The sequence below is a fragment of the Jaculus jaculus genome, chromosome 2, assembly GCF_020740685.1.
Source record: "Jaculus jaculus isolate mJacJac1 chromosome 2, mJacJac1.mat.Y.cur, whole genome shotgun sequence".
Taxonomy (NCBI): Eukaryota; Metazoa; Chordata; class Mammalia; order Rodentia; family Dipodidae; genus Jaculus; species Jaculus jaculus.
Genome location: NC_059103.1, coordinates 189,263,838 through 189,335,926, shown reverse-complemented (window position 1 = coordinate 189,335,926; position 72,089 = coordinate 189,263,838). Strand labels below are relative to the sequence as shown.

Below are 72,089 nucleotides of genomic sequence, written 5' to 3'. Positions count from 1 at the left end.
AGCGCTTGCCTGTGAAGCCTAAGGATCCCGGTTCGAGGCTCGGTTCCCCAGGTCCCACTTTAGCCAGATGCACGAGGGGTTGCACGCATCTGGAGTTCATTTGCAGAGGCTGGAAGCTCTGGCGTGCCCATTCTCTCTCTCTCCCTCTATCTGTCTCTCTCTGTGTCTGTCGCTCTCAAATAAATAAATAAATAAAATTAAAAAAAAATAGGTTTCCATATGATTTATTTATATCCTCTTAGATTTTGATTAGCCTTCCCTCCACCTTCCTCAAACTCACCAAGTATCTTAGGTTGACCTTGAACTCTTGATTCTCTTTCTTCCACCTCCTTCCTGGGGATGATGGGTATGCACCATCATACCAAGTTTTTGATATTATATTGTTTATTTATTTAATTGAGAGAGATATACATAAATAGGCAGGGAGAGAGAGAATGGGCGCATCAGGGCCTCCAGCCACTGCAAATGAACTACAGATGCATGTGCCCCATTGTGCATCTGGCTTATGTGGGTCCTTTGGCTTTGCAAGCAAATGCCAACTGCTAAGCCATCTCTCCAGCTCATGCCCAGTTTTTTTATTAATATTTTTTGTTTATCATTTTGATGTATTTATTTATTTGGGAGCAACAGACAGAGAAAGAAAGAGGCAGATAGAGAGTGAGAGAGAGAGAATGGGTGTGCCAGGGCCTCCAGCCACTGCAAACGGACTCCAGATTGTGTGCCCCCTTGTGCATCTGGCTAACATGGGTCCTGGGGAGTGGAGCCTTGAACCCGGGTCCTTAGGCTTCACAGGCAAGTTCTTCACTGCTAAGCCATCTCTCCAGCCCAATGCCGTGCCGTTTTTTTAAATGCATCGATCCTACTCACTAAACGCCTCATGTCTTTATATCGTCATTCCATTTTTACGCCTTCTCACCACTACATTTCTGAAACTGTTCTAAAAGCAAGTAACAGGACAGAGCAAGCTCTGAGGAAGAGATCACATAGTAGGCAAAGGGTGCATACAGACCTGTGGTATCCGTAGGTTCCACACTGACAAGACACGGGATGAATACATTCAGGCACTTAGGGGCACAAGTCCCAATTTACTTGACTGCCAGGGTTGTGGGATACCTTGTGCTTTACTAATCCATTTTGTACTATTAAGTAAGCAGAAACTATAGTATGGATATTCTTTAAATTTATAAAATTCTCCCTGTACAATGGTCTTGACAGCTATGTCAACCCAACACATGACACCCTCATTCTATAGTAATTTAGTAATAATTTTATGGAAGATAGAAGCCGATGTTTATGGGGAGTTGATAACTTGCCAGGCATCGTTTTAAGTGTCTCCTGTGTATTCTCTCATAATTGTAAGGAGTGGATACTAATATTAGCTTCTGCATTTTCTGATGGAGTAACACATAGTTAATGAGCAAACAAGCAAGGATACAGAGATCGGCCGGCTGGCCTCAGAGTCTGAGCTCCTGAGCACCCTGTTCTATTATTCTCAGTCTACACAGTCCTCATATGGTTTCATTTTAATTTCTGCTACTGTGCTAGGTCTCCATCTTTCCATCCTATGCTATCCAAGCCTTATCTTGTATTGGTTTCTCTCTCTCTCTCTCTCTCTCTCTCTCTCACACACACACACACACATAGGGAAAAAAAAAAAAACAAAAAAACAGATCACAAAAATCCCCTCTTCCACACCTCCCACTGGGTTTGCTGTTAAAACTTCTGCTTTTGTCTTCCTTTCATCTCCCCTGCAACCAACAACCAGTAAAGGAGGGGCAGCACTTCCTTCAAACATCAACTGTGGTAAGTACCAGGCTGTTTGGAACCCAAGTAGCTCTTGAATCAGGCACTGTTTGCCGCTTTCCCTAACAAATATCTCTTTGAGATTAAAGAGTGACTCAATCACACATCCCACACCTGCCAAACGTAATCAGCCACACGAAGATGTGAGCTGCCAGTGAGTACACAATTTCAAAGGGTGAGCCCAGTCACAAACTTGGTTAGTGTAATGATGCACCAGCAAGGAGAAAATAACTCTCATTTATATAACCCTGGAAATTCAGAAGAGCCTGTCCAAGAACCCTGGAAAGATAAATATTGAAATATGGCAAATGATGATAAACAATATCATTAACCAAATTGTAAACACTTCTTTAAAACTGAGCAGCAAAAAGTCTCCTCCTATTCCAAATCAGCTTCCCTACTGTGAACCTTCTTAAACTGAGTTGGAAGGCTATGTGAGTCAACACACAATTTTCTGGCCAGAAGACTCCTGGTTTTCTAGGCTTTATCGCCATAAGAAAACAATTCTTTCTCTTTTTTTGCCACACATTGACTGGAGTTGAAACAAATAAATCATCCTTCTTAGACCCAGCCTTTGGTTCTGTTGTTCAAAATGTTCCCAAGGGCCCTGGCTTAGAAGTTCAAGTGTGCTTTTGTCTTCCCTGAAACTCCTCCCAGCAGCAGAAGAAATGTGTCTTTTGAAAGATGAGACTAAAGCATTCAAAATGTCCTTCCTACCAGAAACCAAGAGGTGACCTTGACTGTCCTCAGGTTCCACTGCTCTCATATTCCCAAGTCTCAACCAGAGCCATGTGGCGCCTACAGTAATATGAGCCATCAAAGTCCAGTGCATTTGCCCAAGAAGGAACTGTAGTGACAGAAGTCAGGCTGATTTTTATTTAGACATTGTTTTGAGTCCTTCAGAGCCAAACCCCATCTTTCTTCCCTTCCCTGACTCTAGCCTGGGCAATGCCCTGCCCACAAATCTCTTCCCACTCATTAGTCACCCTGGATTCTTCCTTTCTTTCTATGTACTCCAAGTGAGGTGGAAATCACAATTAAGTCTTGGCCTCCCACATGCTGGGATTATACATATTCACTATGCCCAGTTAGATCATTATGTCTGTAATGCATTTTAAAATTCTTTATTACAAGCATTTGTAGACACCACTCAGGTTGAACTACTCTCTACAAGGGTGACTCATCTGTGATGTCCACTTCTCAGGAGAGAAACTAGTGTCTCCTTAGAAGGTCTACATGCCAGTGACTTGGTCCTGTTAACATTAGAAGTTGTGCTGCTTAGCATAATGTCTGAAAGTGAGCTCTCATTGGTGAAATGATGGGTATGAGGTGGGTTAAAGCATGTGTTCTCAATCAGGGGAGGCACTGCTAGTGACACAAGTTGATTCGTACTGGTTAAAGAGTGTTTCAGTAAAAAAAAAAAAAAAAGTTTGAGAAGCTGCACTAACAAAATATTGACAATTTGTGACCCTCCAAGCCTGGAAACATCTTCTTCTTCAGTATTTATCTCATCAAATTCAGTTAAAAATTTCTCCTGTGTGGGCAATAACAACAAAACTTGTGGGGAAATGCTGGCTTATGCACTTTCACATCCTCCTTGGCCTTAACTGAACACAGAATGTGGCCCTCTCCCCTTTCACTTAGAATCGGAGCCCTAGTTTGCTTCTTGAACTCTCCTATCTTCTAGCTTGGATCCTAGAAACGTTGGTTTGCCTGTTGGAGGCACCTTGGCTTCACTCTACCTCAAGATCTGTGACATTTGACTCAGCTTCCTGTCTTATGCAAATTGCGCTCAAAACCCCACGGCTGATGAAACCTTGGACTTCATGAAAGTATTAGCTAACACTGGGTGGCTATCTGGGGACTTCCTGCTAATAACTAAGTGTTCAAATGGCAGGCAGTGCTCTCAGAAGAGAAGTCAACCTTTACTTCTTTCTAATTCCTGGGTGTCCTGAAAGTATCCCAGACACTTCATAGTTCTGCATAACAATATGACCTCCTTAACTTTACTAAAGGCAGTAAGCTCATAAAGAGAATAGACTGAGATTAGAATAAGCACAAATCTAGCTGTTCACCTTCTGCAAGTGTGTTATATTCTCTGAACTCCAGTCCTATTTTTGGTGAAAAGAAAATAACAATAATTTCCATGTCAGGAGCTAATTACATGTGAATAGTAGTACAGAACTTCACGAATTTTAACCATTCAAAATGTTACTGGGGAGAGGGGAACAATAGATACCAAGTGACTATAAAATATGCAAATATTTATCAAATTTAAAATGCTAATATCTTCACTTATTTCTTTGTGTATCTGCCTAATAGTGTTTTGTTTGCTTTTAGTGCTAGGGCCATGCATGTGCTGGGACAAGACTCTACCATGCTCTATTTTCAGTACTTTTTGATATTTTTTAAATTAACACAAAATTATAAGCATTTAACCGACACCATATAATATTTTAATATATGTTAGCATTGTGTACTCTTCAAACCAGTATAGACCTGCCTCTCTCCTCAGTCATCACTTCTTTGTAATAAAGACATTTGGAGTCCTCCCTTGCAGCTTCCTGAAGTATAGTGTACAATATTAACTTATTTTACCATTGATTTTATATCCTTTGACCCAATTTTGAGTGATAATTAAAATTATGGCCAAGAAAAGTGACCTTTATTGGCTGTTACAGGAATCTTCACAGTGCTTTTGGACATATCTCCTCCTCTAATGCACTATTTGATTCAGCTAGAATCCTTGTAAAGCATAAATGGCTTTTTTAAGCAACTAGAGATCCAGTTTTTGAATGTGCCAGAGCACATCTGTGTGTGGGTGATGTGCACATCTGTGCACACACACACGATAGGCCAGAGAGCAACAGGACGTGTCATCTTTGACTATGTGTTCAGCACTGCTTTCTTGAGACAGAATCTCCCATTGGTCAGGAGTTCACCCATTAAGCTAGACTGGCTGGCTGGTTGGCCAGTGAGCTCCAGGTATTTTCTTGTGCCCACCTCCCCAGTACAGGAATTACAGGTATAAACCACCATACCTGGCATTTATGTGAGTACTGGGAACCAAACTGATGCCTTCATGTTTGTAAAGCAAGCACTTTATTGACTGAGCTATCTCCCCAACCCCTAGATAACATAACTCCAAATTATAAATTAATAACTATAAATTCAGTTTCTGGGCACACTGCGTGACACAGAGTGAGTCAATAAAGACATTTGGTTATCAATGCAGAGCTGAAACTCACACTTTCATGCCTCAGGACTTAGTGGTCTAATGAAGATGGTTCTTATAAATCACCCAGCAGTCACGTTTCCACCACCAGAAATGATCCTGGGGTAAGCGCGTCCTATCACTTCAGTCACATTGAAGATGCATCAGTGGTTTCCTACCTGGAGCCTGACATGAAAATCCTTCTGTTGACTCTGTAAACCCTGAGCGGACAGACCATGACCCGCTTTCTCATCACATATAGTTTTTAAGTCTCCTTGGGCCCACTGACTGTTGTCATCTGGGTCATTTCACCTTGCTCCTCTCTGTCTGTCTCTCTCTGACTGATGAAAATCTGCTTCTTTAGAAGGTTCTTTGCGAAGACTCTCTTATATAGTAACCCTGCATAGCCGCTCACCATTGCATTAGTTCGTATGTGGGATTTTGCCCCACCCAAATTGTCCTGCCTCCACCTGACGAGTTTATTTCTAGGTTTACTTGGCTTTGGCTTTGAACATCAGAAAGCTGGGAAAACATTGAGTATTTGTTGCAGTCAGGTTTGCATTGCTGGTAGAAATCACCCAACCAAGAGCAGCTTGTGGGAAAAAAGAGGTTTACTGTGGCTTACAGGCTCAACAGAGAAGCTCCATGGTGGCAGGGGAAATGATGACATGAGCAGAGGGTGGACATCACCCCCTGACCCACATAAGGTAGGCAACATGAACAGGAGAGTGTGCCAAACACTGACATGGGGAAACTGGCTATAACACCCATAAGCCCACCCCCAATGATACACTGCCTCCAGGAGGCATTAGTTCGCAAATCTCCATCAGCTGGGAACCTAGCATTCAGAACATCTAAGTTTATGGGGGACACCTGAATCAAACCACCACATTTCACCCCTGGCCCCATATACTGATATCCATACATGATGAAAGATACAATGTATTCAGTCCAACTTTAAAAGTCCCCATAGCTTTTATCAATCCCAATGATGTTCAAACATCCCCATAGTCCAAGATATTTTAACTGAGCCATAATACCAAAACATCCACGAAAACCCAATAATGGCACAGAATAAACATTCACACTGGAAAAGATGGTTGTGGTGGTTTGATTCAGGTGTCCCCCATAAACCTAGGTGTTGTGAATGCTAGCTCCCCAGCTGATGGATATTTGGGAATTAATGCCTCCTGGAGGGAGTGTATTGTTGGGGGCGGGCTTATGGGCTTTATAGCCAGTTTCCCCATGCCAGTGTTTGGCACACCCTCCTGTTGCTGTGGTGCACCTTCTGTTGGCCACGGGGTGATGTCCACCCTCTGTTCATGCCATCGTTTTCCCCTGCCATCATGGAGCTTCCCCTCGAGCCTGTAAGCCAAAATAAATCTCTTTTTCCCAGAAGCTGCTCTTGGTTGGGTGATTTCTACCAGCAATGCAAACTGGACTGCAACAATGGTATTGGGCATAGCATATAAATATTCAACTAATACAAGATTTAAAACAACCAGGACAAACATCAAGCTCTGTAGCTTCAAGTCCAAAAACTCTAGTCAGTGAAAAATCTCCAAGCCCGATAATTCTAACCAGCAACTAGTCTCTGGCATTCCAATTCCACCCCTCCAGCTAGGATACTCAGAGTCCTGGAAAACTTTATCTGGGGCTGGAAAGCTCTCCTCAGTAGCCATCTCGTGGTCCCAGCACCTCTACTGGGTATTGCAAGCTATAGTTCATTCTCATAGTCCCATCAGTTCTACATGCAGGCATCCAGCAAACCTGCTTCACACTGCCCATAGCCATTTCCAAAACACAAGACTGTGTTGCAGATTCAATGACCCTCTCTTTCCTGCATTTCTTATACTCCACAATACCAGGTAGAGTGCCAATTTTTTAATCCAGGGAGGAATAGAGCAGACTTTGAAGAACAGGACACTCCTTGAGCACTTAGGCCCCTTCCAAAGAGTCTACATTCTTCCTGTTGCCCCAGTGCAGGTCAGCTGGCCCAATCTCCAAGGTTGTAATTTCTAAGTTTCAGCTGAATGGGCAACAGTTCATCCAAAGATTTTTCTTTCTGTGCCATATCCCTCTGCTCACACCAGTTCATTTCTATGCAAAGCAACCCTGCTCAACTTCTCAGGACACGGGCATAATAGCAAGCTTTTCACACAAACTGTCCCTAGCCCAGTCCAAGCAAAGCTCTTTCTCACCCTCATAAGCCAAACCTCACAGTCCATAGTTCCTCCTGCATTCAGGTCTTTTAACTCTGACCAGAATAGTCCATTAAGCTGTACTTACAGCACTGCAAGGCATCTCTTAGGCCAAGATTTCAAATCTTCCACATTCCTCTTGAAAATCAGCTCCAAAGGGCCAAAGCCACACAGCCAGGTGTCTAGGAGTAATCCCACTCATTGGTTCCACTTCACTGTTGCAATCAGGTTCACACTGCTGGCAGAAATCACTCAATTAAGAGATCTTGTGGAAAAACAGTTTATTTTGGCTCACAGGCTCGAGGGGAAGCTCCATGATGGCAGGGGAAAATAACGACATGAGCAGAGGGTGGACATCACCCCCTGGCCAACATAAAGTGGACCACAGCAATAGGAGAGTGTGCCAAACACTATCAAGGGGACACTGCCTACAATAACTATAAGCCCACCCCCAACAACACACTCCCTCCAGGAGGCGTTAGTTCCCAAATCTCCATCAGTAGGGAATCTAGCGCTCAGCCAACACCTACGTTTATGGGGGACACCTGAATCAAACCACCATAGAATTGTACACAATATGTGGCACATAGTAAATATTTTCCGAATAAGTGATTCTTCAGAGGTGATTTTTTGGCAGGGAGACTGAAATAAACTTTTATTTCCTGTTTTGTTAATGTTGGTACTCACTGAATATTAAATAACTTTACTCTCCTCCTCTATTACTTACGCTTTTCATTACTGTGACAAAATTCCCATCCAAAGTGATTTCAGGAAGGAAGACTTTATTTTGCCTCATATTTGAGGGTTCAGTTCACTGGAGTAGGAAAGGCATGGCAGCAGGCGCATTAAGCAGCTGGTCGCATTTCTTAGTGAGGAAGGAGGTGTGTGTGGGGGGTGGGAGGGGGGAATGCCGGTGTTCAATTTGCTTTCTCCTTTTTATTCAGTTGGGACCCTGGCTCTTGGGAAGGTGCCATCCATATTCAAGGTGAGTCACCCCTTTCTGAAAGCACCCTCTTAGACACATTCAAAGGTATATTTTCAATCTTTTCTAGGCAAACCCTTGTTTCACGAAACAAATTCTTTCAGGCTGATTTGTCTGAAAACTATCTCACTCCAACCTCTGATTTCAAAGATTGATTTTATTTCACTAATTAGCCATTAAAAGACTCGTTCTAAGATACCTCATTCACCATGTCTTCATTAGCTAGGAGTATGTAAATTCCATGGGGGTTGGGAGATGAAAAGAATTTTTAAATTAATGTGAAAGATGACCAGAACCCACTAAGAAATTTTTGTGAAGGAACTCTGAACAAGCAGGCTTCTTCAAGATGCTATTGACATAAACATTTGTTTGTTCATATGAGTATTTATTTGGAATGCACATTACCGTTTAATTAAAAAACGAATTCTTAGGACTGTGCAGCCACTAGATGGATATCTGAGTTTCAAGAAAGTCCCACTGAATGACTTTAGTGATGGACAGGAAAGACTAAAAGTTTTGTCAGCAAGTTACTGTCTATTTTGCTGATTGAAACAACAGACCCTCTGCTATGAAGGGCCAAACAAACATTTTGGTATTGATTCTGATCATAGATCTCCAGAAACATTGTGAAGTTGGCCACTACTGTAGTTGAAAAGAGCCTATCTATGAGCGTAACTATGTTCCTGAGAGTTCATCAGGGTAAGTTTTGGAAAACTGGGAAAAGCCACCATGCTCATACCACACTGGTCACGACTGCATGGTATATCCTCCCAACATTCAAATGTTGAAACATTAATTCCAAGTGGAAAGTACGAGGCTGTGAGGCCTTTGGGAGATGATTAGGCCTTGAGGATGGAGTCCACATGAGTAGGATGAGAGAGGTTATGAAGAGACTCAAAGAACTATCTCACGAGTGCTCTCCTGTCATGTGAGGACATATGGACAGGTCAGCAGTCTGCAACCCAGAATAGGACTCTCACCACACTCGCACGACTGGCACCTTTTCTTGGACTTCCAGCATCCAGAACAATGAGAAATAAATGTCTACTCTTTATGAACCACTCCGTCTGCAGTGCATTGTTACAGTAGCCACATCAAAGGCATACTTCAATACTTTAAAACCCCCCGTGGTGCTCTGTAGGGTTCTCTGGAAAAAAAAGACTAGAATCATTTACACTTTGTAGTCTGAGTCACTCGCTCCCCTCACCTTCCATTCCTTTCAGTGCCTTGTTCCCCAAGCACCAGCCACACCTGTCCTCCAGCTCCTTTAGTTCCCAGCAGGCTTCCTCTTCCTTGGAGGCAGGCTGACCTGCACTCCCCGCCCAAAGGCTCTCCCTCTCCCAGACCATCACTCTCTTCTCTGCACTAGTTAGCACACTCATTTTTCAGAGCTTAAGATTAAAGTCAGGGGCTCCTCTTGCATTTTTTTTTCTCCATGTAACACACAGCCCAGATTCCTTATTTCTGGGATTGTTGGATAGAGTCCAATTTTGGAGGAAAGAATTATTTCAATGCTCAGTGTCACAGTCATTGAGTCCACTACCATTCAACCGAAACTAGTAGCTATTGATCTGCAGCCCAACAATTTTAAGCAGATCTTAGAGCAACTGCCGGCAAACTCCATGAGAAAGATTTTCAATTGAACGTGTCCTTATAGTTGCTTTTAAAAAGTTTGTATCCAATTCCTAACATAGTCTACAGTAGCTTTAAGGTCATAAAATGAAGTTGAAATATTAATACAGTTAAAATTGTTTTGTTAATGAATACATGGGCAAGTATGAATAATGATGGATCAATAACCTATCTAAATTATATTTTTTCCTTCCCCTTGTGCCTGCTATGAAATCAGCATAATAAAGGTTCATCTTGGTGACTGTGAAATAACAAAGAACATGTTCTTATCTTCAACTGAGTAAATCAATGGAGGAAGAAGCTGGCTTCCGTGCATGGATTCAAGGAGAGAGAAAGTACCAAACAACCAGGAAACACAAAAAGCAGCCAGTACAAACCATCAGAACTCAAAATGTATTGAAAATACCTAGTAGAGCTGGACTAGAGATCTGACCCCCAACCCGCAAATGCCTTAGGACTGGACCCAGTGTCATGTCCCCTCTAGTGGGAATCTGTCTATTAGAGGCTCAAGTAGGGATCGAAAATTACTGAAGGGCTGGAGAGATGGCTCAGAGTTAAAGCACCTGCCCACAAAGTCTAATGATCTGGGTTCTACTCCCCGCCCCACCCTAAAGCCAGATACACAAGGTGGAGTTTGCAGCAGATATGGGCCCTGGTTCTCTCTCTCTCTCTCTCCTTCCCTCTCTCTGTCCCTCAATCTCTCTTTTTCTCAGCTTGCAAATAAATAAATAAGTAAACATATTTTAAGATTAGTGTATGGGGCTAAACATTGAAACTACCACATTTACCTAACCTCAAAATGAGTATTTCTGATTTTTCAGGCGAAGAGACTTAAGTACTAGATGTTTTTGACACTTAATCAGTCACCTCAGAGTCCTTGTAACCTCTCAGCATGCCTTGTCTTCCAAATCACCTAAATCAATTGCACTCAGGGTTACAGCTCTTCCCATTATGATGATGTTTATAACTGACCTTCTGAATCAGGTACTGAGCTGCTGTATGAAAGAAATGAAGTGTTTCCCCAGTGGGAACCCCCAGTGCTCAGGTACCATTTTTTTAAACATTAGGAGTGGCAGATATAGGAGATGGAGGGATGATCGGTGGGGTTGGGACTAATCAGAAATACAGGCAGTGGAAATATTTTAATGGAGCTTAGGGAAGAGGAGGTGTATCTGATAGAAAGCTAGCATCATGCAGACTTGGCGACCAGAAACAAAGGTTAAAGTTACAAGACTGTTTGCTTATTGTCATCAATGGCCTCTCTGCCTGTGAGGACCTCTCTGTCTGTGGAAGATGAATGTAGTCTGCCAGGTTACTGTTCGAACATCTCCCATTGGGATCAGTACAGATCCACAGGTCCATTCCAATTAAATCTTGAGATGAACTCTAGCTTCTACGATCAGACCCAGCTACGTGCAGTGGCAGATCACTTGGGAACACCCCAGGGGTTGTCCAGATTGGTCAAGGAACATAACAAATGAAATGACCAATAACTCATGGTCTCTGTCAGATTCCTGGCAGCACGTGATTAATGAATGGCCTACAGTCAAAGTCTGGGATACATAGTCAATACGCAGTCTATTTTGTGATTCGAGATAAATGATGCCCTGGTCTGTGTTAAGTGATAAATGGTACTCAAATTAGCGTCAAGATTTCAGCTAATTACCTCACTTCTCCAAGCCTTAACATTCTCTTGTTCATTGAATAGTCACAGGAGTCAGAGGCTGAGTGGAAATCTTCAGGGAATGCCATGGAAAAATACAAGGTTCCTGCTCCCGGGAGCCCAGATTCACCTTATGCTCATATAAGTATCCCAAGGACCTCAAATAACAATAATTAATAATAGAGCTTAATACACACTATGTGCAAAATACTCTTTTCATTTATCATTTTCTCCTCAAACCCCATTAACAATTCTGTGACGCAGATGTGATCATTCCTCTTCACACAGATAAGGAGCTGGGAAAAGATTCGGCGTTATCTGAGGTTACAGAACTAGGGTGAAGTGCAGCTAGGATTTAAATCTAACAGCCTGAATATAAAAATCTGAGTCTGCAAATCTGCTAGATTCTAGGGCCCAGAACAGTCTTAATAGGAGTTTAAGCCTGTTAGAGAAACCTAAACAGGAATTGTGGCACAAGCCTGTAATCCTAGTACCCTGGGGGTAAAGGCAGGATTGTAAATTCTAGGACAGTCTGGGATACATAACAAGACACCACTTTAAAAAAAAAAAAAAAAAAACCTAGAAAATATTTCCCAGAAGCACTAATTTGATTTGCATACATTATTTTACTTATTGCTTACAACTCAGTGGTTATGCTCAAGTATGTAGTTGTTTTAAAAACGTTTCTTCGTGCTTCCTCCCTGGAAAATGTAAGTTTTTATTTTTACATTATGATGGTTGAAAACTGAGGTCTAGAGAGACAAGAATCTTCCCAGGGATGACACTTTCAGAATTTGATGAAATTTCTCTAAGGTTGACCTCCCATATGTTTCCATCATGTTGTTTTGAGGAAAAAAATGCCTTCATATCATATCTGACGTAAATATTCCAGTGGCATACACAAAACCTTTTCCATTTTTATAGGACTTCACACCTAGTATTTGGATTTGAATCTCATGGTAAGTCTAAGCTAGTATCCCATGTTGTTGATGTCAAAACTGAAGCTCAAGACTCATGTGACTTTGTTATCACTACTTCGCTTAAACACTAAAGATTAGCATGATGGCATGTTCCTGCCCTGGAGTCACAAAACTGACCATGGTTCCATCTCGAAAGAGTACAAATTGTTTTGTTTTTCTTCATTTGCTTTTTTTTTTTTTTGTAAGAATTCTATTTGGTTTATACATCTACTTCTAACTCTTGGTAGGCCGATGCCCATTAAAGGGGTAAATGCCCTATTTCTCTGCCCCCCCATCCATCCTCTGTCTTATTGTCTCCCCCCACCCCCCTTCTCTACCTCTATGAGACGGCCTTAAAACTCACTCTGTAAACCAGGCAGTTGTCCTATCTGAGCCTGTTCAGTGCTGGCATTAACGGAATGAACCACTGTGCTTGAACCTGACTTCAAGAAAGATGTTCTTATTCCTGTTGAGCAGAATTTGCCCCTCTCAGCAGATACACCGCGGAGCTCATGAGAAAAGGCAGTTCTGTGTTGCTTTTTCAGCCCTGTGTACCCCGAGTTTGTGCGACTGCCTGAAACTGATTCAGGAGTTGCGCTGGGGGACCTCCGAGCAAGAAGGGCTCAGTTTGGAAAAGTCTTTGGGCCAGGCGGAGCACCTAGGTTGTCAACAGCAGGGGGCAGTGCAGAAGCAACTTGAACCTTGAAGGCTAGGATGCTAAGGTCCTAACAACTCTTGGAGGAGGAGGATGTTGAAGTGGCTTAGAGAACATCAGCATCTGTTCTGGCTGGCTCCAGACAACAGAAGAAGTGGATGGGAAAACGCGCTGTTTTCAGAGGCAAACATGAGTTAGGAAACTTCCTTCCTCCACGGGAGGGATCCTTTGTCACCTAGAACATTAATTAATGGCTGCAAACTTTCTCAACAGCCCAGGGGACAATGCCCTGCCTACAGGTGAGAGCTGGTCATCCGGAGTTTTCCCAAGCACCCAGAGAAGGGGGTCAGACAACAGGGCCAAGCGGAAACTCACCGCTGCCCCCCCCCTCCCAGAAAGGAGACAGTGTCTGTGGGCATCCCAGCTGCGTCCGGATCTGGGCACAGCTGGAGGCTCCGGGTGGAGGAGCCACAGCTCGGCTGCTGCCCAGCGTGTGTGCCCGGCCCTCCTGGCCGCCAGGAGGGCCGGCCGCTGGCGGGAAGAGGCCGGGAAACCTGGGAGCCAGCCGCACAGACAGCAGCGGCTTTGTTCCGTAGTGGGTCCCCCCCTTCACCCCTCCCAAACCCGCAGAGGTCAGACATCCCTCCCCGGGCCCCGCGCCCGCCCCCACCCCCTTCCCCGGCTCTCTGGGGCATCCTTCCCCGGGCCGGCTCTGAAAGCGTTAACCCTGGATCTTTCCGCACCTCCCACCCACCGCTCGCGCCCAAGGTTCCTAAAAAGGAAAGGTGCAAAACTTGGTCCAGGATAAGACACGATCAAAAAGCCAGGCCATACTTCCTGTTGCCGAGACCTTATATAACACGTCATGACCGCCCCGGCTGCAGAGACGCACCTAGCGCTGGCCCGGCCGCCGCCTCCGCCGCCCGCCCGCCGCCCCAGGTTTCCCCGAGGACCGCGATGAGCTGGTGGCTGTGCTGCGCGCTCGTGGTAAGTCCCGGGGCGCCCGGCCCGTGCCCCAGGCCGCCTGGCGTCCCTCCCCGCGGGCTGCTGGGGGCCACACTCACCCGCCTCTCTCAGGTTGAGGTTGGAACCCCGTACTTACCTGGACAGAGCCTTCAGCCCTCCCTGCAAGTTTCTGCTTAGTTTAAGGGGAACGTGGGGAGCGAGAGAGATGTAGACCTTCACTTGCTCGTTAATTTGTGCGAATGATCTTACTTACCCATCTTACATTCTTCATCTCAGATTGCGTAGGTCCTTAGGGAGTTCAGTACATCCTGGCTCGTTTGGACTTTTCTCATCATCATCATCATCATTATTGTTAGAAATGAAGTGGTCCGTTAGTGTATGTTAGAAGGGGAGGCCAGACTTTCCAAAACTCCTCTACAGAACACAATTTGGATGCATCATTAAGCCCATTTACACGTGCCATGGCAACTTTGAATCACTGGTCCCAGAGGGGGACTGTATATACACATACATATACAAATATACATATACATATATATATATATGTATGTATGTATATCTACATAATGTGTGTATCTGTCTGTCAGTTATGTATGCGATTTAATATTTTAGTGAAGTTTTGTTATTAAAATAGATTATCCCAATACTCAACTTCAGTATAATGTAGAAAATATTCCTGGACTAACGTTACTTGTGTTCAATAATATATTTAAGTAACTTAATGATATTCAGCACTAAATAGGCCAAAACCAGTTTTGAAATGGTCATTTGGTAACAGAAGGAGTCTTGGTAACAGTGTAGCTTCTTTCTCGTTTTTTAAGACATAAAGTTTAGGCTTTTGGCTGATCATTAGGATTGACATATAACTTTTTCTGTGATCAACTTCTTTCCTTTATGTTAGTAGAATATTGAGTACATGAAGTTACAAATCAGTTACTCATGCAAGGTCAGGGAAAACCTGTATTGAAGCCACATGTGTGTCTGAAGTGTGCTGGAGTCAATGTTTGCCTTTCAACCTCCGCCTCACACAGTGTGAGCGGGAAGCTAAGTCCCCCTCCACCCCTTACTTCCTGGTAAATGAAAAGCCACCCAGGCATAGTGGGACATCAGTCACAAGTATGCATGCTAATTACATAGACATATATGCATGTACATTGTATATAGTGAATATGTAGCCACTCATATGGATGCAGTGAAGAACTTGCTTTTTTAACAAGTACACCTTTATAAAAGAAAAAAAGAAAGAAAAACCACAACACATACAGAATTGTACCAAATGTAAGTGAATAAGTTTCTCAAATTCAGCATTTGTGAGCTGGTACAAGGATGAAGAAATACATCACCAGCACCTCAAAACTTTTTTTGTATCTCTTCCTGGGACCTTCTTTAGCTTCTGAGGTTTACTTTCTAGGTGATTGGAAATGGACACTTTGTATCACTACATAAAGAGACTGAATGCCCCTTGGCCCACAGTGAGGTGCATCTCTAGACTGAGAAGCACCGTAGACATTTGGTCTTACCTATCAGACATGCCACTACAGTAAGGACAAAGTGAAAAGCAGAGTGGACACCATTCCTGTCCTTATCAACCTCATCGCCTAAAGGAGAATATAAGTATTTGACAAGTACTGCATACGTAATTATTGTTACCAAAAAAAGGAAGTCCTGTGTGACTTGGGATTTTTCAATGGCTCAGCCTTCCAGAAGTTTGTAGAGGAAGTTGCAGCACAGTGGTTATCAGCAAGACTGAGCTCAAACACCAGCACACCACTTACCAGAATGACAGTGGCCACACTACTTCCCTCTGGAGCTCTAGGTTTCTGTAAACTGGCTACCGTGGTATGCATACATAGGGAAGGCACGTTAAGTCCATGTTCCATGCTAGCATTAGCTTCTAATCTACAGATTACACATAAAGAGCAATCGAGAGCCAATTATATAGAAGACATACTGACGGTACTCAGAAGAGAGAAATATGACTACCTACTCTTGCCTTATGGAGGGATAGGATGCTTCATTGCCGGAGGCACATGATATCCTGAGCACCCGCAACACTCCCCCAAAATGGGAAAGCAAAAACTGTGATGGAATAGAATTCTAGATTCTTTTGTGAGAGCTCAGGATTTGCTAGTAGACAGGCAGTGGAAGTGGGAAAGGGTCATCTTTAGGACGGAAGTCTTGCTTATAAGCTTCCCTGGAATGCTCACTAGTACACTCATGCAGAGTGCTGTTCTTCAGTGGGACCATAATCACACCCAGCCATTTCCTTCTTGACTGACTTGTATCCATTGTGCTGAGAACATCAACAGGGTGCCCTATACCTTGGCTTTAACTGGTGGCTGAAATTTACAATCACCTACCATGATCCAGTGCCAGAGCCCGGGCCACCATTCGCTGCCCACCTTCTCAAAGCCAAGCTCTGAGTTAATGCTATGATGCTAAGAAATGGAGCAGAAGAGGAGAGAACTAGACCCGATCTGTCTGTCTTCCTTTAGCATAATACTCTTTGGGGCTACTAACATTTCATTTTTGTTTATTTTGGTTTCCTTCCCCTTCTCCCAGTGGTTAAGTTTGTGGGTTTGCCTAGACTTTTCTTTCTTTCTTCCTTCCTTCCTTCCTTCCTTCCTTCCTTCCTTCCTCCTTCCTTCCTTCCTTTCTTTCTTTCTTTCTTTCTTTCTTTCTTTCTTTCCTTTGAGAATGTGCTGAAGGTTTTTAGAAACATCTAACATAGACACAACCTCAGGGCAGCTCTGACTCCTGTCCATAGCAACTTTCCTGTCCTCTGTCACCTAGCAACCTTCAACATAGTCCCTAATTCAATCTGGGTTTTTAATTTTACTTCGTAGACTAAAACCACAGTTGTCAAATACCACTAGTGGAGGAAGAAAACATTCTGGTCCAAAATGATTCAGTAAATTCTAGAAACAGTGCTATGGCAATGCTTACCGAAGAGGCACCGAACACACAGTCCGGTATTCTTGGTTTCCTGCCACTGACTTGCCTTCTGAGACTGGCTCTCTGCATCCTCTGGCCTGTATGCTCCCTTTGCATAAACACTTTCTGTGAAAAAACGTTACTTTCCTTAGCATGTCTTTAACCAATGACATTTCCTTTACCCTGACATTTTACTGAGAGAAAGAAGGAGAGAAGGTGAGTGAAAGAGATGTTAATAAAAAAGAGTCACATTATAAAATATTATATTTGCATTTCACAATATTTTAGCTTTGCCTGCTCCTTATGTTGCTCCAATGGATCAAGCATGTCAACATTATCAGTATATTTGTAAGTCTTACTTGTAGAGCAGTAGTTTGCAATTACATCAGCCTTGTTCAATGTATGTCTGTAATAAAACCTCTGTGACAACTTTTATAATAAATTCTCTGTACCCTTCTTGTATCCTGATATGAAATTCAGAGTACATATATTTTGCCTACACATAGAATTTTTATAAAATCAATATCCAGACATAACTATACTATAAAGGAGTCATAAAAAGGAAAGCAATTTATAATAAAATAAGCTTCACGAGAAGACATAAAGAAGTCATGATATGCTGGCATTTTTATGTGGAATTACCAGCAGATGCATAGCTGGGAATGAAGACGAGGCATGCGTGTCACAGCGGTGACACAGGAGCCTGCCTGGGCTCGGCTTTGGGGCTACGATTTTTAGGGAACATGAGCAAATCTCTGTAGAGTTGGGAGTAAAACAAAGTTCCATCTTCTATGCAATTTTATGTCGATAAATTTCTACAAAATTATGTATGGATAACAAATCTGCAAAACAACACTCCATGTATAAATAAAATGGAGTTGTGATCTAGGGTTAAATAATAATATATAGATTTTTCTTTTAGTTTATTTATACCAGTTTTCAACAGGACATGTGAATGTTTGTGCAGCAGGGAATTGTTCTTGTTGTTCAGGTATCTTCTCCAATTGCCCTCCACTTTATTATTATTATGATTTTGAGATCAGGTCCTGGAATGAACTCAGAGCTCACACTCAGCTTGACTAGCTAACCACTGAGCCATAGGTATCTATCTCTGTCTCACCACCACTAGGAATACAACCGGCCACGTGCCACTGCTGATGGCATTTTGCCTGGGTGGTAGGAATCCAAACTCTGGCCCTCATGCTTGCATGGCAAGCAATTTACTTACTCATTCATCTCCCCAGTCCCATCAAATATTGAGAGTTGAGAAATTTTAGTATTAGGAAAAACCTGGAGATTAAGAAAACATTCAAGTCATTGCCTGAGAGAATCACAGAGAAAGAAGATTTCACATGACATGAGAAGAAAGTGTAAAGCTGTCCCCAGAGCACATGTCTTATAGTGACAGTCTGAGAAAATAAATGTAAATAAAAGAGTGGCATCCATGTTTAGAAAAGAAAACAAAAATCTAAGTAAAATTTAGCTACCCACAATAGCAGGAACTAGTAAATCGGAAATCCTAGCAACATCTGTAAACTATCTATGCAAGAAGAAAGAGTGAGGTATGGCCAACTTGAAATAGGACAGTGTTTTTTATGTGACATGTAATTAGTTTTTGGAGCTCACTACCACAGAATATTTTGGAGGAACTTGCATTGAAAGTCTATAAAAAGAATTCTTTTGGACAGTTGTAAGGGATAAGAATAGTGCTACAATGCATTAGGTAAGAAGTTGTGTGGTACCTTCTCTCTCACACACACTCACTTGTCCTCTCCAGATTAAGGTTCCAGTTTTCTACAGATGGAGTAGATTGGTTTTTCCTAGTTACAAGGTGGCACAATTTCCCAGGAATTTAGGTAGATATTTTTTCACTCCATTTCCTACAAGTATCTGAACCAGCCAGACAATAAACAGATAGAGAAAGCAAGAGGAAATGAAGGTAATTTCTAAGCTAATTGACGCATCCATCTGCTCACATAATCACTTCTGGTTGCAGATGTATTGGAATACTTAAGAACTACGGTCAGCAGATTTCAAGCATACAACACAGCATTATTAACTTCAGTCAACATGCAGTATAGTAGATCTCTAGAATGTACTCATCGAAGCTGAAACTTTGTGCTTGTGGACTACTAGATCCCTCTGCCCTGCCTTTGGGAATCACTATTCTGCTCACTCAAAATGAAACATCATCTTTAAAAAGAAGAATAGCCCTAAGGTTTTCATTTCAATTCATTCTGTACCTTGACAACATTTTTTGTAAAAGCCTCCTAAGTAATCAACTATAAAATAGAAAAATGGGTGACAAGAGGGATTTAGATTTAAGGCAAGATAGCAATTTAACCTTTATTATTGCCTTTGGTAAATTCAATTTTCTTCTGAAGTCTTTGATCCTAAAACCTTAATTCCTTCTCCATGTGTTTTACTTCAATAGCTATTTCTTTCTAAGTTGGTTCATGCTCTTTTTCTTCCTCCAGTTCTGGCATTTGTCCTGTCATTATTGCTGTTGCCAGTGTGTGTCTTTGAGCTTGTCCTTGTTCATTGCTCGGCATTGTTTCTGTCTTGATCCTGTCCCTCTTCTGTGATTTGTCTTGATGTTGGTCTTATGTTCTCTTGTTTAACTACAAAAATATTTTATTACTTTCTTGTCCAAAAATCATGTACCTTATCCTTAGGAAGTATAGATAATAAGTCTCTATTCTTTATGTAAGATTGCTTTCCACCATCATCACTTTGTACCAACACCACCAGCAACAAAGGTATAATTTAGGAATTCAACTGTAGAGCACTGTGGCAAAAAATGCAGGCAGGGGTCTCATCTCTTATTTAGGCCCTCATCTTTGAAGTTCAATCAGTGCCCTCACTTCTTTAGATCTTATCTCATGCCTATTCCAAGTGGAAGAATTGGGCCAGATTGTATATGGAAGATGATGTGTAATTTAATATTTTTTATCTGAATTGAAAAAGATTTATTATATAATGTTTACTATTCAAGACATGTAAAAATAACATGGAGTTATTGATCTATATACTACTACAAGAATATTTACAATAACCCCTTTTATTTCAGTAGTCAAAAGTTTCTTTTGCCCCTTTAGTTCATGTCCAAGAAATTCTGTTGACATCAAGAAGCCGTATGAGGAAGCTGCTTTTGATATATTACCTAATTTTAGATAGTATAACATATGAGGATCACAAATTTATCTTCTTAAGCAAAAATATATTTCCTCATTTTGAAACAAGCCCTTTTTGTCATCAGCAGTTATGCATAGAAGTTGGTAATATAGGTATTTTTTTCATATTGTATTTAGTTAAAAGCCAAGTTCAAGTCATTCCCCCAGGACTTACTGAAGAGGTGTAATTATGGTCACTAGAAATCTCTTTGAGTCAATGAACAGAATTTTCTTTGAATTTGTATTCACAAAGAAGTACTTGACAACTGCACACTGCTCTTTGGAATAAATGTCAAACCTTCAGGCCTAATAGGCATGGTAATGGGGAGCTCAGCAAGACCATTAAAATCTCCACATGAATAATATACTAGCTGACAGACAGAAGACCTTTACTCCCACACTCTTGTCTCTTTATGTCCACTAAAAAGGAAGACATAAAAAAATCACCTGGTTGGCCTAGAGAGTGCTTAGTGGCTAAGGTACTTGCCTTCAAAGCCAAAGGACCTGGGTTCAATTCCTAAGTATTCATGTAAGCTAGATGCACAGGTGGCTTATGTATCTGGAGTTCATTTGCCGTGGATAGAGGCCCTGACATACCCACCCCCCCCCATCTGCCATTTTCTCTCTCAAATAAATAAATAAAAGATTAAAAAATAACCTATGACTTTAAAAATCAACTAGTTCATGCCTATATAACTGGTATTTACTGGGAATGGTGTAGTCAGTAGTGTTATCTGACAACTCATCATAGTTCTCCCTTCCAGAAATGAGGCAGTTTCCTCCTAGAAAGGATGTACTAAGGGAAGATATGAACACTTGTGGCCATTGACTTATGAGTTAAAATTACATATCACTTTTGAATAGTAGATCATCTTATTATCAATATTGTCTCCAACTTTCTTTGCTTGTTTGATTTTTCTCTTTCCTCCTTCCATTCATACCAGCAATTTCCCAGACATTAGTTCTTCTGTCATCCTAGGTCTTGGATAGGAGTCTTGGCCAGGAGCCAGCTACTGTCTAACTAGGGATAGTCGCTGTTGAAGTTACTTTTGAATTGCTAGGACAAAACACCTGGCCAAAAGCAGATGACAGGAGGAAAGGGTTTATTTTAGCTTATAGTTTCAAGGGGACATGTCATAATGGCAGGGCGGAGGCTGGGCACCCCACCTTTCCACGGCATCTTCCAGAAAGCAGCAAGAGAGTGAGCTGAGCTGCTACTGGCAAGAGGAAGTGGCTTATAGACATCCTTAAATCCATCCATAGCTACATCTCCTCCAACGAGGTTCCACTTTCCAAATGGCCACCAGTTGGGGAACAAGTATTCAAAACACATGACACTATGTGGGGATCTCATTCAAATCAGTACAGCAGCCACCATAGCACAGCCAAAACTAAATCTTTGTTGTTGTCTTGAAGCTGCTGAGATTTTAAAGTTCTTTATTTGAACAGCATCAAACCAACTGATTCAGTATCAAAACCTCAATTACATCTGATCATTGAGAGGTGGCAATGAAAAAAAAAAAAATAATACATTTAAAATTGGTGGCAACTGCAAAGAACATTTAAAATTGGTTCCCTGAGAAACAAATAACACAGAACCATCTACAGAAATCTATGTGTCAATTACTGTATTATAGGTCAAGAGAGTTTATTCATTAGGGTGGATACTTACATAGAAAGATGGATGATATATAAGTAAACAGATGATATTAAATCACAAATAAACTAGCTCTAGTTTGAGATTACCAGCTCAATCATTCCATATCAAAGCCATTGCTATAAGGTTTCGTAAGTAGTGTCCTGGCATGGTGGTGAACGCCTTTAATCTCAGTACTTGGGAAGCAGTGGTAGGAAAATTATCGTGAGTTCAAGGCCACCCTGAGTCTACATAGTGAATTCCAGGTCAGCCTGTGCTAGAGTGAGACCATACCTCGAAAAACAAAACCAAACAAAGAAAAGATTCATAAATAGAAATGTCATCTTTCTTCTATAGAAAGCTCAGAATTTTGGCAACATCCATTTTAGAAAGTCATAGAAGGGCTGTGAAATATTATGATTACCAGACACTACCAGTACACCAAATTAAACCCATGATTATGTGAGAATCACAAAAACAAAAAGTCTGCATCATTTCTTTCATCACTTCCAACTGACATTGCCTTTGTAAAGGTCAGTCATTAGTCTAAAGTTTGACCAATTTCACCCAAGCCAGAAGGCAGAAACCATAAAAGATAATGACAATCTTTTTTTTAGAGTAGGCATCATATCTAGATGCCACACACAATATTAAACTTAATTTTCACACAAAATATCACATAATACAGAGATTCACAGACAACGAGGTGGAAATCCAGAGAAGTTAAGTAGTTTTCCCTAAGGTTACCCAGATAAGGCTTATTCCTGCTGTACTGTCGATCATACTAGTAATCCAGTAACTGAGTCTGTAAACAACTACTTCTAAATCAGATGCAACCACTGTGGGAATCGTCAACCCAGAGTGCCCTGCTGGGGTTAAGAATGGTCCAGGCTGGGGTTCATGAGGGACAAACTCTTGAACAAAGAGATTCCAATATATTCTTTTCATTTTTTTAAACCCCTTTCATTTCATGGACTCCACTTTTTTTTGAGTGCTCTTTCATCTGTAATTAAATGCCCTGGTACTTTTAATGGATGTGTCTGAGCCCAGATTTCCTAGGTAAGACCATATGAAGTAAGATCTTAAGGCTTAGCACCTCATTAAATAGTAAAAGCATGGAAAAGCAAAGAGGAAGTGTGAGTCAATTCCAGGGGCCACATTACTGAGAACCTACTGGTTGTCCAATCCCAAGACTATCTACAGAAACTACGTGTTCATTACTGCAGTGTAGGTCAGGAGAGTTTATTCATCAGGGTGGATGAATACGTGGAAAGATGGGTGATACATAAATAGGTAAACAGATGATATTAAATTTTAGTATTCAAGTTCATTATTTTCATGTCTGCCACTTTCATAAAACTGTAAATCTCACGATTCAGAAGGCTGTAAGGAGAAGAGTCAGTTGCAAATGCTCTTGGTCCAGGCAGGCTTCGATTTGAACCCTAGCTTAAATGTGTGCTAATTTTATAGCCTTTGACTAGTCACTCAATTCTCCAAGAGTCTATCTCTTCATTCATCAAGTGAGGATAATCATATTTCCAAGGAGTACTTGGAGGGGATGGATGGTACAAGCATGTGAGTGGGCTTAATCCACAGCCTATTGTATAATCATATTATACCATAATATGATGTTGTTATCCACCTTGTCCTCAAGTCTTTCTCAGATGAGACATGCACATCATAGGTGCATGGGAAATTCCCACATGTTTAACACAGATGTTATTTGACTCCACTTGTCCTTCTGGTTTCCATCCCACGTCCTTACTATTATGGGTTTCCTTGTCCAACTTCCTCTCAAAGCTGCCCTTCACCATATGTAGATTAGACCCAGTAGCTGGAGAGCCTTGAAATTGTGATTCTGCTGCATGCTTGACAAGGGAGGCTGAGTGGAGATCATTATAACACAAATGTACAACCAGCACCATTGTGACAATGTTGTCAAAATGGACCCTCTATCTCAAACACAGCAATTAACAGAAACCTGAGAGAAGAAAGATTAGGATTGAGGAGTCCAAATGTATGAGATTGTTATTTTTATATCTTCCTTACATGCTAACCTGCCTTGCAGATTCTTCTTCTTCTTTTTTTTTTTTTAAATGAAAGTTGGTCTCTTATTTTGGTTTCTTTCCTTTTTCCTACACTAATCAGAGAATCATTAATAAATGGTAAAGCTTCTTCATGGAAAAGTCATCATAAGCAAATCTAATCTATGTTCCTTACTGACCAAACACAAGTTTCTGCTATTGAATGTTAAAAACTTTAGACAATTTAAGGAAACTTTGGGGTGAACAAAAATTACAGTAAAAGTTAAATTTTACTTGGAGGGTATTTCAGACCCAAGGGAAGTAAACTAGTGTAGAATTTGGCCTAGTGATTCATCTAATAAATCATAATTGTGTTTCTTCTCCCCCATTTGCCTAGGAAAACTTTTGGCAGTAAATCATGGATGTAGAGATGAGCAGATTTAATTTATTTGCTCTTACTCCCGTACCTAGAGACATAACTCCCAGCCAAATAACTGACTATTGTGGAAATTACTAAACACGTTAGACTCTCAAGAGGGGAACTGGCAAGAGTAGATAAACCTCACATATGAGCTGCCTTTGTTCACACTCGCCTTTCAAATGGAAGATAAGTACAAATGGAGAAGTAGGTACAAAACTCCTTGAAAATAAAATAGACTTTAAAAAGTATCTTCCTTTTGGCAAATTTCATCATCCATCCTTATCATTTTACAGATGAAGTCAATACAGACTGGGTGTTTCACCTTACAAATGTACTCTTAATGTCTTTGTTATTAATGTATTCTACATATTCCTAATGTTATGGATTTCACATAGTAGGCATTCAGCATATATTGGAATGAATAAAATATATAGATATATTAAACAGTTGCTAGCATTGGGACAAAGATTTCCCTATCAAAACCTTCAAGCCTTGGTCAGACCTTTGAATCTGTTTGTTTGTTTGTTTGTTTGGTTGGTTTTTTGAGGTAGGATCTCATTCTAGCCCAGGCTGACCTGGAATTCACTATGTATTGTCAGGGTGGCCTCTAGCTCATGGTGATCCTCCTACCTCTGCCTCTCAAGTGCTGGGATTAAAAGCAGGTGCCACCATGCCCTGCTGCCCTTTAAACTTTTGACCAGAACCAAGAACAGCATACCAAGCAGGAAGATACTGAAATCAATTTTTATTCACAAGTCAGAAGGACTTTTTTTTGTAGGCCACTAAAACACTAGAACAGGAGGGAAACCCAACTTAAGACATATGTTAAATGCCTAACTTCCTACTGACAGAGAAGCTCAAGATGTCTTTAGAAATGGATCTAATTCAAAAGTCTTTCATTTGCTGCTTCCTGCATAATTAGCATACATAACATCCTACCTTTGTTTGAATCTTTCTTCCTTATCAAGTCTATTTTCAAAATATTTAAAGCATATACTATAAGTAATCTTTAGGAAACTCATTGTGGGATGTATCCTGGGTGTTTCCTTGCATGCCTAAGATGAACTGAAAAATGCAATGGTTTACAGACTGACCAGATGGTTAACTAACTTTAGTCCTCAAATAGTTCTCTGTGGTAACGATCATGACGAGGGATTACAAAAGGAACTCCCAAACCCATCGGCTATTTCAGGCTCTGCGTGGGATCCTTTTAATGAATCTTCCAAAAACGGAAACCCACTAGGTCATTCATGGTTCTGCATACCAGAGAGCAAGCCTTAGTACCATAGGATTGGATGCATTGCGTAATGCATAAATCAGCTTTGCTGGGGGAAGTGTGATCTGCATTTGTCCTTTAGGAAGATGCAAATACCAACAGAGTGCTCTAGACAAGTCATTTGAGAGGGGATGGAAAGCATGGCTGAACTGTCAAGTGGGACTTGTAGGCAAGTGCCTGCACCCTGGAGCCATCTCTCCAGCTCCAAGTGGGGACTTGTAAAAGAGGTCTTCTTGACCAGGGGCTGCCCAAATAAAGCAGCAGAGCAACGAGTAAGAAGGGGGTGAAACTAAGACAAATTGTCATTCAAGAATAGTGCAACAGTAGAGTGAGAGGTGTTGCTATGGAACAACTAAGCCCGCCCACTGTCTCCACAAAGTGCCATCCTCTGTTAGCATTTGGTAAAGGAGGAAAGATAAAAGGCTTGAAATACAAAATAACTGAACACTGTATCAACATTAAAATGGAACAAAAGGAAAGCAATAAGGTTATTAGAAATGGAACCTTAATGGTAACTTCAAGAGAAGTGGTACAGAAGCTTGAGAAAGAACCCTTGGAGACTGGAGGTGGGAAGCACCCACAGTAAGGCCTTTCAGATGCCCTCTGAGTACAGACAATTATACCAAATCACAGAGAATGGAAACAAGAGAAAAGAGGAAATACAGAGAGCATTCCATTTAACTTTTTCCTCAGAAGTCAAGCATAAAACACAGACATTCCTATACCTGTGTCCTTGCCACTGAAGATGTGACTACTTAGAGATTCCATTACACAGAAATTTTTTTTGTCTGTATGAGGGTCTAAATATTATCAACAAACAACATAAAGATAGTATTTTTTTTCACGCTTTTCCAAGAAATGCAAAAGGAAGCAAGAGAAAGAACTGGGGTGAAGAGCTCCATTAATCTTGTCCATCCACTGTCAGTAACTGATTCCAGAAATTCTGTGTGGGAATTGGGGCTAACCAGAGATTGAGACCTAAACACCCATTTTTGGCCACACAGAGTTTTGCCCTCTCACCAAAGTGGAAAATTTTCAAGCAAAATACAGAGGCCCAATTGAATTTGCAGAAAAGAAGTCTATAGTTCCCAAGGCTTTCTGACTTAAAAATCCATCTGGTAATTCCACAATGTAACTTTAAGAAAATTACTTCTACCAATTAATCTTGAATCCTTAAGTCCATACCCTGTCTTTTTCTTTTACCTCCCCAACTTCCCTATATATCAAAGAAATAACTGTTTTCCAAAGCATGGTTGAAGGAAGCCAATAATATCATGCCAGTAATCTAAAAAATATATAAATTTCATTGACATTTTTTGTGTACAGGCTAAATATCCCTTATCTGAAAAGTTTATAACCAGAAAAAGTATTTCAGATTTTCTCATTTTTTTTTTATTTTTAGATTTGACAATATTTGTATAGACTTTACTGCTTGAGACTCCCTAATCCCAAAATCCTGAAACCTAATTTGTACAGTCTGAAATTTTTTTGAGCACAGATATGATGTTTGAAAAGTTTTGGAACCTGGAGCACATAAGATTTGGGTTTGCAGTTGGGAATTTTCAGCTTTTCTTGGTATTTATTTGGCTCTTTTAAGTGAAGAGTATGAATGCCACTTTTTTCTTTTTTTCCCATCCCATCCTCATTGTTTTTGAATAAAGGAGAAAGAATTTGCCCTGAGGAGGCAATGAGCACACTTGAACTTTGTAGAAATGGGCACAGGACATCAGTGGGAAGTAAAGCTGTGGCAAGTCCAATTTCCACTTAGTAGTACCTCTTGAGATGAAAGAGTTCTGCATATCCTCAACCACATTTGTCGCCATTTGATTTTTCAATGATTTCTATCTTTACTGAGGGAAGGTGGAATCTCATAGTTGTCTGAGCTTGCATTTCCCTGATGGTTAGGGATGTAGGACATTTTCTTAAGTGTGTGTTTGCCATTTGTATTTCTTCCTCTGAGAACTCCCTGTTCATTCTCTGCCCCATTTTATGTGTGGGTTGTTTGATATTTTTATTGTTTAGATTTTTGAGTGCTTTGTTGATTCTAGAAATTAGGCCACTATCAGTTGTATAGCCAGAAAATAATGTTCTCCCATTCAGTGGGTAATCTATTGGCTCTGCTTATGGTATGTTTGTGCAAAAACTTTTCAGCTTCATGAGATCTCATTGGTTGAGTATTTAAGTCCCTGAGCTTCTTGAATTTTGTTGAGGAAGTCTTTCCTGAGGAGATAAATGACCTTTCATTATTATCTTTCATTAGCCTTGCCCCAGCTGAAACCACAGAGGATTTGGGGAGATGAGCAAGAGTGCTGCTTTCTTTCTTGGTGAACCTGATATCAGCACAAGAGTGAAGGAGATAGACACTGAGGATACTCAACACCTACCAAAGCAGAGATCCAGAGGCTCCTAAGTACCCATCACTGAAGTAGACTTAAAATGCACCCAACATGGCACAGGGAATTTTGTGGAAGAAGGGGCAGAAATATTGCTATAGCCACAAGTTGGGACATTTTGCACAGAGACATTGCCTCTCCCCCATAACTGACTGCTGCCCCCATAATGCATGATGCACAATCCCCATGGGGATAACCTGTATCCCCAACGAGGAGGGACCCTTCAGAAAATGGGCAGAGATGAGAGAAAGGATGGTACCAACATGTGTTGTTTACATACTAAGTAGTCCATAACTAACAAAAATAAATTTAAAAAAATAAAAGGGCTCTGGATCTCTGAGCCAAGCAGGCGTCTTGAAAGAGACAGAGCCTTCACAAATGGCCTTCCAGGAAATCTGGAGTTAGCAGCAAGAGAAAAGTGCTAGCTATTTACTTTTTTTATGGGTTTGAAAGTTGTGTTAGGAAACTCTCACTGCATAGCACTGAGGATTTTTAAAATATTTGAACTAAATTCACAAAGAAACCTTGGAAGATAGCACAGCTCATTCAAATGACCAACTAGCAAGTCAGTCTGATTTTTGTTTCCTTCAAGCCAATAAAAAGGTCCAGGAAAATGTAAGAGCAATCTTTCCTCAGAAACTTCCAGGGCATAGGAGGTATCTCGGCAGCCCTGAGCTGGCATACTAAGCGGCTCTGTGTTAAGTTGGAGTGTCTGACATCAAAGCACTTTGAAAACTGTTCTCTGTTCAGTGGCCCATGACCTTGAGTGAGGTGTTTTCTTCTTTACCTCTGGTTTACAAGCTCATATTAGGTTCAAGACACTCGCCTTGTTCAAGTAAGCACTGAATGAAGCTACTTTGATTAAAACCCCTAAATGTTTATGAAAAGGGCCATGCTTTAAACACTGCCACCTCTGATTCAACAAAGAATTCACTTTCTTTAGTTTGGCATCCTTCTCTCAGGTTATGGGGTGAGGTTCTGCAACATCTCCTAAAGACTATTAAAAATACATATAAAAAATAACAATTTGGAAAAAAAAAATAATTGTGTTAGGTTTGCAACCTCCCTGAAGCCTGGAAACAGTCTGCTGATTCCTGAACCAAACAAAAAAAGCTAACAATAAAAACCAAACAAACCACCTTTTACAACAAATAACACAGTTTTTTTTTTTTTTCTGAGCCTGTATTTCCTATAATTAGTGGGAACAATTTCTTCAATGCTCTCTGAAGACTTTGGGGGAGGGGGACATACGACATAATCTAGAGCCTACCTACAGTTACCCTGCAAACAGCACACTCGATCATTGGATCCTTTATCCCTCTACACAGACCTTTCCCTATCATAATGTATGTCAACTTCTGAAAGCTTGCCTGGCCCTTGACATATTACTCAGTTAACTCAGAGAGAAGTGATTATTGGATTTTCTACACATGAGTCACTTATGCAAGTCATACGATCTTTAGAGAAACATTAAGTTCAAAATTCTGTGTCTTCCCAGCGGATATGTAAACTTATGGGAGACGGTGGTCAGCTGTGGCTCACCATCCAATTTCTGGTGCTTGGCATAGATCTGGTGTGTGAGTGAATGAATGCCAGGAATGGCTGCTGATATCATCCTGTACTTTCCAACAAAACCAATGCTTTATTCCTTTATCTGTCATCATTACATCATAGGGCACAGTCTAAAAGAGCTATCATCTAATGCAAAATATAGCTACTATGACAACTTTAACCACTTTCCTCTCTATGTTTCCATCTCCTGTACTTAATCTCTTTGTAAACAATGCTTGTCTTCTGACATGTCATTTAATTCCACTGTATTTATTTTCTTAATTTGTAGTTAGGCTGTGAACTGCTCAAGGGAAGGTTTCACTACCATTTTTTGTTGAAGGCTTAACCCCAAGTGCTCAGAACCGAGTCTAACACAGAGTAAAGCCTCAATAACTATTTCTCACATCATTAAAGGAAGAACGAGTACCAGCATGTTCTCCACGCTACGGAAGCAACACAGAAGGCCTTTTTCTTTATTTATTTTTTGTTCTGTTTCTTTAACTCCCAGCCCAACTTCCTGACCAGTAGTATCATAAAGCTTGAGGATGTGAATTCTATGTGTCATATTTTTAGCAAGGAATCTGGTACACTTGGATATAGCTATTGTGGGAATGATCTGTCCATCCATTCACTTATCTGGAAATAATCCTAAAGCTTAAAGAGAAAAAGTGTCTTGCAGGTCACATCATTATCCCAAGGTGCCTTAAAGCTCTGTTCTGATGAGCTAGGAACCTGGATTTATTTAGTATGTTTGTTGCTACCTGTAGTCTTGGTCTTTGAACATAAGCAACTGGAAAGCAAAATTTATGGCTTCTACCCTTGCTTTGTGCTGCGTCTCAGTAGATAGGATTGGTATTCCATGTAAACAGTAAGGGGCTTTTTTTAAAAAAAAAAAAAATGTAAGGTACATAGAAACAATCCAAATCAATGTTCATTTCCCATTGTATCTCCTCCCAGTTCTTGGACATCTCCATTAAATGGACCACCCAGGAAACCTTCCCTCCAAAATACCTTCATTATGACCCAGACAGCGGTCGTCAGCTCATGTGTGAAAAATGTTCCCCCGGCACCTACCTAAAACAGCACTGCACAGCAAGAGGGAATACACTGTGCCTGCCTTGCCCTGAGCACTCCTACACAGACAGCTGGCACACCAGTGATGAGTGTGTGTACTGCAGCCCAGTGTGCAAGGAGCTGCAGCACACGAAGCAGGAGTGCAATCGCACGCACAACCGTGTGTGCGAGTGTGAGGCGGGGCGCTACCTGGAGCTGGAGTTCTGCTTGAAGCACCGGAGCTGTCCCCCTGGGTTGGGAGTGGCACAGGCTGGTACGTAACTGCTTCCGAGCTCTAGCCAAATCAGCTAGGGCCTTGCCAAGTCAGACAGCCAGTGAAAGTTTCCAGGGCCATGTGCCCTGACCACAAAGGTCATGCGACCTGTTAGCTCTGAGCTATGTGCCTGGATTGTTTCCAGACCTTTCTCAGAGGAATACTTTGCCACAACAGCATAATTTAGTGAGGAGTCTCAAATGCAGCAAATTGCTCCCTAATGAGATTCATGATGGATGGCCCTTGGTTCAAGACGCATACTCGGAGGTGCGCCCTTGGAGCGGCTCTATACCTGCATGTTTCACTTCAGTGTGGGCAGCGTCTTCAGACAGCAGTGCCTTCTGACACAACATCAGAAATGTTAATCGATACCAAGAGAGTAATTAGGCTGATATTAATGAGGCTCCGGAGGGCTAACAATGAGCAGTTATAATTAATTATGTAAAAAAAAATGGGAATGCTTAGGGGAAATACTTTCATCATTAAAAATGAAGCTACTTCTTTTGGCCTCGTGAGTTGAGTGTCTGGGAGGATCAAAACTACAGCAAGCCTCTAAACAGCTTATTCTTTATCTTAGATGAAACAGGTTGCGGACCCGACAGGAAGCACTTGTGTACAAACAACGTGCTTTCTCGTCCTGTGTTCCCACCGGCTTAGGTTGGAGCCTGTGTGCAGGGAAGTTTTCAAAGCTGAGACTCATGCTTCCCCCCCCCCCACCACCACATTCACAAACTTTGATGCACCATACAACTTCTGCTGGCTTTGAAAACATAACAGTATTCACTTAGAGGGAGTGCTAATCAGCATAGTTTGGGGTTACTTACTTGGAAGCCTGGTTCCTCAACTTCAACACTATTGACATTTTGAGCCACATAATTCTTTTACTATGAGCAGCTGTCATTGGCTTGTAGCCACAAAATGCCAACAACCATTTTCTTCCATTGTGGCAATTAAAATGTTCCCAGACATTGTCAAAAATCTTCTGGCAGGCACATCTGGCCCTAGGTTAGGACCTTGGCCTTGCTGATGTTAATTACTTGCCATAATTTTAACCTTCAAAAGTTTTAAGATACAAGATCTCAATGATTGGTGTCACTTAGGCATACAAATGACATGTGGTAAAGATTGAGGGCACAGGCAAATCTGTTCCAGGGGAAACCTGGTCGCAAACAACCAAACCCAAAAATAAAACTCTGAAATCTACCGTTTCCAAGGCAGTGAATCTTAAAAAAGGTACACACCGCATGAAAGCCTCTTACAATCCCTCTAGAATGAGCACTTGAGGGGGAGGAATTAGTGACATTTCTTATTTCTATACTGTGCGGTATTTTGAATCTCGGATGCTAAGTTCACTGATAGGGGAAAAAAACCCGCCCAACCAAACAAAATTGACGAAACCCAAACCCAGTGCCATAAATAAGATGTGTACAGAACTTAAGTGTATGCTTTGCAGCTTGGAAAATAGGAAATAGTGAAAAACAATGGAAATAGCAAGGTTGTTTCCCTCATAGGTATGAAAATCCGTTCATAGGATAAAGTAAGCAGAAAACTGGAAGATTTAGAGCAAAGGGATGGGGTGCACTGTTTGGCACCATTGTGGGGTTTATTTACCTTTTCTCTCCCTAAAAACCCACCAGGTGGTTCCACATGGAAAATGAGGGGTTTCCAGCTCAAAGACAAGGAAAGTTTTTCGTAAAAAAATGTAATAAACATCTTTTTGCCTTGCCTGTTTTGGAGACAAGGTGCCTCCTCCTCCTGTTCTATCCCTCTGTTAACCAGCCTTGGACTTCCTGTGCAGGTACTTAGGGTGAGCATCACTGCTCCTCTCATCAGGGCATCACTTCACATTTTGTTTGCCAGACTACAATTGTTACAGTCCTACTGATACCAATAAGATAAGGATCGTTACTGAAATGGATACATCCCTTACATACAAAAATTCCTTTCAATTACAAAATGTCATCTTCAGTATTCAGAAAGGTACTATTAGATAAAGCCTCTAAACAGATTTCAAAACTTTTCTTCCTTCATTCTTGGATTCCTTCAGCTAAAAAACTTTTCTAAAAGAATGTTTCATATATGTGACCTTCTTGTTAGGAGGCACCAGGAGACCAAAGCCCCAAATATGTATCTGAAGAATGATAACTCTCCTTGGTGTGGGACGTGTGGCAGTTGGCTAAAGGACTTTTGGGTGCACATATTCAAGTAACTGATTCCCAGAAAACTGAGTAACTGTCACAAGAGTCCTGTCCAAAAGATTTCTGCTTATGGTACTGTACAGTAAAATGTAATATTAGATCCCATTTAAAGGGAAAGATAAAATAAGAAAGCACACTGGAAAATGCAACTGAAATTTATCTCTGCCTTGTAAGGTGGTTCCTAAAACAATGCCAGTACCATGCTTAAAATAGCCTTTAATAAGTGAAACTTTTGGGCTGTGGTTTCCTGTCCTCCTCCCCTTTTCTGCCTGCCTTTGCCAGTTTTGCAGGTCAATGAATCACCGATCCTTTTCATAAAGAAAAGAGACAGGAGATGAAACTAAAGCCAATCCACTTTCCACCTTTCTTCTTTTTATTTTTTGGTTTGGTAAAAAAAAGATACCATGAGGTAGGAGGCTGAAATTTTTAATAAGTGAAGTCTAATAATTTTCCCTAGCTTTAATTTGTCTCCTTTGTACTTGTTCTCTTGCATAAACCAGAATTGGCCTGCACAATCTGCATCTAAATACCAAAGCCTTAATCTGTTCAAGTCGCTTACACTAGATGGAGATAGCTTCATATGCAAATACACTGCAGTGTACGATGTGGCTGTGGATGATAGAGGCAAGGATTGGATGATTCTCATTTTCCATAGCACCTCTAGTTGTTGACTGGTTCGACTTTTTAAACCTGTGATGTCTCTAAATTTCTTAACCACCTTAAAAGCACAAATCAAAATGCCCTTGTACCCTTCCTAAAGTCTTAATGGTACTTATTCTCCAATCATCAGTTTAAGCAAATGGTGGACTGTGCTGCTTAGCTGTGGCTTTCATGCCTGTGAGTCAGAGGCCAGCCTTACTGTCACCTGCAGAAGTTTATTACACTGTGCGTGTTTATTTCTCAATGTTAGCTTGCCTCACGATTTGGAGTCAGGAAAGAAAGAAGTTCTGTAAGAATTGATTGGAATTTAACAATGTAACATTCAATGGGTGCTGATTTCAAAGAAAGATATTAAAACAGATGCATGGCAGTTATCTTGATGAGTCTGCAAGGATCATTGTGTGAGGAATGCTGTTGACATGCATTCCTGCCTCTTCAACAGAGGCAAGGCTAATGAGTACCTTCGCTTCTCTTTCCTCTCACATTTCAGGAACATTTTGGAGGTAACAGCAAAACAAGCTCATGTTTGTATTATGAAAGACTGCCTAAGGGGATGACTGTAGAAGTTTTGTTATCTCTGTCTAATGAAGTAAAAAAGGGAAATGCCTAAAGTTTTGTGCAACATAATCGTAGCAGTTAAAACAAAGTGAAAAATCTTTCCAAAACTGTGCTAAGATGATTTCTGCTATGAAAGAATTTGAAAGGAAGGTGTTAAGCTCCTTGGCTATTTTCCACAGGAACCCCAGAGCGAAATACAGTTTGCAAACGATGTCCAGATGGATTCTTCTCAAATGAGACTTCTTCAAAAGCCCCCTGTAGGAAACACACAAACTGCAGTTTCCTCGGCCTCTTGTTAACTCAAAAAGGAAATTCAACACATGACAATGTATGTTCTGGAAACCGGGAATCAACACAAAAATGTGGAATAGGTAATTATATTCCAAATTATACTGCCCTTTCTTAAATCATCGGCCTCTGCAGGGAATGCAATAGACTCTTAGCCAAACTTATACTTTTCTTTTTGTTCTGGGTAAAAAATATATATATATTTATTTGAGACAGAGAAAGGGAGATAGAGAATGAAAATGAGCATGCCAGGGCCTCTAACAATTGCAAATGAACTCTAGACACATGCACCACCATGTATATCTGGCTTACGTGGGACCTGGAGAATTGAACCTGGGTCCCTCTGCTTTGCAGGCAAGCATCTTCACCACTAAGCCGTGTCTCCAGCCCCACAGTTTTCTTTTTTAGGCAGTTGCTGAAACTACAACTCAAAAATTTCTCAAAAAGTCCTCATTTTCCCACAGCTGGCCTAACATCTCAACCTCTGGCTTTCTCCAGTGCCTTCCGAGATGATTGCTTGAGCCCAAATCAGCCAACTTCAAATTGCAGGATTTAAATTATGTATTTTATCACTTTCAAAATGTCTGTGTTAAGGGCTGGGGATATAGCTTATTAATGGCGTACTTACCTAGCAAGCATGATGTCCTGGCATCAGCCCCCACCCCTGCAAAAGAAAAGTTTGTATTATTAGCTAAAGTGGAGATTGGTACTGAAGAAGCAAAATGATGGAGACTGGTGACAAATTAGAAATCTAAACTTGGCATTGTTACTAATGGTGCCAGGGGATTTAGCACATGAAAGTTCTGCATTCCTCTGGCATCTGAAAGTCTGTTCAGTTGAGGTCACTAGCATGAAGTTAAAATCATATCCTATTGGAGATGATACTGATCATCTTCACTTTCTGCCCCGCCTATCACTGAACTAATCTCAGCATGTCACTGGAGGACTTATCACACCCGAGATGGTCTACTTTTGTTCCTTTATTCAAACCAACTGGACTAGCCCAAAACATCTTACTGTACCACACAGAAACTCACAGGAATGAGGGCTGGTATAATTACAGTTCCATACCAGGTCCAACACTATTTTGCACTGCGTTTGAATTCTTAGATAAGTCATGAAGCCTTTCTGCTTGCCTCTGTAAAAAAAAGAGTGAATTCTAACCTTAATACTGTCTTTATTTTATTTTACATTTTATTTTTCCATTAATTGAGCAATTACTTTATAGAGTTTAATATTTACTAAAACACTGTGAAATTTGCTTATGGTCATCATAGATGGCTAATAGCAAATGCAGTATTTAAACTCTAAATTAAACATAAACTCCTAATCTTGAAATATACCAGTTCTACCCAGACACTTAGGCCATGGCAACTATTAACGATTTTTATTATGTTTCTACTTAATGCAAGTTTTTCTGTTTTGTTCTTTTTTTTTTGCATTTTTGCTGGAAATTAAACCCAGAGCTTTGTGACTATTAGGCCAGTACTATACCACTGAGCCACACCTTTGACCCTTAGTGCATCTTCTATGTTGACTTTTATCAACTGCTTTTTTTCCACAGATAAGCATATATTTTATATTATGTAAAATAATATATTATTTCAAAATACTGTATGCAGTATTTTATTTCCCCAAAATAACTTAGAACTACCCTCTGGTCACTAAGTCAAGTTTTAGAAAAGTGCTAACTGTTTACATTAAGTTACAGAATTTTTGGCTATAAAATTTATTTGTAGTCATATTAAATGCTTATTAAAGGATTAAAGGATTAAAGCTGCCCTCCTCGTCAACAAAGCCCCAAAGAGAAAGGAAAAATAAGAAAGCACAGTAGCCCCGTTGGTCTGTGCCACAGAGAGCATCCAACAGAGCTAATTTGATTAAAACTTCTCATCTTAGCATAGCTCAAAGGCACTTACTATTATTTTTGTGTGTGTGAAAAAGATTTCCAGAAATCCAAGTGTTCAGCCAATCTTGGTTTTCTTACTTTCGCTCAGATGTCACCCTTTGTGAGGAGGCTTTCTTCAGGTTCGCTCTTCCTACCAAATTTACACCTAATTGGCTCAATGTTCTGGTGGACAATTTGCCTGGGACTAAAGTAAAAGCAGAGAGTGTGGAGAGGATTAAACGGCGACACAGCTCACAAGAACAGACGTTCCAGCTGCTGAAGTTATGGAAGCATCAAAACAAAGATCAAGATATGGTGAAGAAGATCATCCAAGGTACGGTTACCTGAAATTAATCCTCAATTAGACATACCGCTTTGTCATGAAGGAGGAACAAGACTATGTGCAAGGGTAATGGGGTAGCCGTTTCCTTTTCACATTCATCATTGGACCCACAATTCCACACTGAGGGAAAGTGGAGACACTATTCCTATAGCAGTCATGTGGTTCTATTCTGTCCCTACTTTCTCTTTAAAATACACTGAATACTCAAAAGGGAGAGACATGTACATAGAGACAAGACCAGACTGGAGGGAGTCTCTTCCTCAGCTCCTTGCTGCTGTGTCCTACTTCGGAAAGTCTCTCAGCCACTTGGCTCTTCTCTCACATTTCACGCTCTTCACTGTACATTTGGTGATTCCTTCCAGAGAGGTGCCGAGTCTCTTCCAAATACCCTTTCATCAATTCTCAGCCCAGATCCTGTATTGAAATTATCATGTTAGTTGCATGTGTTGTGAGTATTCATGAGGATGATTAACATTTGAGTTATTTGGAAGAACGGGCTGATTAAGACCACAAATTTTCATGTTTTAGACCTTTCTATGGAATCTCCTTTAGAAATGGTGAGGAAGGTAGAGAAAGACCCAAAGAGGAAGAAATGCTTTACAATATACAATGGAAGAGTTCTAACTTCAATTACCATTGGAAGAAATGCCAGAGAAATTAAGGACACTAATAGACACTGCCATTGAGAAATTTACTCTGCTCTCCCCAAGTATCTGACCTTGTTTCTGTACTCTATCCAGAACACCTCAAATATACGAACACAGAGCAATGGGTTTTAGCAAACTAACATCTTTTTTTTTTTTTAATTTTGTATTTATTTATTTGAGAGCGACAGACAGGGAGAAAGACAGGTAGAGGGAGAGAGAGAGAATGGGCGCATCAGGGCTTGCAGCCTCTGCAAACGAACTCCAGACACGTGCGCCCCCTTGTGCATCTGGCTAACGTGGGACCTGGGGAACCAAGCCTCGAACCGGGGTCCTTAGGCTTCACAGGCAAGCGCTTAACCACTAAGCCATCTCTCCAGCCCAAACTAACATCTTTTGACAGCCTACTGCTTTCACTTATGCAAAGAGTAAACTTTTCTTGTGGTTCTGGCAAAACAGAATTATTCTTTGAACGCATAATTAGCCCTGAAGAGAAAAAAAAAGAAAGAGAAATAGAAAATCATACACTGTTAGAAAGAGAAGAGACAACATTCCTTGCTTTAAAAATGATGATATTGGTATTGCAGCCCAGAAAGATAAAGTGACTTGCCTTAAGGCTCACAGATAGGAAATGACTCATGTCATTAATAGAAACATTAGTTACTCCCTCTTATGTTTATGCCCAAGCTCACTGCTGAAGTGCCCTCCAGGCTATGTGCATGCTCCTATTCCTGGGACCCCTGTTATTGACTTTTCAGATAACTGCCTCACCATGATGCTCCTCCAGTGCTGCGTGTGTTTATTAAAGTCTTGTTCAAGGGACTCTTGTCAACCAGGGTCTGTGTTTAATACCAACAAATGAAGTGCACATTACAAGATAGCTAAACTGATTTATGTTTTTATGAAATATTGTGAGTTTAACTTTGCTTAGAAAACAAAGTGGTGTGTCTGTAACTTTCTAATGTTGACTTTCAAAACCAAGGAAACCTTAAAAACTTTTGTTGGATGCCTAAATAAGTAGTGTAGTATGTTATCCTATTATAGCAGCAAATAATATTCTCTTAGGGCTGGAGAGATGGCTTAGCAGCTAAGCGCTTGCCTGTGAAGCCTAAGGACCCCGGTTCGAGGCTCGATTCCCAGGTCCCACGTTAGCCAGATGCACAAGGGGGTGCACACGTCTGGAGTTCGTTTGCAGAGGCTGGAAGCCCTAGCGTGCCCATTCTCTCTCTCTCTCCCTCTATCTGTCTTTCTCTCTATGTCTGTCGCTGTCAAATAAATAAATAAATAATAATAAAAATATTCTCTTAGTTCTCAGAAATAACTATTGTCACTTAAGTCAACTATACTCTCTCTCCCTCTCTATTAATCTCTTTCTCTTGTTATTTTTCTCTCTCTAAAACACACACACACACACACACACACACACACACAAGAGAGAGAGAGAGAGAGAGAGAGAGAGAGAGAGAGAGAGAGAGAGAGAGAGAGAAAGCTTATCCCTAAAATTAAACAACAAAATGACATTAGACCAGGTGACACACATTGGCTGGGTGATGGTATGGGATGAATAGAAATGACAAAAGTGTCTCCGTGGTCTTTTGCCCCATGCAGATATTGACCTCTGTGAAAACAGTGTGCAGCGACACATGGGACATGCAAACCTTACCTATGAGCAGCTCCTCGGCTTGATGGAGAGCTTACCTGGGAAGAAAGTCAGTACAGAAGACATCGAAAGGACAAGGAAGACATGCAGAGCAAACGAGCAGCTCCTGAAGCTGCTCAGCTTGTGGAGAATCAAGAACGGTGACCAGGACACCCTGAAGGGCTTGATGCATGCTCTCAAGCACTTGAAAACATACCACTTCCCCAAAACCGTCACTCACAGTCTGAGGAAGACCATCAGGTTTCTGCACAGCTTCACCATGTACCGATTGTATCAGAAGCTCTTTTTAGAGATGATAGGGAACCAGGTCCAGTCAGTCAAAATAAGCTGCTTATAACCAGACGTGGTCACTGGGCTGTTTCTTCGTGATGGTCCAGGCCTGAGGGAGGAGCAGACTGCCCCTCATGCACTCGAGGGGGTACAGTAATCTCTCTCTCATCAACCACGACTGACTTTGCTTCACGGCACTCAAAGAAACTAGAATGTGGAGAACTAGTATCTCCCACAAAGTTCAATACATCCCCAATAACTTATCCAGCTGTAAGTTCTGGCCCAGTATCTACTGACTGTATTTTTTTTCTTGTTACTGCTTGCAGGAATTCAACTGGAAATATTAATAACAAAATCTAGAGTCCATTGTATCTTTCCAAATATGGGAATGTCTAACATATATAGCTTTGGGATTTCAGCTGTGCTATAGGCTTTTATTAGAAAGTCATGTTTTTTTCTGTAAACGTTACTAATATATCTGTAACACTGTTGCAGTATTGCTATTTATATTCATTCAGACATAAGATTTGTACATATTATCATCCTAGAGAGAAATGGTCTAAGACTTAATTTTAGAAAGAAAAAAATATTGTTTATTATGACAAATGAAAGATGTAAAGTATATTTTTAATAGAAAGTTTGTAGGATTTTATATTTGGTTCTGCCACTTTTCCTGTGTGGAATGTTTTTATAATATAATTTTATCTGTATACGCTGTAATATCATTTTATAGAAAATGCATTATGTAGTCAATTGTTTAATGTTGGAAAGTGTATGAACTATAAATTATCTGAATACTAGATGCTCTGAGAAATTGAATGTACTTTATTTAAAAGATTTTTATGGTCTTACTGTATAAATAACATCATTAAAGTTTTCAAATTATTTTTCATTTCTTTTCCTCGTGTTTTCATTTGAATGGGACTTTAATGACTTTAAGTTCTCAAAATGTCTCTGTTCCTTTATCACCAAAACCAACTAGGAATTGTTTAAAACTCAGACCTCTGGAACAAGTTGCTTGAAAAAAAAAAGTCAGAGTATGGTCAGAAATGGGAATTTTTCACAAGCTCCAAGGTAATTCATATACATATGTGAAACACGGAGATTTTCTGAAGTCACATTTAGTTTGCAGATGGCACATGTCAGTTATAACAGCTGCCACTAATATCACAAGGCCAAACTAAGCTTTCTTGTTAGTAAATAATAGAAACGGGCACAGCTTACGGTTTGCTGTTGCTGTTTTTAAGAATTAGTGGAAAGTATGGCCTTGTTCAGAAAAGGGAAGGTTTGTAGATTTTGAGATGAGGTTATTGGACTATCCAAATGGGTTTTAATAATGGAATCTTTATATGAAACACACAAATTGGGCAGGAAGAAGAGGAGAGAAGACGGTGTGATGACAGGCAGAAATGAAAGAACATAGCCCCATGTCAAGTTAGCCAGATAGCTTCACCTGGAGCCTCTGTGGTATGTCTTCCAGAACTGGGAGGGAACAAGGTTCTAGTATTTTCAAGAATCTAGTTGGTGATAAAAGTTACTACAGTACCCACAAAAACTTCATACAGGTTGTCTCCAGGTTTTAGAAAAGACGAAGACCACCTGGATCTCTTGGAGGCTAAAGTCTCTGCTCATCGCTGTGTTTTTTTAGTTTAAAGTTTAAAATTTCCAGAAGAGACTGATTGACTTAGGTTGGTGTTGGTGGAAATACAGAGCCAATAAGGGTCTGTCCCTTTTTTCTGTCAGTTTCAATTCCAATGAAGGAACTTTGTGATAAGGTTCACCATCTCTTGTCTTTTCCTGAGCAACAGTCACTTTTCCTTATTCATTATGCCTTAGAATGCAACGCTGCTACTAATCAACCCTGTGTTTGTAAAATCTCCTCAGTTATGACTACCTTCAGAGGAGAGCATGATTAAGGCGATCACAACACAGGCTCCCATGTATGCAGAGATAAAAAGCCCAGGCAAAGTCAAGAGGCTGTGAGCAATGCGTGTCCCCTGTTGCCATACTTAGGAGGAAGGATTATGGAGATGAAATGATGCAGGTTCAGGATGAAGATGTGGGTTAGCTTGTCATCTTCTGATACCCTTCAGTTCCTGTTTTCAGAAACTAAAGTGGCCTACACTAGTCAGCTAAACTGACATTTGAGAGCTAATGATATCAAAGCTAAATTATTCTGATTCTTATATGATTGGCTTCCTTGGATGCTCCTTGGTGATCAGTGTATCTCAAGCTTTTATTCCAAGAGAGAGACATATAAAAGTCCTGTCAGTCAATTTTTCTCTCTTTAAATTATTTTTTAAAACATTTTATTTGCAAACAGAGAGAAATAAATATAGAAAAATACAGGAGAGAGAGAGAGAGAGAGAGAGAGAGAGAGAGAGAGAGAGAGAGAGAGAGAGAGAATGGAAGTGCCTGGGCCTCTAGCTGCTGCAAACAAATTCTGGACATATGCATCACTTGGTGTATCTGGCTTTACGTGGGTACTAAGGAATTGAACCCAGGTCATTAGACTTTGCAGGCAAGTGCCTTAACCATGGGGCCATCTCTCCAGCCCTCTCTTTAACTTTTAACTATGAAATGATTTCTTCATCCCTAGGCCTAGAATTGGATACTTTTACATATAGTAAAAAATGATGGGCTGGAGATACGGCTTAGTGGCTGAGGTGTTTGCCTACAAAGCCAAAGGACCCTGGTTCAACTCTCTAGAACCCACGTAAACCAGATACACAAGGGGGCACATGCATCTGGAATTTGTTTGCAGTGGCTGGCAGCCCTGGCATGCCCTTTCTCTCTCTCTCTCTGCCTCTTTCACTCTCATAAATAAATAAATGTTTGTTTAAAAAAAAATGAGTAGCAGGGTATGGTGGTATACAACTTTAGTCCCAGCACTTGGGAGGCAGAGGTAGGAGGAACGCCATGAGTTTAAGGCCACCCTGAGACTACATGATGAATTTCAGGTCACTGTGGGCTAGAGCAAGATCCTATCACCAAAAAACCAAAAATGAAAAAAAAATGGTATATCAAAACCAAGGTCTGGGTGTTAGATGCAGTTGGTGCAATTGAGATAACACTGCTTACAAGATGTTATGATGGAGGAACCCGTAAATACATGCATGCATATTAGTCCATGGATGCAAATATATTTATGTGTATGTAAATATATTCATATATATATGTACCTGTCTACATATATGTATGCAACACATATAGTCCACTGAATTTATTTTCATTTTCATCCCCCTTCATCCTGATTATTTATACTTTCTATGAGTAAGAACCCTGAGTCACATTATATATAATATTTGTTAATTCATAGATACATGTATAACATTTTTAGAGTTTTTAATAGGAACCCCTGGTAAAAGTGAATTTAGAAACTGGAAAAGTGTAGAATTATGCCAGGCCACTGAGCTTTATGCTATTCACTCAAAATTACCATTTCCAAAGTCAAATAGCCAGCTTCAGTGAGCTCAGATCAAACATTAAAATACAAATATACAGGCTGGAGAGATTGCTCAGTGGTTAAGGTGCTTACCTGCACAGCCTAACAACCCAGGTTCGATTCTTCAGTACACACATAAATCTAGATGCATAAGGTGGCAAACAAATCTGGAGTTCATTTTCAGTGACTGGAAGCCCTGGTAGGTCTATTCTTTCTGTCTCTCTTCTATCTCTCTTCTTGCAAATAAATAAAAATATTTTTAATGAAATACAATTATGGTATGTGTTACCTTTTGAATTCTATCTGGGAATCTCCTACTATCCCTACAATGTGTATATATTTCTTTTAGTTTGCACACAGTTGACATCACAGTTTGTGACAAATAAAAGTTTTTGAGAACATAAAAAAATCTCCTGTCCTCCAACCTATTATCACACGAGTTCCATCACTCTGACAGTGCATTTGTGCAGCTCTTATATTGTCATCCCTTCCTGTCCTCACCACACTCATCAGCTCCTGGCAAGCACTGACCATTTTTTCATCCCTATTATTTCTCTAAAATATAGTATGAACAAAATCATGCAATAGGTTACATTTCGTGTGATTTTTTTGTCACTTAGCAAAATACAAATCCATGTCTCTGTGTAAATTAAGTTTGCTTATTTCTGTTTGTGAGTAATATTTCAAGAAAAAGAAATGTCACATTCTTGGTTTTCCATTCATCCATTCATCTAAGACTATTGCAATTGTTTCCTGTTTAGAGTGATTATGAATAAAGTTGTCATAAATATTTGCACAGGAACTTTCATGGGCTCAGACATTTCCAGTACACTTAGGTAAATCTGAAGGAGTGAAATTTTGGGATCATTCTGTAACTGTAAGAAACTACCAAACTTTTCCAACTTGGTGGTCACATTTGCACTTTTTCCAAGTAGGAATGAGACTTCTGGCTTGTCTTCCATCCTTGCCATCACCTATTATTGCTCGGTGTATAGATACTTCATTTTAGCCATTTCTGATTTGCGGTACTGTCTCACCTCTCACCGTGCTGATAGTTTGCATTGGCTGGATGCCTAATTACATTATACAGTGAGGGAGGCCACAATGACATGCCATGGAGTAAACAACAGAAACTTACTTTTCACATTTCTGGAGGGTAAAAATCCAAGATAGAGGTTTCTGTCGAGCTTCTTTTCCCTTCTCACTGTGTCCTTTCATGGTCTTTCCTTGGTACAAGTGCAGAGATGGAGCTCAGCTGTTTCCTCCTGTGAAACCAGACCAGTGGTATTAAAGCCCTAACCTTATGACGTCACGGCCTTAATCATATTCTGAAAGGCATGATCTCCAAATATATTGGGAACTAGGACTTAACATAAAGCATTTAGATGACCCAATGTGTGCCTTACCCTAATCATTTTGAGAATCTTATATGCTTATTAGCACCTACTTATATTCTTCAGTGATATTTCTGTTCAGATCCTTCCCCATTTCTTTAATTGTATTGTTTATTTTCAATTATTGAGTTTTAAGAGGCCTTGGCATATCCTGGCCACAACACTTTATCAGATATATTATTTATAAAATATTTTTCTTTTCTAATATTTTATTTATTTCAGAGTCCAGCCACTACAAGTGGGCCACCTTGTGTATTTGCCTTACATGGTTACTGGGAAATCAAACCTGGGTCCTTGGGCTTTGCAGGTAAGTATGTTAACTGCTAAGCCATCTCTCCAGGTCAAAAACACGATTTATAAACATAGTGAATATAGTTGTTCAATTGGTGTGTTATATTTAATATCATTTTTTTAAAAAATTTTGTTCATTTTTTATTTATTTGAGAGTGACAGACAGAGAAAGAAAAAGAGTCTGAGAGAGAGAAAGAATGGGCTCACCAGGGCCTCTGTCCACTGGAAACGAACTCCAGACACGTACGCCCCCTTGTGCATCTGGCTAACTGGGTCCTAGGGAATTGAGCCTCAAACCAGGGTCCTTAGGCTTCCCAGGCAAGCACTTAACCGCTAAGCCATCTCTCCAGCCCACATTTAGTACTCTCTTTTGTGGGTTTTATAAGATAAAGAATAGGGATATTAATATATAAAGCTGCTTTTTGAGACAAGGTCTTACTACCTAGACCCAGTTGACTAGAACTCACTATGGACACCAGACTTCCCTTGAACTTGCAATAATGCAGTGGTCCTTCTGTCTCTGGCTCAGACATGATTACAGATGTGTACCACCAGACTCAACTATCTTTTTATTTAAAACAAATTGTGCATTGGGTATTGTATCCAAATACTTACTCCAAATCCAAATTCACACAGCTCACCTTCTATCTTCTTACACAGTTTTATATTTCATTTATCACCTACTTTAATGTTTGTCCAATGTGTGTTGAAGTTTTTTTTTGGCATATGGATGCCTGGTTGTTTGAACATGACTTGTGAAGTCCAATGTTTCGCCATTCTTTTGCATCATTAGCAGAGAACAGTTGACACGATTTCTGTGCATATGGCTCCTATCCTATTCCCGTAACTTACTAACAATATACTCTTCCCAAGCTACACTGTATTTAATTACTGCCACATTTTACTAAGTCATGAAATTACATTCCATGATTATTATGATGTCTGGGAATATGCTGGCTTTTGTTTGTTTTCCTTTTTTGTTAAGAAGTCACACAGGTTGTGAAAGTCAATAAAAAAATATAAATGATTTTTGGACCTGGTAGTTGGCATACCTTTCTTTCCTCCTGCTGGAACCTTAATGAAGAGCTTTGTATTAATCTAATTAGTAATTGGAGATGTGTTTTTGTTGCTATGGTTACACTCAGAGCAGCACAAGGTTCAAATTCCTATAGATAGGTGTTACTTGGGTGGTGGCTATCTGTCTAATTGAGTTCTCAGGCTTTCCTTAGAGGTGTGCCTCAAAGAGGTTTTCTTGGCACACTTTGTTGCTTGCCTTGTGGTTGGTCTGCAGTATTTTGCTGCCTGTTATTTGAGGCGTCTGAGCTTCACAGTGGAGGTGGAGGTTCATACAGTCTCTGGTGTTCTCATTAAAGCTCCGTCTTAGGCATGGTGTGGCTTTTCCAGTTCTTGTCACTGTGGGTTCAGCACTGAGTCCTGCCTCTCTTCCCAGCAGTATACTTTTTCATCTCTCCTCTTCTCCTCTGTCAGCTGCAATAAGTGCTCACTGATATCTTAAAACCAGCCATTTCTCCCTCTCCCACAGGCTTAATGCTATCGTTTCTGTAAGTGGGGTCTTGCTCTCCACACAGGACACTCTTAGCCCTCTTTCCAGGGCTTCTGAGTACTTTCTATGAAAATGTAGAAGGTATCCCAGAGGAATAAGTTGCCAGAGAAAGCAAAATTCCCCATGTTTTGTAGCCTGCAGGATTTCCATACTGTCTCATTGACCTGCCTTTACAGATTTCTTTTCTTTTTTTTTTTTTTTTTTTCAGACAGCAGAATTGTTCTTTCTGGTATCCATCTCCATGTACCCTGGGAAGGTTTTGTATAGTCTCTATCTTAGATTCACTGTTTCTTAGATTTTAGGTCATTGTTTATTTTTGTTGTTTGTGTTTTAATTTCACAAAGAGGGAGAAAAAGAGACACACACAGAGACAATTGATGTGCCAGGGCAATCAAACTCCAGATGCTTGAGCCACCTAGTGGGTATGTGTAACCTTGCACTTGCCTCACCTTTGTGCATCTGGCTAATGTGGGATCTGGAAGGAGATAGAACATGGGTCCTTAGGCTTTGCAGGGAAGCGCCTTAACCTCTAAGCCATCTTTCCAGCCTGTCACTGTTGTTTTTTTAAGTCATGAATTTGAACTTTGTTTTGTCTTTCTAGTCCCAAGTTTGGGAGCATTGCTGGATGATCTCTCTACAACACCTTGGTGTGCATGTACCACTATAAAAGCCAAGATGTTCCAAGTAAATTCTGTTCTGTAAAAGTTCATGTGGAAGTTTGGATTGTAGCTAAAAGTAAACCCATGGCCCCAAACTGGTCCATCTAGAAAAAAACACATACATATGAAATAATTTTAAATTATATTTATTTTTCCATGTTTTTGACATCTTCATATATGTAAATGTGTATTTTGATCTTAATCACCAAATACCCTCTTTTATCATGCTCTGTGTCTCATTTTGATTGGTTAATGGTATTAAGGTGAAGAAGTAGCTTAGGAAGTACTTATTCTAGATGTATTATTTAAAACATTTTATGAAGTCCTTGTTTTGTAACCTATTTTCCTTCCATCTATGTTGTGCCTTATTCACTAGACTATCTTAATATGTTTTCTCCCCTGATAATCTCATTTGACAATTCATTCTTTACAAAGTTCTGAGTGACAAGTTAGAGGACTGGAGATGATATACATTATACCCAGTTCTGAGCAAGAGACACAGTTACATATTCTCACTGACCTCAAAAGTATTGAGCCTTCCATTTCACTACTTCTGTCTTTCTTCTCTCCCTTCCTTCCTTCCTTCCTTCTTTTCTCTCTTCTTTCAATAGTTTCTCATGTTGTAGTCCAGGCTCTGCTGGTATTCCTTCTGTAAACCAGGTTGTCTTCAAGCCCACAATAACCCTTCTGGCTTGTCTTCCCAAGTGCTGTAATTACAAGCATGTGCCTGATGCCTGACAGCCTTCCATGGTTTAATCTGATGATGTGAAATTGTTGTTATTAAACACGAATATTCATGCATGGCAACAGAGATGAGTGTGAAAGAAAAGGAAATCCCTAAGAATGGAGACTTGAAAGCCTTTTATTATCAACTCTGAAAACGCTGGTCATGAAGCGGCTCCTTTATAATGGACATAGTCTTTTTGAAGCTGTCTCCTAAACTGATTCTGGAACACAAACTGCAAGATAATTATTTACTATTCTCTTCCTGTAATCAAAGTCTCCAGAATCTTATTTCTCTCTAGTTAGTGTAATTAAGATGGCTGATGCTCTAATTCCTTATGACTTTCTTGCTTAGCTCTCCAAATCTCTCTGTCCCAAACTAAGAAATTATAAAACTGGGATTTAGCCATAATAATAGCTAGAAGCAATTGTTGTATCTGATTTTAAATGTATCTATCAGAAAACAGCTTAATCTATTTAAGGGAATGGGATTCACAAATGAAAGAGTAATTTCTAGCAACATACAGCGTGTACTAGTGCCATGAGAGTTTAACAAACACCACATAGTCCTCAAAAGTCACGTCTGAACCCCAGAGCAGACCAAGAAGTGGTCTTTTAGGAGACTATTGACAAAGATAAATAAATAAGTGGCATATATAGGACATTGGAAACTGCTATGGAAAAGTCTTAAGGGCTAAAATGTATATAAAATGTTGAAGAAAAAATTTTGACACATGTAGTTTGTATAACAACTCAGTGAGCAGCATAAAACATGCTTGCAGAAGTTGTCTACCAAGATACTGCCCATTATAATAGCTAAGACTGCTTTATCTATCCAGAATCATTTTTTTTTTTAGTATCTTTTCTTTTTAGCAAACTCCTCACCCCTACACCCAATTAAACTATGTGGCTGAAATTGGGTCTGATTATCCCCCCAAAATTTCCCCATCCCTCACCCAAGACATGCAAAGACTTTTTAAGGAGCAGAACATTTGAAATTGCTAAAAAAGGAAATTTTGTTTCTGATGAAAGAGTCAAGTTATCTAAGTGAAGCTTCCAGGGGCTCAGAGGAAAGGATCTAGCAGAAGATTTAGGGGGAAAATAAAATGAGTCCTCATGAGGTGTAAGCCCTCAGTTTTAATTACCTCCCATGCCCCTAGTATTTAGTTGTGTGATTGAACTTCCCTTTGCAGCCACGCCAGTGTTCACCCTTAAGAAAGAGCCATAACTAATGTGTGGAGTAAATCAGATGACCTTGAATGTTGGTCAGTGATGTTTGGGATGTTGCCTTACTTGATTTGTGAGGCCCTATCCATCTAAGAATATTTTATTTATTTATTTATTTATTTAACAGAAAGAAAGAGGGAGAGAAAGAGAGAATGGGCATGGTAGGGTGTGCAGCTACTGAAAACAAACTTCAGATACATGTGTCCCCTTGTGTATCTGGCTAATGTGGGTCCTGGGGAATCAAACCTGGGTCCTTTGGCTTTGTAGGCAAGTGCCTTAACCACTAAGACATCCCTCCAGCCCCATCTGAGAATCTTTTAACATTATAATGTATACTTATACCCACAGTGGGATCTTAAGAGCTCTCTGATTATTTGCATAGCAGCATTGTGGAAAGATTATTCTGGCTGAGGAGAATATAATGGAGTAGAGCATAAATGAGTTAGAGATGAACAAAATGAGATAAAAAGACAATGCAGACTGAAGGAGGGAGCCAAGCATGGGAGGGCCGCTGCTCAGATTAAAGAGCAGTAAATCTTTCCAGAAAGTCATTGAGGATGAACACCATTACAGGGTATTTGGTTATGACTAATGCATTTGGACTTCTGTCTTTTTCCAAGTATTTAATACAAAATGAATCTTCTATTTCCTTTGGGTTTCTTAAGTCTTTTCCCTGGGAAATCCACCTCATCTTTTGAGACACAAAGGCTTAAGTCATAGTTCCACAAAAATTGTCCTGACAAAAACAAATCTTCCATGACACTTCTCCTGCAATTTTGAGTTTGCATGAATCATTGACTTCAGACAAGTGGAGGTAAACAGGCCAGATGATGTACAAAATCTGTATACTTTTCATGAAATCATACATCTCTATGAGATAATAGGAGGTCATCTGTTAATCCCTTCATGGTTGGTCCAACTTTTTCAAAGCCATCTACTGAATGGTGACTTGTTACTATAATGAGTTCCTCCTTTTAAATACATGCCTGGATGTACAAACATCATGCAGAATCAGTAGAACTCAACTGCATGCCTTAGGAATTCTCATCCTGAAATTGAGAATAAGCAAAAATGGTTGCATCAGTAGGATATTAGTCTACTATCCTGGAATTTTAGAGTAGGGGTTTGGAGGGCAGGGGGGCTTTCTAGATTGTTCTAGTCCTGTGCTTTTTGCATATCTACAAGAATCTTATTGCCTCATAAGAATCACCTAGGAAGTTTATTCAAAAGGCACATTTATTAGGACTCTTTCAAGCTAATTTTGATTACATGGATCAGAAGGGGGGTGTAGTGAAATTTTGATTGGGTAGTTTAAGGAAATATTTTCTTCCTTTATTTGAAGGATCCAAATGAGGATGTGAGGACTTAAATTGCACAGTGTGTGGAAGAACTAAGAGCTCCTCAATTGCAGTGAGACTCTTGATGACCCCCAGTGTCTGTGAGCAAAGATGGGAACAAACAGTCTTCCTTATTTAGGTGCACTGATCTGTCATTGTACTTTACAATTTGACATTGCAATAGCTCAACTGGCCTCCTTGTTGGTAGTGGCAATAATTGTAATCACCATCACTTATTAAACACTCCTGTTTCCAGGCTCTGGGCCTCCTTAAGTTTCTAGAAAGCAAAATTTCACAAAGCTAAAAACCAGGCTATCATTTATTCATTTTCTGCTGATTTGCTATTGCTCCTACATCGACCTTGGCACTCACAGTAAATGCCATTTATTGAGAGCTTGCAAGGAGCACAGCCCTATACTTAAGATCATTACAGACATCATCTCATTAAATCCCAATGTTCCAATTATCTTACTTTCCCTGACCTCCACTACTCATTTATTTTATCATCATCATTTTATTAAACCCTAACAGCCTGAGCAGCTGACTTTCCGTGCCATTCACCACCCTTTTATTTGGATCTCTATCACTGTCCACTGATTGTACAGGGCACAAAGTGTGCCTGATCTCATACCTCCAACTATGTAGCTAAGTAATGGTCAATTCTGACTGCAACTTCGAGTTTAAGCAGAAAAATTAAACATCATTACTCCAATGAGATAACATCAATAATCAGGAAATAAAGAGTTGAAATTCTGAGAAGCAGAAATTCACTAGCCCCAAATACATGATTAATGTATATATTATAACCTGCTCTTTGTGGAGTACCTAGATCAGAAGATTCCATCATTGAGGCTTGCATAGTGAGATGCATGCTGCCATTTATGATTGTGTGAAGGAAAGAAAGCAGGATTTACTTACAAAGAAGTGTGGGCAAAAGGAACAAATCCTAGTGAAGCTTTCAGACTGAATTGCTATGAAACTCAGATCCTGAAGTTGGGACCAGGAACAAAACAAAACTTAAAATCAGCAGATTGGCCATTTTGGTACAGTTGGAGCTATATCATTTCTCAATAATGTGTAAATAAACCTTACTGACCAAGCAACACTTAAAAACAGCAAATACAGGGCTGGAGAGATGGCTTAGTGGTGAAGGCAGTTGCCTGTGAAGTCTAAGAACACATGTTTGGAACTCCAGGTTCCATGTAGCCAGATGTGAAAGTGATGATGCAAGCATGCCATGTTGCACAGATGCACAGGAGGGGGCACTCATCTGGAGCTTGTTCACAGCAGCTGAAAGGTCCTGGTGCACCCATCCTGCCTCACTCTCTCTCTCTCTTTCTCTCTCTCTGCTTCTTTTTCTCTTCATTAAAAATAAAATTTAAGGGCTGGAGAGATGATTTAGTGGTTAAGCGCTTGCCTGTGAAGCCTAAGGACCCCGGTTCAAGGCTCGGTTCCCCAGGTCCCACGTTAGCCAGTTGCACAAGGGGGCGCACGCGTCTGGAGTTCGTTTGCAGAGGCTGGAAGCCCTGGCGCGCCCATTCTCTCTCTCTCCCTCTATCTGTCTTTCTCTCTGTGTCTGTCTCTCTCAAATAAATAAATAAAAATAAAAAAATAAAATAAAATTTAAAAATAACAAATATAATGATAAAGTTTCTCAAGAAATGAAATATAGATAAGTGTGAAAATAAAAAGAAACTAAGTGAAAGAAAAATGACTTTGGAATGAGGCATAGAAAAGTACAAATCCTGGTTCTTCTCTTAATCTTTGAGTAATTTTCTTTTTGGTCTAGTCTACATATTTGCATTATAGAATAAAAACTCAGACGCTTAATTGGGTGTTCTTTGTAAGTTTCTATCATTGTACTGCATGAAGTAAACAGTATTTATAAAATGTTTGCCTTCTCAAAAGATGGTTGCACATGGGGAAAGTGGCCAGCCATCTCATGGGATAATTTTGAGGACAATGATTAAGAGAATGCTTTTCCAGTTAACTGTGACAGTTACTCAGATCCCAGTTGTAACCATATCTTCACAAATAAAAGCAAGGCAAGTTAATAGATAATGGTTAAGGATACAAGTAAGTATCTCTAGGCATGGTTTTCTTTATGGTATCCACACTTGTTTAGTCTTTCTGGAAAAAATCACATAGGTTTACGGTGTAATCATCACCATGATGCTAGCTATCCAGAGTTCCTGAGCGCACTCCAGCTCAGGGTCTGTGGCAAATGTGGCACCATGCAGTTGAAGACGTTACCGAAGTGTGCCTTCCTCATACACATCACAGAGGTGGAGGATGTTCCCATCATGGGAAGATCCTTCTGAGACAAAACTCTCTGAGCATCACTAACATTTGAGAGAATGAGTCAGCATATCCCCTGGTAATCAGTGAGTTCACAGAGTACTCCATGAGTCTACATCAATCATTTTGGCTTCCTGTTGATAAATGTGGATAAAACTCTCTCTCCGTAAGACCTATATCAACTAGAAGTAATTTAAGGAAAGCAGAAAATATCATTCATTGAGCATCCCCTATATGCCATGGTCTAATCCCTTTCTGCATTCATCTAAACAGCTTTGGAATATGGCATTAATATCGTTGATATTCTCTTTTGCAGTCAGGTTCTCATTGCTGGCAGAATTCACTCAACCAAGAGCCACTGTGGGGAATAAGAGGTTTATTTTGATTTACAGACTTGAGGGGCACTCCATGATGGCAGGAAAAATGATGGCATGAGCACAGGGTAGACATCACCACTTTACCAACATCAGGTGGAAAACAGAAACAGGAAAGTGTGCCAAACACTGGCAAGGGGACATTGGCTATAATATCCATAAACCAATTTGCAATAAAACACTGTGTCCAGGAGGTATTAATTCCCAAATCTCCATCCGCTGGGAACCTAGCAGTAAGAACACCTAAATTTATGGGGGACACTTGAATCAAACCAACACATTCCACCCCTGGCCCCCATAAACTGATAATCATACATGATAGAAAATACAATGTATTCAAAGTCCCCACATATTTTATCAACCCTACTGATGTACAAACATCCCCATAATCCAAGGTCTTTTAACTGAGCCATAATACCAAAAAGTCCTCCCAAAATCCATAATGGCACAGAATAAACATTCACACTGTAAAAGATGGCATTGGCATAGCAAAGAAACATTCAATCAATACATGATTCAAAACAACCAGGGCAAACATCAAACTCTGTAACTGCAAGTCCAACAACTCTAGTCAGTGCAAATCTCCAAGTACTATAATTCTAACCAGCAACAAGTCTCTGGAGTTTCAATTCCACCCTTTCAGCTAGGCTACTCACAGTCCTAGAAGACTTCACCTGGGGCCAGCAGCTTTACTTAGTAGACATCTTGTAGTCCTGGCATCTCCCCTGGGTCTCCACTGCAACCCACGGTTCATCCTCATGGCCCCATTGGATCTCCTTGCAAGCATCCAGCAAACCTGCTTCACACTGCCCAGGACCATTTCCAAAACACAAGACTGCATTGCAAACTCAATGACTTTCTCTTTCCTGCATTTCTTATACTCCATAATACCAGGTATGGTGCCAATTTATTAATCCAGGGGGAAGAGAACAAACTTTGAAGAACAGGATACTCCTTGAACACTCAGGCCCCTTCAAAGGAGTCTATATTCTTCCTATTGTCCCAGTGCAGATCAGCTGGCCCAATCTCAAAGGTTGTAATCTCTCAATTGTAGAACTGCAGCTGAACAGACAACAATTTACCCAAAGATTTTCATTTTTTCTGTTCCATATACCTCTGCTCACACCAGTCCATTTCTATGCAAGAAACCTTACACAAATTCTCAGGACATGGACATGACAGCAAGCTTCTCACAAAAAAATGCTAGCCCAGTCCAATAAAAGCTTTTTCTCACCCTCATAATCCAAACCTCAAAGTCTATAGTTCTTAATGCATGCAAGTCTTTCAACTCTGACAGAAGAGTCCATCAAGCTACACTTAAATCACTGCAAGGCGTCTCTTAGGCCAAGGTTTCAAATCCACATTCCTCTTGAAAATTAGCTCTAAAAGACCAAAGCCACACAGGTATCTAGCAGTACTCCAATTCTGGTACCAAAATTATTGTTTTAGTCAGGTTCGCATTGCTGGCAGGCATTATCCTACCAAGAGCAGCTTTTGGGGAAATAAAAGGGGTTTATTTTGGCTTACAGACTGAAGATGACATTCCACAATGGCAGAAAAAAACAATGACATGAGCAGAGGGTCGACATCACTTCCTGGTCAACATCAGATAGACAACAGCAACAGTAGAGTATGCCAAACACTGGCAAGGAGGGACTGGCTATAACACCTATAAGTCTGCTCCCAACAATACACTGCCTCTAGGAAGTGTTAATTCACAAATCTCCATCAGCTGGGAACCTAGCATTCAGCCAACACCTAAGTTTATGGGGGACACCTGAATCAAACCACTGTATTCTCCTTTTAAAATAAAGGGATGTAAGGGAATAACCTAGAGAAAATAAGTTACATACTTACCATTTCACAGCAACAAATTAAAAGAGAATGAATTCTGTCATTATGACCCCTGATAGTAGCCAGATCTGGTGGCACACACCTGCAATTTCAGCTATCCTTGAGTTTGAGGGGAGACAATCAAATGTTCAAGGCCAGCCTAGGCTACATAATGATCTCAAAGTCAGCCGGGGCTACATAATGAGTTTAATGTTAACATGAGCAAACAAGAGACCTTGTCTCAAACTGACAAGTAAAAAGAGGGATGGGGGTAGGCTCAGTAGTAGAGCACAGGCGTAGCGTAAACTGGGCTTAATCTCTACTGCCAGAGAGAAAACAAAACTCTGATGTTTCATTCCATCATGTTGACCCAAAATTGTAAGAGAAACATCAATCCTGAATCAAGAAATGGACATTTAAAAGTGACACTATGTTCTTTGCCTCTTATTTTTACCCTACTATAGAGTGGCTACCTGAGGTTTGTCCACAGGCTAATTCTTTGATGCAACACACCACACTACCCCATCCTAGCCATCCTAGTCTCAAGCTCAGCTCCTTCCCTGGTATCTTTGTCCTGTTAGGGACACCAACAATCTACCCTTTCACCCTTCCAGAAGTGAAGCCCTGCGGATGGCTTTGACTCTGACTTCCCTCTGCCCTGCTTAAGTAGCACAATTTCCACGTCTCTGCATTTGCTATCTCTGCCTCCTTCCACTGTTGACCTGTATGTTTATCCCATGAGCTCACTTGGGAAATTCAAGCAAATTTCACATCCCCACTCCATCTTCTATGTTACTTTCCCTTTGTCACGCAAGGTAAAATATTCAGAGGATCCAGATATGAGGGTGTTGACACCTGTGGTAGTTTGAATGTATGGCCCCACAGACTCAGGCATTTTATTCAAATTGAGTTTGCAGCTTCCACCCCTAGCAGGCTGACTCCTGCTTCAGAGGCATGTCACTGGGGATGGATCTGAATTCCAGCCTAAAGGAGGGGAGAAAGCTGTGTGAGCTCTGCTGGGTGTGTACGGGCTGCCTTCTGGTGTTTTCTAGATTTATTTTATTTTATTTTATTTTATTTTTGTCTTTGGTTGTTTATCTCTGCTTGGGTTTATGGAAGCAGCTTCTTCCACCATTGACGGACTGTTTTCTCCCATAAACTGTGTCTGGTTTGGCTGTTCACGCCAGCATTATGGAACTGACAGTTCCGCCTTTGGCAGGGGAAAGATATTATTCTACCTGTAACACATCAAGTTCAGGCAATATTTTTAGCAAAAAAAAAAACCCCAAAAAACAAAAAAACAAACATTCCATGATGACTTCGACCTACATTGTCCTCTTTTCTATAATTTGGTAATTTCCCATCTTATCTGAATGCTAGAGTCATCTGGAGTACTTTATAATTTTCAGCGACTCATTCTCAAGAAACAAGGATTAAACTGTTCCAAACTATGCCTTGAGCAAAAAATTTTTTTTCAAAGATCCCTCATAATGTTTCTATTAGATATCAAAGATTGAGATCCATTGTCTTAATACATTTTCACATATAATACAGTAACAGTTTTATCTATCACTGTAGAGAGGCAGCATACCATGATTAGAAATGAAGGCTCTGCCCTCTCACTGCCTGAAATCAAATGTCCCACCTTCATGTCTGACTAGTGTCTAGATCTTATTCTGGATGAGTGTGGTGGTTTGAATGTGATTTCCCCAATAAACTCAAGTGTTCTGAATGCTTGCTCCTCACATGGTGGCAATTTGAGAGGTGACGGCTTGCTGGAGGAGGTGGGTTGCTGGGATCTGGGTTTGGGGTTTATAGTCATCTCTACCTTGCCAGAACTCAGCACTTGCTGATATTTTCCACCTCCTGTGGCAAGGAGGTGATGTCCAGCCTCTGCTCATGCCATACTTTCCCCTGCCATCATGAAGTTTCCTCAGAGACTATAAACCAACATTAATCTTTTCTTTAGATCAGCTGCTTTTGGTCAAGTGTTTTGTTTCAGCAGTGTACAACAGTTAGCAAACACTTGATAATTCTGTTGGTGCATCTCTTGAGAGTTAGTAAGGATAAAATTACTTAATGTATGGCAAGAGTCTTTAGCACCACACATGGCTTAGTATATATGCCTTTATGGATATCAGTTATAAAAGTGTTTCATGTCACCCTATTTTCAAAGAGCACTTAGAAGATTGTCTATGTTGATAAACTCTTCTCTTTCTTTGGTTCTCAAAACTCACTTGTTATTTGATGGATAGGAAGCCAGCAAAGTGTAGCCAAGCCACAAGATTGCAGCCTTTTTCAGCCAGAAATTATATTTATAGGTCAGTTTTATCCTCTTTTCATCCTAAGTATATTTAGCCAAGATGCATAATAGAATTAATTGATGCTTTTAAAAAGCATCAGGTGTCAAGTCTATCACCCCCAGACATAATGCCTCCATTGGCTCCCAGGAATGAGTAGCTTCTAAGCCCTCTGGAGGATCACAATACATTAAACATGGAGGAGCATCTCAGATCTAGGCTAAATAATGGGTACAATTTTTCACATTCTGAGCATATTCAATAAAGTTAATTATGCATGCCCAAGTATGTGATGGAAAATCTACGGATAGAACATAAAGTAAAGGGAAAGAAAGGAAATGGCTGGTGGATGTCAAAGGAGAAATGAAAGAGAGAAAGAGAGAGAGAGAGAGAATGAAAGATGGGAAACACAGCTAAAAGCTACAGGGTTGCCCACTCACTGGCACTCTTGCCATAAAGCAACTGGGCTCCTGGAATCAGAGCTCATTAGAGAAGTGCCATTCTGTGCAATTATATCAAAGGATGTAACAGCATATCTGAAACTAAAAACAACAAGTGCTTGCTATGAAACTATTTAGCAAGGTGACACTGAAAGAAATTTACATATATTTCAGTATTCCTTAAACATCTCCAGAGAGGAAATTCCTTGCTTACTCTGGGTATCACAAAGGTCAAAATGGGCACTGCAAGAAAAATAAGTCAGAAGAGTCAATTGCCCAAGAAAGTTGCCGGATCTTCTACCATCTGATATTAGAAAGAGGCTGTAAAGTAATCTCACTGTGATCCCCCTGTCCTAACACTAGTTTCAATCACATTAGGCAGGTGATTTCAATACAAAGAACTTTTCTATCTCCTACAAAGGAATCTGAAAAGCCATCATATTTGTAATTGTATTTCTTTGTAATTTAAAATCTTACCAGAGTTTTTTATGGTGCTCCACATTGATTCCAAGGTCTCATAAATGTCACGCATTGTTTTATCATTGAACTCCACCACAACCTACCCTGATTATTTTTTTTCAGGGAAAACAAAATTAAACACTTATAAAATATATAGGTAATATACTTCTCCCATATTTGAGATGTAGAAATTAGAAAGATGATGAATCTTTGGGTTTGAGTTCCTTCCTGAGTGTAACTGCTTCCTTGAGAAATAATCCTGGTATAGATAAGTACAAAACAAATCACAAAGAGTTAAAGGCAACAAAGTATCAAGGTGCCAAATTGCAGCATCAGTAAAGGTCCACATATGCAACTGTCTTAGGGAAATGGAAATTTAACAGAAGCAGTAATTGCAAGAAGATGAAGATTATGCATATGCATATCACTATACATGCTTTTTTGGGGGGAGGGGGTAAATGTAAAATTTCAATTGCCAAATGCTAGCATGCTAAAAATCAGGCAGTTTATTAGCAACAGTTATTGATGATTAAAGATCTAACTAGCAAAATAATAAAAAATCTTGATATACATTAACCATCTATTCCTTAGAATCTCCCTATCACACAGTTAAGTGATTACAAGATATTCTATGCTAATGTACAAGAAAAGTGAGGCCATCAAAGACAGAGCCCCAGAGATGGTGGATGGCAGACCAGGACCATGATTCAAACCAAGGCCTCTCCGATTATAGAGCCCATGCTTTTCCATTGCTTTATGCCATCTTCTGAAAGCCTACAATTAAGAAAAGTAATATCCTCTTCACAAATGAGAAGATCTCATGCTCGAAAGTGATGAGGCGACTGGCAGCTGATGGGCTTCCAACTATGCGGCAGATCCTTTTTCTGGAAACCACATTTGGCATAAAAGGACTGGAGTCCAGACAGTTTCGATGACGTAAGTCAAGGTCTGCTAGAGGTTGTCCTTGATTCAGAAATAGCTCTTACGCTCTCCCATCCTGGCGTCTCCCCTGCCTCCCGCCTCAGACAGAGTACGCACAGGACTTGCAAGGTGACAGGGCTGAGGAAACTCGATACAAGGTACATTGTGACTTTCTCCTCCATTTCACCATTTCCACTGCCATCACTGTCTTTAGAGCTCATTCTCAGCTCTGTAGGATTTCATGTTTGTCTTGCTTGGAGCTTTAAAATGGACTTTTTTTTTTTTTTTACAATTTAAAACTTTTTTTTATGAAATTATCTGCCACCACTTCTGGCTGCTGAAAAAAAAAAAAGTGACATCTCAAAGGATAATAGTTACAACTAGATTTGGAGTGTAGTCTAGCTGTGAGTAACAACCATGTTCACGGTGTTTCTTCTGTGTCTCCATTCCCATTTCCCTTGTTTCAATCAAGCTGCATCTTCCCTCAGTAATTAACTGAGCCAATAACATACCCTAGGGCATATCAGACCCAAGCCACCTTGTTTGAGAATCTGAGCAGTTCTGTGGTTATGATTTCTGAGCATGTTATTGTCTTCCCTAAATCTTCTTTGGCTCCACGTCTTGTCATTTTTCAGCTCTTACCCTTTCAGTTCTGTCAAAAGATAGCAAGAAAAAGTAGCAGAAAGGAACATTAACATTAAAATCCAAAGAACTAAGTCTGAATTTATCATCCTCTTCCCTTACTTAGCTGACAGTGACTACAGATCAATGGTTGGACTCTTCCAACTACCTTCTCTTATATACAAAGTAGGGACCCCAGAGAGACTTGCCTATGTCCATAACAGACATACAAGGCTCAGAGTAGCTTAACGCTCCTCTATTACCCTGTTCATGTGTTTTGAACACTTGAGCATCAGCTGGTAGCATTGTTCTGGTAGGTTGTGAAACCTTAGGAAGTAGAGCTTTGGTGGAGGACATGTGTCACTGAGAGACGGTTGTTGAAGAACTATAGCCTATTCCCATGTGCAGCTCACTCTGTCTCTTTACTTCTCCCCTCCCAATGTGGTGGCTTGATACAGGCTTCCTGCTCAGGCCTACCATGACTTGTCTGTCATGAAGCACTCTGACCTCTAGAATTATAAACCTAATTAAACCCCTTTTTATAAGCTGCTTTTGGTCTGATATTTTATCATAGCAGTGAAAAAGTAAGTGGTGCATCCATAAAATGCAACACGAATGGGTGCTCCCTTACTGAGCACTCCTATGACACCTACTGTTTTATGTCATGAATGTTTTTGTTGATAACACAGAACATCCTTTCTCACAGAGCTCTGTCTTATTGAGGGGAAAAATCTTGATGTGGCACAATGTTAGTAGAATAATGGACATATCACAGGGCCCTGGAAGACAGAAACCGGTTAGGATCCAGGTATATGGAATACCAACCAGGTTCCAGAGAAATAGCCACAGAGTAGATCTAGGGTCCCAAAAGTTAATTGGGCATTGTTACAGAAGATTACGTAGGAAAGTCTGTCTCTAAATAAAGAACCCAGTACACATAACAGGCCCCTTAAGGTAAAAAGAATTGTGTCTTCTATATGACAAAGGCCAATGAATAACTTTAAAGAGGGACTAAAACATATATGCAATTTAGAAATTTCAACTGGGAGGCAGTGCAGCAAGGAACAAATGAGATGTGTTGGTTAATATTATAACAGATGGTCTTTCTCAGTAGCCCGAAGAGAAACCGTGTTTAGACTGAAAACTCAACTGAATTGTGTGTATAGAAGAAGAAATTCCTAGAGAAGACTTGGACGTAAAAGACATTGGTCTTTTGTCCCATGAAATGGATGAGTAGGCAGTAGAGAATTTGTCATCACCACCCCTGAGAAGGAGCTAATACCCTAGAACATGATGAGCCCCTGGATGGCAGTCACAGGAGTCAATATAAGTTTAAAGACACTCGCCTTATGAGAAAGAACATTTTGGCACAGAACGTCCTGTAAGGGGGCAGGTACCAGCCCTCCAAAGGAACCCCAGGAGCATACTTGGACTTATTGTCTCTGGTGATTTGAATGAAATGTCTCCAATGGTCTCATGGGTTTGAATATTTAGGTGGTACTGCTATAGGAAGGTTATGGAGCCTCTATGAGGTGGAGCCTTGCTAGAGGATATGTGTCACTGGGGGGATGGGAGTGGGCCTTAAGACGTTACCGCCCAGCTCCATCTGTTATCTACTTCCTTTATGCTGATGTGGAAGTACCATATGGGGTGTCTGCTCCTGCTAAGCTTTCCCCACCATCATGAAACTTAGCTTAAAACTAAGCCAATGTAAACTCAAGCTGCTTTTGGTTGAGCATTTTGTGTCAGCAAGGAAGAACGTGGAAACAGTGTCTGATAGTGTCCATGGTACAAAGAAGCTTGACTCTTCCTGAATTCAATCCTCTGTTCTTTCAACCCTCTCCAGGGCCTTGTAAATCAGGTGTTCCCTCTAAGGGCCTGTTGAAAATTCAACCGTTTGGTGTTGGGAGCTATGAACAAAACCTTGGCCATGTTAACAGAGACTGCCATATAGCAAGTTAAGTTTTTACTTCCTCATCTAATACTCAACTACCAGAAACAATGGGATTGTACACTTGGCTAAACACTCCCCCATCCTGCTGGTAGCTGATGAAGAAACAAAGGCATTGCGGTTTAACCAGTAACTCTGTGATCTTTGCCCTAACCACGTCCCCTTTCCCCTACAACTCCTTGCCCTGACCACGTCCCCTTGCCCCTACAACTCCTTGCCCTGACCACGTCCCCTTGCCCCTACAACTCCTTGCCCTGACCACGTCCCCTTGCCCCTACAACTCCTTGCCCTGACTGTTCCCCTTCCCCCTACAACTCCTTGCCCTGACCACGTCCCCTTTTCCCCTACAATCCTACATAAACCTACATGTAAGAATAAACTCTTGAGGCCTTGACAAACGCCTAACATGGTCTCCTTCTTGTGTCTGTTTGCCTTTTTTCACCCAGGTTAGCTTCTCCTCGAGTCCTTGTTCAACTGCCTGCTGGCCAGGGCATTTAGTTTGTCTTTTAGGATGTAGGTACCATTGCTGTTTGGGTCCAGTTTTGTGTCCCCCATGCTCTCACTTACTCTCCCCTCCGTCCTTATTGTCCAGTCCTCCAGATGCTTGCTAGGTATGTGGGCAACCTCAGTAGATTCAGGTTAGGAGCTGTGGATGTGTGAGACTATGTGGCGATTATCTTTCTGTGATTGGGTGAGTCCACTGAGAATGATCTGTTCCAGGTTTGACCATATTTCTTCAAACTTCATTGTGTTGTCAATCCTCTGTTCTTATCCCTGAGTCATCTGTCACGTCACTTCACACCTTATTGCTTGGTCTTAGCTGTGTTGGAATGAAATTAAAATGAAGTTTGCTTGTGTTGATAGAAAAAATTGAATAGTAGTAGTGAGAATTTCTTAAGCTTTTGTTGTGTACCAGGACCAAAGTGTTAAGAACTTAAAGGAATTATCTAATGACTTCAGTAACCTTGCAATTAAAACTCTAGTGATTCTCATTTTACAAGTACAATATATATGGTGGAGCGGCCAATACTTTGCCCAAATTACATAGCCAGCATATAATACTCTGCCTCCAGGGCTGGGGAGATGTCTTAGTGGTTAAGCACTTGCCTGTGAAACCTGAGGACCCCAGTTCAAGACTCGGTTCCCCAGGACCCACGTTAGCCAGATGCACAAGGGGGTGCACACATCTGGAGTTCGTTTGCAGTAGCTGGAGGCCCTGGTGTGCCCGTTCTCTCTATCTGCCTCTTTCTCCGTATGTCACTCTCAAATAAATAAATAAACAAAAAAGTTTTAAAAAATATTCTGCCTCCAGAGACAACCGTCTTTTCCATTACCTCCAGATTGATCTCAGTTGAGGCTCACAATAGGATGGCAGCTTAAGTCCAGGAGATGGTCACACCGTATAGGAAGCAGATGTGAAGGAACCTGGAACAGTTGCTGGTAGCTTTATGTGGCTAGAGCAGAAATTGCAAGTCCACTGCTGAATGATGAAGCTTGAGAGACAACCCACATTAACATGCAGAGTGTTGGGAAGTTTCTCTAGGACCCACTGCAGGGCCCAGGGAGCCTTACAATAAGGACCAAGTACCTGTTGTGCAGCATGAAGTCAGGGGACTTTAGCCCAAGCAATGTGGCTGTCCATAGCCCCAATCTGGGAATGCCCATAGGCTATCTAAATTGCCATGATATGGCAATGAATACATGAAAGAGAACAAAGGACTACATCAAGAAATTGCAAGCACCCTCATAATCATATTACAAACTTAGAACTTCCCAAGAAAGGACAATTCTGCATAGGCTCAAACAAATTATACACTGGTAACATGCTGGTTCTTAGAGCCATCTGATGTGTCTACTCTCCTATTTTCTACTGTGCTGCTGCTAATGGATTTTTCTGGTGGAATTCAATGCTTGGCAGCTCAAGGAAGAAATGGGCAGGCATCTCAGAAATTCCATTAAAGGCAAGTGACATGGATGTCTATGCAAGGGGCATTAAATACATGCTTTTGCCTTCAAAACTAGCCCCAAAAGAGCTATGTAGTCAGCCAAGAAGAAGTCTTTAGTGGTGAGACTTCTCCACTTTTAAAATCCCTGTAGACAGTTCCACAGCTCACAAACAATCCTAGGATTCGCATTTTCCCAAGTGAGGCAGTAAAGTTTGAAAGTCCCTGCCACTTGAAATCCAAATCAACAGCAGAAGCAATGACGGTTGGAATCTTCTTAGAAATGCCAGAATCTCAGGCCCTGCCTGAGACCTGATAAATTATAATTTCCATTTGCATGCGCATGTTAAAATTAAGAAGCATAGTTTAGGATTGTTTGAGTTATTTCAATAGCAGCCATAGCATCATGTATAGTCCCCATAAGCCATGTTGAATTTTCATTTCGATTGTGAGATACTAAGAAGTTGGACCAGATGGAAATGCTAAGAAATGAGTAAGGCTTTATTCTTATAAATGGATTGACTCTTTCATTAAGTTAATCAGTTAATGAGTTCTCTGGGAAGGGGATTTACAATAGAAACTAATCTGGCAAAGTTTCTCATGCAGTCCTGTCTCTTGCCATGTGAACCATGTTCCACTCTAATTACACAGCCAGCAGGAAAGCCTGCTGCAGAGGAAGCCCTTCAGTACTGAACCAGAACTGGGCTGAAATCAACCCATATATATATATATATATATATATATGTATGTATTACCCATTCTGTGGTCTTGCATTATGAGCAACAGAAAATGAACTAAAACATATTACGTTAACCCAAGTATGGGTTTGTACCATTCAATCAAGTAATGAATTCATTAACTACTGACCTCCTAGCATGGGCTTTTTATTTGGCTAATCACTGGTTGGTAAAAAATAACTAGCAAAAACAATGTCAAGATATGATCCCTGCTGAGAAGATGATCATAACTCTATTGGAGAAAGAACACATACAGAACAATATTCTAGAAAAGTAAACCAGGAACAATTAATACAGCTGAGAGTCTGTCCCAGTGCCTGGGGCCCTACAACCTCCCAGCCAGACATGCTGGCTGAACCCCCCCCACACACACACAAGCAGCTGGAGGCCTCATCTATGTCTGCAGGGTCCTACTGCTCACTCTTCTCACTCGAAACATCCACATAAAAGCTCTCTCTCTCTCTTTTTTTTAATCTCATCCTAAAGACAGGATTGCTCCTCTTCCCAAGAATGAGTTTCTCTCCCCTTGAGTGAATGATTTCGTCCCATCTGTGTCCCAGCATGCTAGGTAACAACCTGTATCTAAGACCTTTGGTGGCATATCTTTCCTGGCAAGCTAGATTTTGAAAAGCTTTAATATAGCATCTTGCAAAGGAATTATCCATCCTATATTTTTGAGCTTGCTATGTGACCCATTGCTTTTCTAGGTAAAACTGGGCAAATCCTTGATGTTCTATTGATTGTATTGCCTGTTTTTTTGTTTTTTTGTTTTTTTTTCCCCTAGCTGGATCTATCTTACTTCAATCAGCATCCCAGCATTATACAAAGATAACCATCCACGGAATCAGTACAGTGCCCAGTGGCATGCCGGTATGCAGCAACCAGTTTTTAAGAGACAGATAAGATAATGAGAGAAAATCCCTCAGGCAGAGCCAGTCTTTCCTTGTCCTACCTTCCCAGGATGCCACATCCATGTCTCCCCAACATTCTCCCTTAGCTTTCCTGAGAGACCTATGTCAGCTACAAGTAGACTGTGCCTCAGCTACATTCCTCAAAGGCAGCGCTCTTCTCTCCTTTGTCATGACCTTGGCACCATGCGGTCTGATAACTGGGCCACTCCATTTAGATTCACTGTCTGAGTGAGTCAATGTGTAAATGAGAGGTTCTGAACAGATGAAAGAAAGTGAGAGCTCCTTCAGCGGTGGAGTTTAGAAACAAAGTGTTCCCACATCCAAAGAACAAAAGAGCTTTGTTTGTACACAGGACAAGAAAGGTGTGAGAATAGCCGCTCATTTTTGAGACACTTGTGTGCTTTTGATGGTATATTTAAGGGATTTCCGAGAGTGAACCTCCGTGCTATACAGAAGGAAGCTCTTGTGGGGTGTGGTCAAGGCAGCATATTGTTATTTACTTTGCCACAAAATTAGTATGTTCTGAGAAGGAAAGGTTGCTTAGTGGTGAAGGCATTTGCCAGCAAAGCCAAAAGGACCCAGGTTCACTTCCTCAGTACTCATGTGAAGCCAGAGGCACAAGGTGACACATGCATCTGGAATTCATTTGCAGTGGATAGAGGCACTGGCATTCTCATTCTCATTCTCTCTGTTTCTCTCTCTCTCTCTATATATATATATCTTTAATAAATAAATAAAATGTTTTTTTTTTTAAATTACTATGTTCCTATTAATAATCAAAGTGATTTGGTAGGAGTTGATTTTTCTCTGCGTTGATCTCCTTCCCCTTTGTGCTAAATCAGAGAGCCAAAGCCTCAGAGGCCCCCAACACCTCAGCACTGAAGCAGACCAAAAATGAACCCAACATGGCTCAGGGAAATCTTGCGGAAGAGGGGGCGGAATGTCAGAGTTACATGTTGGGTCATGATTTGCAGAGACATTTATCATACTAATAACTGGGGGCTAACTCCACAATGCACGACCCATTTTCATTAACAAGGAGGGTGTAATGGGAGGGGGTAGATCACAGATGAGCCTAAATAATGGTACCAAACTGCCTGTATTCACTGAAATGAAAACTAATAAATTAAATTAAAAAAAAGAAAACTATCAATAAAGGAATTGATATTAAAAAAAAATAATCAAACTGAGGCCATGAAAGACAATTTCATTCAGTATCTATGCTGTGTCTGATGCTTTTACATACAGTACCCCTGAGTCCTAGCTATAGGTTCTTGTGCCATTACTGCCACTTTGCTAGAGGAATATTTTAAAGTAATAAAGATTAAATGACTCTTACAGTGTGTGTTTTTTCCCTACATGCATTGCTGCTTTCACTTGCTTGAACTATAGTGGGCCTCAGTTTCTATACTTGAAAATGAATGGCTTGTGTTAGCTTATTGATTATGAACTTTTACTTCTAAAATCAATATGTTTATCTTTGTAGTGGTGTTTCTCAACTTAACTGCAACTTTCTTTGAAACCAGTCTATTCCTTAGTGCAGTACTAGGCACCATTCAATAATTGCTTGCTGAATGTAAGAATTGAGTTTAATCGCCTGGACAGCTCTGGGAGATAAACACAGTATAACATTTTGCTGTAGTTAAAAAAGATTTGCTCACAGTTCCTGAACAAATCTTGCATATTGTGGTTTCTTCACTTTTAATCCTGTGATTTGCTCTGCAATGATGAACATTAGGCTCTCCAAAGTCGAGCTCAATCTTTCTCCTCCTCCATGCAGCCCTCTCTGGCAACCAGTTGCTATTGTATGGGACATGGGATTAATCCAACTGATGAGTATGGAGTCAGTGCAGCTAAACTTTGATACCTATTACCGGAAGAGTAGAATGGATTTGGGAGGCAGCATCAATGTCTACTGTATTTCTGGATAATGTTTTAAAGACAGAACCATGCAAAATTGCTCTTTAAACTGTTGACCTTGAGTGGACCCCATTAATGCCTTAGAAATAAATAACCATATATATATATGTGTATATATATATATATATATATATATATATATATATATATATATATATGGTTATATATATATATATACATATACACATATATACATATATATATCTATAAACTTTAAACTCTATATCATCCCTAGCTTTTAGGATTATCCATAGATTTTTTTATAACCAACTTCTGTTATGCCATCATATTCATATATATACCTGAGAGAGAGAAAGAGGCAGAGAGAGAGAGAATGGATACTCCAGGGCCTCCAGCCACTGCAAAAGAACTCCACATGCATGTGCCCCCTTGTGCATCTGGCTTACATGGGTCCTGGAGAATTGAACCCTGGATCCTTTGGCTTTGCAGGTAAATGCCTTAAGTGCTAAGCCATCTCTTCAGCCCTGCTTTGCTATTATATGCCATGAAATTCAAGTGTTCATAGACTCTTCTACACAGAAGATGTCCCTCTGTGTGGGGTAGTAGTGGAAGACTACTGAGCTAAACTGACCTACTTCATCACACATTGGCCTGTGGAGACGTTGACTATAAACATAACTGTTTATCACTGTCTCACATGTAGAGCCACCTGCCTTGTGTCCAAAAGTGTTCTTAATGAGTCTTTGTTCTTCTTTTGAGTTTCATGAAACTACCACAACAAAATCAACATGTGTACACACACACATTTATTATGAACCCTAATGCTCAATATAGGTGGTGAATGAACCTTCTGAATCACTATTGGCTCATAGGATCATCGTGAGCTTCAAATTATACAGTGACTTTTTGTCCTCTGAAAGTCATAATTTAACATTTTTATCCCAAACACCTGGCATAAGAACAAAATGAGTCATTCAATAAATATTTTGTTGACTGAATCCAGCAGTCAATGATTCACTCTCAATTTCTTTTTCTCTCTACCTTAATATGACTCTCAAAATATGCCATCAATATAATAAACACATTAATTTGACACTGGAAAATATGAGTCAGAAAATGAAATAATCCTGTGTCCCTAGTTCTTTGCTAGCATTTCTTAATTGAATACTTGTGACTTGTTTGTTATTTAATGCTTGTCTCCTCCACTAGCTGTGGGTTTTTAAGGTGGTGACTGAGTTTTACTCATCTCTGTATCATCAGCATTTATTATGGTACATAACACAGAAGGCATTGTTGATTAAATGAGTTCATGAGTGTGTTTTTAAAATGACTACAGTCCCTACATTCATTTACTGCCCCTTCTTTATCCTGAGCCTAGTGCTTGAATCAAGCCCAACTGCTATGACAATGATCCAAACATCAGGTGACTTATAGGAATCAGAATCTAACTTCTTATAATCCTAGAGGCTAAACATCCAAGGTTAGGGTGCTAGCAATCCTTGTTTCTGATGAATTCCAGGCTGCAAACTACATTTTGTTGTATCTCTACATAGCAGAGAGCATTAGGTCTGTCTATAGGGTCTCTTCAATGAGGGTACTAACTCCATTCAGAAAGGTCCCTCCCTCATGTCTTACCAAAGCACCCATCTCCTGATATCTTTATATCAGGGGTTAGAGTTTCAACATTTAAACTTGAAGGAAGCACAAACATTCAGGTCATGACACCTCATTTTTGAAAACATTCTTCTTTAGTTCTATGTTGTATTTCAATGGGCAGCTTTTGGGAAAAGCAAAAGTAATACCCTCTTATAAAGTGAAAAAACTTCTGATATAATCCCTTTTAAAAACAGACACAAAATTGCATTCCTTGAAAGAACTTGACAATATTCCCCAAAGCCTGCTTGGCTGTAATGTGAAATAAGTATGGTAACCTTATGTAGAACATATGTGCTATATTAAACAATGAAAACTAAGAAAAAATGATATGTACAGTACTTACAGAGGATAAGAGAAAATCTAATCAGACAACACATAGAAAAGCTTTCTTTTAGTTATTGGTAGTGATTTAGAAAATAGAGTGCTTTCATGCCTTTTTGATAGAGGAGCAGAATGATGGCGTCATTGTGAAAGCCATCTGGTATCAATAACCTTCAGAATTCCTCACACAATATGCATATTGGGAGGGGAGACACTTTGGCATGGAGTTGGTGCTACCTTATATATCTATAAGAATATGAATAGGTAAAATGATGGGACACACAATCTAGAAAGCTATTATGAGAATAAAAACTATAAATAGGTCATAGAAGTACAATGCTTAGTGAAATTCATGACCAAAATCCACATACATACAATGTATGATGAAGGTATTATAATGGAAAGAAGAAAGAAAGATGAAATATCTTAATAAAGGGGGATGTAAAATTATTTTAGAAGGGAGATACTCATGGTCTATAAATGATTATGTTCCAGGAACTGAACAATATTTTCAACTCGAAATGTTACACTATATATCCAGAAAGGTGAAAACAAACAAAAACTCTGAAGCTTGCTGGAAATCAAATTAATGCAAATAAACATAAGAAACCTTTCACTCTACTTACAAAAAAGGGATTTATTTAATAACAATGAGAAGCCCCATTCTTGTCATGAAGCAAGATAAATATTAAGGACCAGCCCTAATATTTAACTCCAATTCTATATGCAGAAGGCAATGTAGTTAAGCAAGAAAAGGGAACTAAGTGTATGAATATAACAAGAAAAGCTTGTTTCTTATTTTGTTAATAAAATATAGCCAATGTAGTTAAGCAAGAAAAAGAAACTAAGTGTATAAATATTATAAGAAATATTGTTTTTGATTTTTTATTCGTATAATCAAAGAAAACAGAATATTGCAAGGAAGAAACAAATTTGATTTAAAAATGTTCAAAGATTTCATATTCACAAATTCATAACCTTTATAAATATAGATACCAAAGCAAGCCAGCCTATAAGTGTGGTGCAGTAAGAATCCATTGGAAAAATATATTTAAACAAACTCAGGAAATTTGTAGTAAAGTTTACAGTAAAAAAATTATAAAATAGAATATGAAACAAGAAAGATGACCAAGAGCTTGGGTTGGAAGAATTAAAATCATAAAGATATCCATCTTTTCCAAAGTCAAATTATGGGTTAAGAATCTACAGGTTTATTTAGGAAAAAAAAAAAAAACCCTGATCATTTCAAATCCCATATAAAAAGATAATTAAAAATATTAAGGAAAAACTTAAAAGACAAAAAATAATATTGAATAGAATACTTTTCAAGGTACATTGCAGAATGATAAGATAATGAAGTAGAACATAAGAAAAAAAAATCTCAAGTTTCCAAATGTAGATGCGGATTAAATATAAATAAATAAAGGGAGCATTTAATACCAGTGAAGAAAAGAAATACCATTTGATTAATGATATCAGCAAAACTGGATGGCCATCTAAAAGAAAAGCCTACTTGTATCAATAATATAAGTTATTAAATGAAGTCATAAAAATAGAGTCAACTATGGTAGCAATGCTTGATACATAACATCAGTATGGCAAAGTCCTTCTTGAGCACACAGTATAAATATCAGACATGTAGAAAAATGTGTAAAAATTAACTATAAAAATCCTGGACAGGGCTGGAGAGATGGCTTAGCAGTTAAGGTGCTTGCCTGTGAAGCCTGAAGACCCCTGTTCAACTCTCCAGATCCCACATAAGCCAGAAGCACAAAGGTGAGGCAAGCACAAGGTTGCACATGCCTACTTGGTGGCGCAAAATTTTATAGTTTAATTGCAGTCACTGAGGTCCTGGCACACCAATTTTCTCTCTCCGAAATAAAATAAAATTATTAGTAATCAATAAACAGGGACGATAAAACCTACAATAACACATAAAACATGCAAAAACAAATTAAAACACTTAAATTTGTTGGCATATGACAAGAATGCAAATAGAGGACACTTTTGGATAGGATAATCTACACTTTAGTAGCTATCAAAGTTACAATTTAGGAATTTTAAATTGAAAAAAAATTGTGTGTGTGTGTGTGTATGCGTGTGTGTGTGTACGCATCGTCAGGGCCTTTTCTTACTGCAGCAAGGGAACACCAGATACTTGCACCACATTTTGCAGCCTACTTTTTGTAGGTGGCCTGAGACTTACCCTGGGTAACATACGCATTGCAAGCAAGTGCCTGTAACCATTGAGCAATCTACCTGGCCCCAGCATTTTTGACACAAAAATCCCACATCTTTATATCCACAAATATGCTTTGTGCAAGTATGTTCATTGCCACCCTATTTGTAAGAGTAAAAGATTGAAGCCAACAGTTTCCAATTCGCTGACATTTTGGTCTCTCCTTATACTGCCTTGAGCGTTGTAGCAATGCTTATTTTCTTTTTATTTATTTATTTTTAATTTTTAAATTTTTATTAACATTTTCCGTGATTATAAAAAAAGTCCCATGGTAATTCCCTCCCTCCCCACACCCACACTTTCCCCTTTGAAATTCCATTCTCCATCATATTACCTCCCCATTACAATCATTGTACTTACATATATACAATATCAACCTATTAAGCATCCTCCTCCCTTCCTTTCTCTTCCCTTTATGTCTCCTTTTTAACTTACTGGCCTCTGCTACCAAGTTTTGTCCTTCTCACGCAGAAGCCCAATCATCTGTAGCTAGGATCCACATATGAGAGAGAACATGTGGCGCTTGGCTTTCTGGGCCTGGGTTACCTCATTTAGTATAATCCTTTCCAGGTCTATCCATTTTTCTGCAAATTTCATAACTTCATTTTTCTTTACTGCTGAGTAGAACTCCATTGTATAAATGTGCCACATCTTCATTATCCACTCATCTGTTGAGGGACATCTAGGCTGGTTCCATTTCCCAGCTATTATAAATTGAGCAGCAATAAACATGGTTGAGCACGTACTTCTAAGGAAATGAGATGAGTCCTTTGGATATATGCCTAGGAGTGCTATAGCTGGGTCATATGGTAGATCAATCTTTAGCTGTTTAAGGAACCTCCACACTAATTTCCACAATGGCTGGACCAGATTGCATTCCCACCAGCAGTGTAGAAGAGTTCCTCTTTTTCCACATTCCCGCCAACATTTATGATCATTTGTTTTCATGATGGTGGCCAATCTGACAGAAGTGAAATGGAATCTCAATGTAGTTTTAATCTGCATTTCCCTGATGACTAGTGACATAGAACATTTTTTTAGATGCTTATATGCCATTCATATTTCTTCCTTTGAGAACTCTCTATTTAGCTCCATAGCCCATTTTTTGATTGGCTTGTTTGATTCCTTATTATTTAACTTTTTGAGTTCTTTGTATATCCTAGATATTAATTCTCTATCAGATATATAGCTGGCGAAGATTTTTTCCCATTCTGTAGGTTGCCTCTTTGCTGGAATTCTACCAAA

At 40.1% G+C, this 72,089-nt stretch overlaps 1 protein-coding gene across 1 annotated transcript; it reads left to right on the top strand.

The window, feature by feature from the left end:
- Positions 1-13,854: 13,854 nt before the first annotated feature.
- Tnfrsf11b (TNF receptor superfamily member 11b) lies at positions 13,855-40,211 on the top strand. The gene is made up of 5 exons (XM_004661373.2): positions 13,855-14,096; positions 30,441-30,810; positions 34,406-34,597; positions 36,512-36,736; positions 38,998-40,211. The coding sequence occupies exons 1-5, from the start codon at positions 14,067-14,069 to the stop codon at positions 39,384-39,386; spliced, it is 1,206 nt and encodes a 401-aa protein (XP_004661430.1). The 5' UTR covers positions 13,855-14,066; the 3' UTR covers positions 39,387-40,211.
- The last annotated feature ends 31,878 nt before the right edge of the window (positions 40,212-72,089 follow it).

Excerpts from the sequence above, each read along its gene's own strand:
- Tnfrsf11b (XM_004661373.2), top strand. The coding sequence starts at position 14,067 with ATGAGCTGGTGGCTGTGCTGCGCGCTCGTG. Across the intron at positions 14,097-30,440 it reads GGCTGTGCTGCGCGCTCGTG|TTCTTGGACATCTCCATTAA; the intron begins GTAAGTCCCGGG and ends ATCTCCTCCCAG. Across the intron at positions 34,598-36,511 it reads AACACAAAAATGTGGAATAG|ATGTCACCCTTTGTGAGGAG; the intron begins GTAATTATATTC and ends ACTTTCGCTCAG.